Raw genomic sequence first — 61,968 nt, 5'->3', positions numbered from 1 at the left:
GGCATAAACCTTAGATTCACCATAGATGTGAATGGAAAGCTGAATTTGGAAAGTGCAGGTCTCTATAGAAATGTACATAAATATTAGTGCTGTCAAATGATAAAAAAAATCACAATTATTTGCATAGTGTCAATAGTTAACTCAAGATTAATTGCTGTTTAATTGCATATTTTATCTTTTTATTTTTGAAAATGTAAAAGCCTATTTGGAAATTTTTAATATGCAATTGTGCAATAAATGACATATAAAAAAACATGCTTGTAGAAACATTTATTTCAAGCACTTTTCAGAAATTGGAATGAAAACATCCTGGTGCCATAACATGTTAAACTCTGGCCAATGATGACTCAAACATGGTAAAGATGAAGTGTTATGCTTCCATCTAAACAGTAGCATAATAGTTCAGAAATACAGATCTGTAAACAGTACTTCAAAGTACTCTGTAAACTTAAGTTATTTTGCAAAGATTGGACAAAAATAAAAATGTACTTTTTTTCAAATCATATTACTCACAAAATAAAATTAAATGTAAAACAAGTGGCTCCCACATTCATCTCAACATAACAGGATACATTTTGAATATTTTAAAAATGCTTAAGTATTCATTTGCTCTGAACAGGAACTGCAACAGCTATAAATGCATTCCACATGACTTAATTAATTTATTTGTCTTTGCACTAAGCTAGGTACTCAAACACACAAGCAAGTTAATATTTTCAGATCAGAGTGAAGCTCATTTCTTCTGGACAACAAGCCCAGACAGTGGAAATAATCTCTCACATGGTACACATGTAGCGGGTGTTGCTAAGTACTTGTGAGCAAGACAGGCTGTCTTGCCGTGTGCCCCTTCATGTTTGCACCACCACTCCAGAAGACATTAGCCACGACTCTGGATACAGACAGGAGGTGGATTGGCTGGTCCATCAGTGCAGTCAAAAGCATTTAGAGCTTAACCCACTCAAGACAGTGAAGGTGATGGTAAACTTGACAGTAAATTTTATAATTTGACTGATCCTATTTGATTAGATGTGTATATTTTTTTTAAATAAAAAGTACAGTAGGCTATATTTACTCTGTATATAAATGTTATTTTATGAATAATATGGGCAATGGGTTCTTTTTTGTTGGTTTGAGTGCCTTCCTCCAAAAATATCTGTGCATATTACTAGATGTAAATGTTGACCATAATGTTAATGTAACAACATCCAAGTGTAAAGTAATTATAAATGGACACATTGGCAAATAGTGAATTGGTAAAGAAGGCACTTCGGAAAGAATTGAATGAAATAGAAAAAAAAAATGATATAGCAAAACATTTAATTCAGGTGTAAAATGGGATTTAGATAAATTTCAGGTTTAAATATATCTTATGTATGAAATAAAGTCTTGTTATCCTAAATACTAATTATAACTGAATTTTTGTTTTACTAGAATTTTATGGCAGTGTTGGGATAATTGCTTTGCCTTTGAGGGATTTTTTTCATCACTCCTATTTGTAAGATTGCAAGAATATTGAATAGAAGTACTTAGAGGAAAAAGTAAGAGAGACAGGAAATACAGTTTCAGAGTATATTTTGGGATAACCAATCAGATGCATTTAACATTTTGAATACCACACCTCCTTTTTTCACTTAAACATCATCAAGTGTCCAAGTGAACACAATGTGAAGATGATTCTCTTGTGGATTACACTGCTCTTTATTCATCAAGGATGTAAGTTCTACCTAAAATGAAAATATTAATTGTCATATATATTCAGTAGCCTGCTAGAGATTTTATCATTTATCTTTATGCTGTAATTGCTTTTACACTGCATTGTAAATTTTCTTTCAATCCTAAGTATTTTCTTTTCATTTAGGCACATTGGTTCCAGTAATCACAGTTCAACTAGGTGAACATGCAACCTTGACATGTAATTTGCCACATGAATGGTCGGGAATCAAGAGTGTCCACTGGTACAAGCAGAGTGCTGGAGATACTCTGAAAGTGATTACAATGCTGCGTAAAAACACAGACCCCAAGTATGGACCAGGGGTTTCAGACTCGAGACTGAAGACAACATATTATGAGAAAATCAGCAATTTGACAATTTTGAGGACAACTAAAGAAGATGAGGGAATGTATCACTGTGCAGTCCTTGACTGGACTGAAAATACCTGGAGAGGGACCTATTTGTCAATATTAGGTATTGTTTTTATTTTAAATACTTTAGTCCTGCAATCATAGTTAAGCCTGTAAATACACCTGGCAAATTTAGATTTAAGGCAATCTTTTGATTTTTATATTTTTTTAAAATTAATTTAACCATTTTGGAGCAGCACACCCAGAGTCCAGTTTCGAAAACAAAATATAGAGATAAATAATCCGTGAAGGGAAATAGGGTAATGTCATCAAATCAATCAATCATCAAACGCCAGTTGACACATCCAAAAAGTTGGACAGCAAGTACAAAAAGGCACTAGTTATTTAGAAAAGTATGAATCATTTTTGATATGCTGTTTTTTAATGAGTAGTAAACAAAGTATTTTATTTTATTTATTTTTTTACAAAATTGATACTCATTTTAGTTAATAGCATATCGTTTGAAAGACAACCATCTCCCTTAATATTTATGCATAAAATTAAAAGAATACTGTACATTACATGAACAGTACGGAGCTAGCCTATGTACTGCTTGGTCCCCTAAAACGATTTGGAAGTATTCAACTGTTTCACCCTTTTAAGTATTACCATGCATGTTCCTAAACTTATTTTGTACTATGCAGGAGACAAAGAAAGAACAATGAACTATACAGTATTGCAGAGGAGAAGAGCAGCAAATACTGTTAGTCTGGGAGATACTACAACTCTGGAGTGTTCAATTCTGTCTGACTCCAAGAACAACACTTGTCCAGGAGACCTCAGTGTATTCTGGTTCAGAGCTAGATCACATAAATCTCACCCTGAAATCATTCTCACGGATGGAATCCCCCATGAGGACTGTATGAAGAAACACGACATGAAATGTGTTCATAGCTTCTTTAATGTCAGTAACTCCGAGTTTGGGACCTACTACTGTGCCGTGGCTGCATGTGGAGAGATATTATTTGGAAATGGGACTACTCTTGAAGTCGGTAGGAGTTATATTTATGTATATAAGTTTTACTAATAATGAAATTATTTAAAGCATGTCTTAAATACGGATATTTTGCTTGTTTCTTTTCTAGAGAAACCATCTGACTCTGCATTTATCATATCGGTGACTGTCATAATCTGCTTGGTCATTTCTGTCATTTTACATGTTACTATCATCTGTCACCAAACCCTTAAAAAAAGCAAAACACGGATTAAAGGTGAGGGTTGTTTATTCAATTCTATGTTCTTCGTATAGTAGTAAAGTTTCTGTCCTATATGCCTTTGTTACCGTGTATGATTTATTTTGTTCAGAGTTTTCCATGTTAAAAGTATAACAATACACAGTCTTCAGTCAACTATGTGTTTTTTTATTTTAGGCAAAAGATCAAGACATGATGATTTGAAACAACAAGAGGATAACCTTGTATGCACTCAGCAAACCATCAATAGCAATCAAATTCATTATTTTGTGTTTAATGTTTTTGGTGGATAAACTTACTTCATTAGTGCTATTTCTTTTCCACAGGATGACGATCAACATCATCTGAACTACGCAGCGTTGCAATTTTCAGGGGGGAAAGCAACCAAAGGAAAGCAGATACAGATGGGTGAAAGTGTGTACTCACAAGTTAATTTTTAAATACAATTTCTTGTCCGTGTTGTTGCTGCCATGTAAATAGAATATATCTGTTTACTGAATATTAGGGAACAATTTCAACTTAAAAATTATGAATATTGATGTTATTAATTCACTTTTCCACGGTAAAAGTACATGCTTGCTGTTATTTTAATTTTTTTTTAAATCCTAGTTATTTCCAGTAAGAATTTTAAGCCTTTTTGTCAAGAATTTAATTTAGAGACTTATTTTATAATGCATTTCTTTTGTACACCATACTAAAATAAAAATGCTGAAATGCTTTGCCATACTTGTGAACAAGGTAAAAAAAAAAAAACCTTAAGACTATGTTTTGGACTAAAGTATATGACATGTTTTGGTCAATTAATAAAAAGTGTACACAGACACAGATGTTAAGCAGTAAAATGTGTCGTGTTTCTCACTAGTTCCTCAAAAGTTGCAACTTGTTTAATTTTATTCTATGAAAAAAAAATTCAACATATTTTGTTTAAATTTTAACACTATAGAGGCACAAAGTTTAGAATGTGACAAACATCACTGTGGCTTTCCACAGTTCTATAAGAACGTAGGACAGTATAACCAAGTTCTTTTATTTGCACGTTGCAAGAAAACATGAACTGTCATTTTAGTCTCTGCATCTCCTAACACTTTGATGGTCATCACACCTAAGCTGTAGGAATGTTTGCAAAGCACCCAGGGCACAGTGGCACACAGCACTGCATGCAAATGTATTTGGTCTTCCATGTGCATGCAGCATCATGGCCTCTGTTTGCATTTTTAGAATTTATGGATGGAATTTCTTGGACTATTCTGCAGGTTGCCTTATTCTTTGCTGTGTTTGAAGTCTACAATATAAACAGTTGGTATAGTTACACAAACTTCACCTAATCTGCACAAAATATACACAAAGTATAAACAAAATATACTAAAATGTAAATTTTAAATGAATAGCTTATATGTGTTATGTTTAAAACACTGAATTATAAGCAAAACAATTACAAGACAGTAAAGCAATTATATGACTTCTGTTGAAAAAATGTAATGGGAGATGCATGACGTCCACTTCAGTGGACACATGGTTAATCGTAATTTTCTAAATGTTAGAGAATTTTTTTTATATTTCAAACTGATAATATCCTTCCTTAGATGTTACTGTAAATCATCATTTTTTTTTTTTTTTTACCTGTTGGGCTCTTCTACTATAGAAGGATTGAGAGGATATGCCAGCATTGGTCGACAGAGGTTGCTGTTTGTTGGCCATCTTGGATTCAGAAGAAATTTACTTGCAGTTACAATGACTGACCACTGAATTGACCTCAATGGAGTGTGGCAGCAGAGAGCATTCTAGACACTAATATGCAGTTACACCATAAAACCATAGAATAAAGAGATGTTTATTTTTTAGTAGTTGTCCACTAAAGTGGACGCTATGCACCAGAGGGTTAAGACCACATTATAGCAACATGAAGTAAGATAAGAAAGCAGCACAGCTGTTAATTCAATTCATTTCAATTCAATTTTATTTATATAGCGCCAATTCATGAAACATGTCATCTCAAGGCACTTTACAAAGTCAAATTCAATCATATTATACAGATTGGGTCAGATTTTACAGATTGGTCAAAAGTTTCCTATATAAGGGAACCAGTTGATTGCATCAAAGTCCCAACAAGCAGCATTCACTCCTGAAGCAGTGCAGAGCACAGGGAGAGTCGTCTGTATTGTCCATGGCTTTGCAGCAATCCCTCATACTGAGCAAGCATTAAGCGACAGCGGGAAGAAAAACTCCCGATTAACGGGAAGGAAAACCTCCAGCGGAACCAGGCTCAGTATGAACGGCCATCTGCCTCGACCGACTGGGGTTACAGAAGACAGAGCAGAGACACAACAAGAGAGACAAAAAAGCACAGAAGCACACATTGATCCAGTAATCTGTTCTACATTAGATGGTAATAGCGGGTGAGCCGTCTTCTCTGGATGATGTGACAGTTAACAGAACCCTAGACCAGGTGTACCTACTATGAAGAAAAAAAAGAAAGAGAACAAAAAGTTAAAAGCTGAAATGACGACAAGCAATGCAAAACTGGAGAACAGTGGAACTAAGTAGAGTGAGAAAAATAAGCCCTGATGTCCTCCAGCAGCCTAAGCCTATAGCAGCATAACTATAGAGGTAGCTCAGAGTAACATCAGCCACTCTAACTATAAGCTTTGTCAAAAAGGAAAGTTTTAAGATTAGTCTTAAAAGTAGACAGGGTGTCTGCCTCACAGACCAAAACTGGGAGTTGGTTCCACAGGAGAGGAGCCTGATAGCTAAAGGATCTGCCTCCCATTCTACTTTTAGAGACTCTAGGAACCACCAGCAGACCTGCAGTCTGAGAGCAAAGCGCTCTGTTGGGAACATATGGGGTAATCAGAGCTCTGATATATGATGGAGCTTGATTTTTAAAGGCTTTATACGTTAGAAGAAGAATTTTAAATTCTATTCTTGATTTAAAAATAGTCTTTTATGGAGCGCTATCTGCCATTATTGTGTGTGGGTGTGTAGCAAGAGACAGGAGGGTGACGCAAAAGACATAAAATGCGACATGACCGTTCAGACTGCGGATGCTTTAAAAAAAAATCCGAATCATATCTGTATTAGTAACACATATGGAAGTGGCTCAAATCGGATTTTTGGGGTGTGTGAAAAGATCGGAATAAGGCCATTCAACCTGCCATTAAAAAGACGGATATAGGTTGCATATGGGCAAAATATCATATTTGGGTCACATTTTCCTAGCCTGACATGGTCATACTCAATTCTAGTCAGAATTTGAGTCTGACACTGCTCCATAGAGCTGTGATTATGGGGCGTGTTTCGAACGAACCAGGAAAAAAAATGCCTCTGCACTCAAGTGGATAGACCTACAACCAATAAGAGAAACGGAGTGCGTGACGTATGTTAAGCGATGCATAGTTGTTGTCAACAGAACTCAACTGTTAGCCTAGAATAAGACGATGAGCGTGAACGATTTTTGCCGGTGTTGCAAAAAGAATGTAAGGATCCAAGGAGTCATTCAACACACGAACCTCATTTTTCAGAAAAACATACGAACAAGTTCTCTGTTTAGGATTACAACTGTACAAAACGCCATATAAATCGCATCGCATTTGTCGGTCCTGTCAGAACGTTATAACACGGTTGGAACGCGACATGCTTATGTTAAAAAAATGGGCAGACGACGAAGGAGACCAACCTACTATGTTCACAACATGGGATTCATATCACGACATTGTGAGTTATTTATTAAGTCAGACAGTCAGATGATCTATGACCATTTGTAAGTTAGACGAACTTCGTCCACGACGATACTCATAACACTGGCTTGAAAAACATCGGAGCCTAGCATGTCCCTCCACTTGTTCAGCAGCCAGGATTCCGGGCTTCTGAAAAGGAGCTGGCAACGACCGCTGGCTATATCCACCTCGTCGTTCACGCCGAGTTGCATCGTCGTGATGCCCATTTCAGTTGCTTCTTTCACTTGGTCCTCCATGAGTGCGACCAAAGGAGAACAACAATGACCAATGGGTTTTCATTGTGTCCCATCTTCTTAGCGACCAACGGAGGCAGCTGATAAATTAAACTTTTGCCGAATCCCGTAGGAAGGACGCCAAAAACATCTTTCTTTTCAACAAATGCCTTGATCGCGTTTCTCTGTTCCTCTTTTAAAGTCAATTTGCTGTCAATATCTTCTAGAACAGACCTAATAGCAGAATCTACACACCTCAACTCTCCAGCGGCAGCCATTGTTGTTGTAAACAAATTCAACCCAAGCGTACTTTGGTGACGTGGTTGATTACGTTACTGTTGATCATTTGTCCATCATCGTATAAAGCCCGCCCTGACAATTTGATTGGCCCGCCAGATATTGGGCGAGCATACTCGCGCTACTATTGAGCAACGCCAGACCGAACTTCCCGATCTAAAACGTTGTGGGTGGGACTAAGTTCGGAATGGCACCCAGGCTAACATTTTCCTGCAGTGTGAATGTAGCCTAAGGCTACGTAGAATGTCAAGAGGCATATCATTGTGAGGGATGGCCCTTGAGAAGTTCCTACAGTCTCCTGCAATGACTTGTACTCTTGGCACCCAATATTCAAGTCAGACATGGATGTGTGCTTAAAAAGTTTATTGTGAAAGGGTGATACTGATGCACGGTTCACGTTGACAACAGAAACTGATTACCCCGGGCTCACATTGAATGCAGTGCAGATACAGTTTCAACGCTGCAAGGAACCTAAAAAATTAGAAGTCATTGTGTCGTCTCACATCAGTTGCATGCAGTTTCGGGTCCGGCTACCGAGAGATGCATGCAGCAAGATAGCTTGTAGTATTCACCGCTCAGTGGATAAGAAGCTTCCTAAGCGCTACACCCGGAAAATCTGAACTGAAAATTGCTCACATTAGTACTTTTATATGAATTTTCACATAGTAAAACTATTGTTAAAACTTACCAATAGCACAAATTGGTTCTACGTTTAGGAAAATCCTACACGACCCACACAGTTATAGTGGTTAAAGAAGAATGTATTAAAATGACTTCACTGCAGCATATGTCATAAAACAATTTAAAATAACTTCTCTTGTTAACAGCAAAACCAAAATATTCTTATATAAGTTGAATCAGACTGCTTTAAAATGTCATATGACTCCTCCCCTCTTTGAGCCATCTTCAAAAAGTATTTTTTGCACAAAAATAAAAAATCTGTCAAAAACCTGGTAAGTTACAGATTGTCCACCTAACTGGATGATTCTCAAGATCAGTATACATTTACAAACTTTTGTGTTTTACACTTCTACTTTCTTGTGATCAGTCAATCAATACTGGTGACCATGAAATGAAAATGTAAACATTTCAAATCAAGACATACAGAATTTTTTCACTTCCAAGTTGAATAATTCTGTCAATTTAAAAACACCAATATAGAACAAGTCTTATAAATCTAAAATTGCTTTAAAGCCAAAACATAGCCAGTCTAGTATGATTGGCTGCGCAGATTAATATGTAGTATGAGCAAATGCTTCAAAATACACTTGAGAACTAGGGGAATTATTTTTGATTACTCATTATTTTAATGTACCAATAATGCAACTAATTCTGAATATGTTCAAAAATACAATAATAATAATAATAATAATAATAAGTCTTCTTGTCAACAATACTACTATTAAAATGTTTATCATTCCAGATCCTTTGTCTTTACAAATATAAAAAAAATGCACAGTGAATACAATTAAAAATATTATTCACACAAATGTAAATTTTATGCGAATACAAAAAAACAAAAACAAAAAAACCCTGTTAAACAAAGTACTATACATTAAGAATATAGTAAATCTTCCTGAACAAGGCAAAGCAAGTTTAGTTGTGTAGCACATTTCAGTAACAAGACAATTCAAAGTGCTGTACATGAACAGAACTAATAGTAAGAAAACATTACAGAAGGAAGTACATTGCAGTGGAATAGTAACAGCATGTTAAGATATAAGACAAGTTGGACTAGACTACAAACTACAAACAAGAGAAGTTATGTATGAGTTTTCACATCCAGATTTATTGATTATCAGACTTTAATCTGAGAGTATATGCATTCTTGAGGTTCCATTTTCTTCTTCTTTCCAACTCGTCTTTTCTTACTTTCAGAGAAATCGGATGAAGCAAAGTCTTTACTTTTACCTTCAGCCTGTGGGACAGATAAAAATACATTATATAATCTAGCTGTTAGATATTGATAAAATAAAATAAATGATCATAATAATAAATTCTTATTGATCTAACAATATTACTCACAGAATCAGGTATTCTCCGTCTCAACCTGTGTTGTGTTTCTTGTGAAGTGGTACCGTCACTCCCTGATAATTATATAAATTAGAAATGTTACATGTTTTGTCCTTTGTTACACTGAACTGAAAAATGTCATTCAGTTTAGTGTGGATGTGTTAATCTGATATATATATATATATATATATATATATATATATATATATATATATATATATATATCATCCGCTATGGTGGCACAACTTGAATGATATTTCTGAACAAAATCAAGAAGTAACTAGAGTCAAATGTTTTAGCGACTGTTGCGAAAACTGGGCTTTACTGTAAATGAGCAATTAAATCAGTTTCTAAAATTACTTAAGGCTGGAGTAGGAAACTAAAGAGTTACTTCTGTTTGGTTCCTAATTTGACTGCCAAGAGGTGCAGCTGCAGAGATGATATGTAGACAAAGGCAACGTCAAAAATCTAGTTGAACATGCTTGTATTTAAATTTGCCATCAAACATCCCATTGATGGTATGCCAGAATAATGCCCAGTAGGAAATGAACACTTTATGCCAAACACAGAGTCCTCTGGGACTACAAATTCTAAAAAAGATATATCTAGTGCAGTACATATTTGCTCTTCGAGCTCAATGTCTTCAGTACATAAATAAACATGTATCTTTGTAATACTTACCATGAGGTTGATTTTTATTTGCCCTTAGAGCTCGGTAACAGATTAGAACAATGTTTAAAATCAAAGAAAAGACCAGGCAGGTTACCACAGTCACCAGGATAGTGAATTCAAATCCTCTGGTGTCCGCTACAAAAAAATAAAAATAAAATATTAATTGAATTATTGATTTATTATTTGATTAAAATAATCACGGACAGTATCATACCAACTTCCAGTCTGGTTCCATTTCCAAATAATATTTTTCCACATGAGGCCACAGCACAGTAAAACATCCCAGCATCAGAGGAGTTGACAGCCTTTGAAAACTGAAACACACAGCTCCTCTCAGTGTCGGATCTCTTCTTACACTGATCGTGTCTGTTTCCCTCTGTGTAGATGACATTCGGATAGGTTTTATCTGACTTTGATTGGAACCAGAACAAGCTGAGATCTTCTGAACATGCCATGTCCTCAGTATCCAACAGAACTGAGCACTGAAGGGTAGCAGTGTCTCCTGAACCCGCTGGATTGGATAATGCAGGCTGCTGAACAACTGTGTAGTTAGATATCCTATTTCCTGTACAACAAAATATGTTTAAAAGTTCATTAATACAGTTAATAGCAATTGAAAATTCACTTGTTTCTATTCAATAAAAAAACGATCACCTTCAGTGCAAATTTATAACCTGTCAGAGGTTTTGACTATCATACTATAAAAATTTTGTTTTTGCTAGTATATTTAAAAATGTATCCTAAACAGGTTTTTTATCAAACATTCATACAATTCCTTTTCATACAACTCTTTTATATCTGTAGTTTGCAGTTTTGGGTGCCAAAATTTAAAAAAGAAATCCACTTATTTACCTATCACTATCAAATATGTCCCACTCCATTCAATATTACCCTTCCAACCAATGAGTGCACAGTGATAGACTCCATCATCATCGTAGGTTGTCTTCAAAAGTGTCAGACGGCTAAATTGTGGATCATCATTATTTACCTCCCATCTCGAGTCAGAAAATTCTGGCTCAAATTCAGAAGGTTCGAGTTGTTTTTGTTTCACCGCCACTGTCAAAATCAGTCTCAAAGTTTCTCCTGGTCTCTGCTTGTACCAGTGGATGTCTCTTCGCTTGAACTCATAATTTGGCAGAGCACATTTGAAGGTCACAGATTCTCCAAGCGGAACTGGCTTTACTGGTACATGAGTGTCTACAAAAAAAAAAAAAAAACAATAAATAAAACATGTATTTACATAAGAACAAATATAACAGAAAATAACTTACATCCCAGATGTAGAACAAGCAGAGTCACCAATAATACGATCATCTTGCAGTATGCTGTATCAAGCTGTATGCAAACAAAATTTCGTTCTGTACGCACTCTGTGCATACAAAATGACAAATAAAGTTGTCTAAGTCTAAGTCATCTTGACACTTTGGCAGAAGCTTTGCTGGTGTTTTAATAATGGTGGGAGGAGTTTGCTCATTACTAAAATGTGGTCATAATGTAAGAGTGTTCTGATTGGTTATCACAAAAAAAGATTTCGTGATTGTAAGTTGCAGATGTCGCACATACTTCCTGCCCCACGGTTTTTCCATTTCTTAGAAAAGCATGTCTCTTCATTCTTATATTTTCACACACTGATTTTACGCTTAGAGATGTTAACACTGAGAAGTGTCCATTTTATCATTGGTTTGCATTGCTTCACTGAGTTTAGAAACACACAGACACAGAAATGTCTTTTGTATCGTTGTTCCTTTTGCTGATTACTATTCTTTCTTTTTCAGCCCACTGCATCGTTGGTGCGGGAGAGAATAAAAAGTACCGATCTTGTTAAACAAATATTGTTCAATATCAATACCAGCGTTGGTATCATGTTGTCTTTTTTAACGTTACAGACATATAAGGTTCCACAAGTGTCCTAAATCATCACTGGATGTACAATCAATATGAAGAGTATACCCAACCCTGTTAAATCCCAAATTTTTCTAAAAAATTAACCTATCTTTCCAGGTTTAATGTGATCTATGCTCTGTATGACTAAATTGAAACAAAATCACATATATTATGAAAATAATATATTATGATTTTATTGCACATCTGAAAATAACTAAATTGTTGCAGCAACATTTAATTATATTGCAGAATCCATTTTTTTTGGGGGGGGGCTTTCTCAGCATGATACATGTTAACTTGGCAATCCGTATTCATGACGGACAACAGCAGAGGGTTCTCTGTTATGCTGCAGCACCATGGGGCAGGTTGGAAATACCTTTATTGCCTAGAATGGCTTTTATTTGTGATGGAGTACACGGAGGAAGGAGTATGTGGGAATGAGGGGTCAGGCAGACCTGCCAAGCTCAACCATCTTTGGCTGTTGCTCATTGAGGCTCACCAGAAGGTGGCATAAAAGTGTGGCTGAGTGAGAGGAGGGTCACCAAATTTCTTTCCACTTCACAGTAATAATCAGTCACAACACTCTAGTTGCAACCCTTTAGTTTTTGGACACTATTGTCTGGTTTAACGTTTCTCACTGTTATTCACATTTCAGATCCTAAATTAGTGAATGCACTGCATTTTCATAGCATAATGCTGACTACCTAAAGTTTTTTTTATAATAGAGAAACAATCATCCAATTCACTAACATACACCAAAACGGGAGATTTGTAGGCAACATTGCCTTAATGTGCCCAAGGGCACATTGACATGTGAAAAGGGGCAGCTGGAATCAAGCAAAATAGGTAAAGGTCTCCTGAAGAGGCCCGTGCATAGTAGATGTCACCACAATGATATATGTAGAGAGCTTTAAATATATGCAGTGGGCAAATTTAGTCAAAATGTCGCATGCTTTGTAAAAAAGAAGTCCCCAAGCAGTACCCCAGCAGCCGGTTAACCAATCCAGCTGGGTGACAATACCCAGGAAGGATAGCTCTAGATTCCAGCCCCATGGTCACCACTAACCCATCTGCGTTTCTAAAAGATTTTCCACACTCAACAACACACCCACTGGGAAGCTGACTCCGACTATGGTCTGTGGTGTCACGTTTCTGACTATGGAGTTGCCAATTACCAAATGCCTGCCATGGGTCAGAATGGGCAACATCAAATTCTACCTGAAACTGCTGGCTAAGGATAAGCATAAATACAGCAAGACTGTTATTCACATTGGCAATATTAACACCCGGTTACTCCGATCGGAGGTCACTAAAGTTAGAGTTGCCTCAGTGTGTACATTTGCTAAAACAATGTCGGCCTCCATAATTTTCTATAGTCCTCTGCCTGATTTGACCACTGATTATGTGTTTAGTCGCATGTCATCATTCAACTGCTGGTTTTCTAGGTGGTGTCCTGAAAACGACGTGGGCTAAATTGATAACTGGCAAATTTTCTGGGGAAAACCTGGTCTAATCCGGAAAGATGGCATCCATCACACTTTGGATGGTGCAGCTCTTCTTTCTAGGAATCTGGCCGGATTTATTAGTTCTCGGTGACAACAATGGATAGAATTTCTAGGCGCAGCCAAGGTGTTGAGAGGATCCGTTTTGGTGACCTTAGTATTGCGTCTCTGCTATTGACAGATGACATGGTCCTGTTGGCTTCATCAGGGTGTGCTCAACAGCTCTCACTGGAGCGGTTTGCAGCCGAATGTGAAGCGGCCAGGATGAGGATCAGTGCCTCTAAATCTGAGACCTTGGTCTTGAGCCAGAAAAGGATCCAACATGGCAGTTGGATGTTGTAATACATCGGGTATAAGTGAAAAAAACAATAGTTATTTCACCTTTCCGAGTCATGATCCACCACGAGTTCGCCGTTGAATTGCTAACTTTAAGTGGGAGGATTTGCCATCGAACTTCTGGCCAGAGAAAAAACATGTCATATGTAGCCAACATATGTGGCCAAACTTTTTTATAGTCCTTATTTATATGTTGTATTATAGATTCATCTGGCCCAACTAATGAGTGGAGAATAAATATCTAAAGGTAAAGTCTGGTCATATTCAGAATTCAAACTTCTGAAGTACTTTAAATATAAAATTATGACATACTGTTCAATAAACGATATGTTCTTTTAATTAAGAGTAATTTTCATTTGAATGTGCTTTACTGGAGGCATCCCTGTTCTATTTTTAAACCTTGTATTATATATTTCTGTTTATGTCACTTATGGGTATGATTCGAAAATTTTTCACCATGCTAAGATTAAAAACTTACACATTATATACATTTTACATGTCTTTTTTATTAGTTCAACATACAGAAAACAACTAGCCATCATTGTCAGCTTATTTAAAGCCAAGATAAACTCCATCATCACTAGGATATTTTTGCCTAATGGCAAAGAAAGACGGTATGTCCCGTCAATTTTTTTACCAAGCCTGTCGTACAGCCATAGAGCGAACTGTCTATACGCTGTCAGCCACATAAGTCTGTTTGGTGCTGGATTTGGTGTCATTTCATTATTATATAATTGACACATACTTATTAAGGCAAGCCGTAACACAGCATCATTCAGGCAAATTGCTTGCACTTCCTCCATCATCATATTGTAAACCTGTTGTGAATAGTTATCAGTTTATTCCAGAATCTGGTCTATTTCACGACAGCAACATGATTCATCTATAGTCATCATCAAGATGCAGCTTCCACACAAACACCGAAACAAGTCAAAACGCCAGTTTTGTTCGGTTGGTGGCTCCTCGGTTGATGTATTTCTCTTGTCCTTATCAACATCATAAGGAGGGCGAGGCCCTGCCTGAAAAACCAGAAATAAATTAAATCAGTTGGACTAACTGATTATAACAGTTAACAAATGACTGAATAGAATTACACAAATAAGATAATTTAATTTGGTTGTAGGGCTAAATGTGTAGGGCATACATTTTAATTATCATTATTAGGTTAATGGTAATTAACCTAATTACTGTAACCTCTGCCAAGCATAATAAGGTTTAAAGTTGTTTTTTTTATCAACATATCTTTTTTGTCTAGAAGTAATTTTAACACTGTGGAGTGTGGAGTAGAGTGAGCCCTGACTTAAATTTGATAAACCATTACACATGTTTTAAGTTTTTTTAATGTTTATTAAATAACTCTCGGTCTGTTAGGTATTGTCCGGTGACTATATTAGGACAATGGTTAAAAGGGTAATTTGAGCACTGGCATTCCTTTAGTAATAGTAATATAATAGTAATATCATCTTTATTGTCATTGAAACACATTACAAAGAAATTTGTTCTCTGCTTTTAACCCATCCCCTTGGGGAGCAGTGGGCTGCCATATGCGTCGCCCAGGGAGCAATGTGGGGTTAAGGGTCTTGCTCAGGGACCCAGAGTGCAGACACTGGGGATCGAACCGGGTACTTGCATCATTCTCTGAGTGAAAGCACGCTGCTCTAACCACTAGGTCAGCACTCTCCTTTAACAGCAAACTCTGCACATATATGGAATAAATGAGTGACAACTTCTCTTCAAGTACAAGACTTTATTTACAGAAATAAAAAACATCTAGAGAACACCACTATAGAATGTTGTTTATCTGAATTAACTCTGTATTTCAATCAACAAATCCTCTTTACAAAATTATGATAAAAGAAACTGGAAATATGTACACAAAAAATAAAAAGGGGACAAAATAAAATAGTTGAAAACCATCATCGGAATGATTCAGTGAATGTTGGTTCACTGCAGATCCAAATAAGAGAACCAAAGTTCGTCTTAAAGAAGATATCAACTAAGCCTAAGATTAATTTAGGACAACCTTTGGTATGTCCAACCCATTCACAATGCAAATCTGAGTTAGACAAAACATCCATTCATCCATTTCCCAACACTTCTATCCCTTGTGGGGTCACAAGGGGTGCTGGTGCCTATCTCCAGCTGTCAATGGGCGAGAGGCAGGGTACATCCTGGAAAGGTTGCCATTCTATTGCAGGGCAACACAGAGACAAATAACCATTCTCGCACACACTCACACCCTAGGAGAGGCCAGTTAACCTTAAATGTTTTTGGATTGTGAGAGGAAGCCAGAGTACCCAGAGAGAACCCATACATGCACATGGAGAACATGCAAACTCCATGCAGAAAGACCCAGGGCAAGGGTAGGACTTGAACCCTTCTTGCTGCCTGGGAACTGCTACCAACTGCGCCACTATGCCGCCCTTTACAAAGCATTATTTGAGGATATAACATTTAAAAAAAATATTTTCATTGTGAATGCGAATAATGTGTGGGGGTGCATCCTGTGGCTATTGTTTACATTAGCTTGGAGGATTAACCTTAAACTACACAAAACATTATTATATGGACAATAATGTTCCCTATTAATGCTGTACACTCGTAGCGCTATCACATGATGGTGGAGCAAACAGAGAACAAGAATTACGTTTAAAACAAACTGTAGTTAAATTTTGCTAGAGTATTTGCAGTAACCTATTAAAGAAGCTCCTATTGATAATGCTGTCAGTTCGGTTGGGTTTGGGCCGTCCGGTTGGATGAAAGCACTGGAAAAGTCAAAGAACATGACTCTAACAGCGCTCCCGGTGGTCTCCAGGTGGGTGATCGCCCGCTGCAGCAGGTAGATAATGGCATCCTCTACTACGATGTTGGGCCGGTAGGCAAACTGCAGTGGGTCCAGTGTGGGGCTCACCATGGTACGTAGGCGTGCGAGGATGAGGTGCTTCATGGTCTTCATCAGATGGGAGGCCAGGGTCCTGAACTAAATATAAATATAAATATGAGGGAAACAGGTCCTAAGCAGCCTTGGGGGATGATAATAATAATAATAATAGAATTTTATTGATCTCATAATGGAGAAATTCACTTCTGCATCTTAACCCATCCCCTTAGGGAGCAGTGGGCTGCCACTGTGTGGTGCCTGGGGAGCAATTGGGGGTTAAGAGTCTTGCTCAGGGACCCAGAATGGCAGCTTGTGGGAGTTGAACTCAGAACCTCTGGGACCGAAGCTCTGTGCTCTACCCACTAGGCCACCACTCCCCGCATGGATGCCATCCAGTCCTGAGGCTTTCCTCTGTTTCAGCCTCATCAGCTGGCCTCTCACCTGCGTTGAAGTGACTGTGAGGGGGGAGGAAAGCGGGACTGAAGGTGTGGATGGATCGGGGGTTGTTGAGAGTGCCGGCGGGGGAAAGGTAGGTCTCTGGTGGGCTGGGGGTTTGAGACGTGTGGAGAGTTGAGGGCAGGGAGGGGGCCAGTGTGAGCGGAGTCAAACCAGATGCCTGTTTAACTCATCCGCAAACTTGGTGTCACTGTCTGCAGCCCTGCTGGTCCTCTGCCCAAAGCCAGAGATGTTCTTGAGACCTCTCCACACATCTGTGACATTGTTCTGTGCCAGCTGCTTCTCCATCTTCCTCCCATAGTTTTTCTGTGCCGCCCTGATCCTCCTCTGTCCCCTGAGTTTCTATTCTTGTTCAGGAGGATTTTCAGCTCAGGGGTGACCCAGGGGGGGTTGTATGGAAAGCACCGTAGCCGTCATGTAGGCACAATGCTCTCCACACAGAAGGTCATGTAGTCAGTGATACACTCAGTCAGGCTGTTGATGTCATCACCATAAGAGCTTTGGAACATACTCTAGTCTGTGGTTCTGAAACAATCCCAAAACAAACATAGTCTCTCAGTGACCTCATCTGACGAAACTTTCCCTGGCCTTCCTGCGCTATTGTCCTTTTCACCATTCGTATGTAATGGGGGAGCAGGTAGACAAGGTGACAGGGTATTTATGACCTGTATCCTTTGACCTACTCAAAGATGACCAGATGCTAGTGGCCATTTTGAGACATTGGCTTCCTTATGTTTACCATATTGCCACAACTGTGTAACGACTGCCTCCTAACTATGCCACCTCCTAACCATGTGGGTGGAGTTTCCGTCTTAAATACGGTCGATAAAAATTTAACTAGACTCAGCTGTCTGCGATAACGTAGATGCAGCATGCAAGATCACTATTTTTCAACCCAGAGATATGGAACAGGATGACCCTGGGACAGCCCCCTCTATAACAAAAACAACAGCTTCAAGAACGTCAAACAATAGACAAATGCTTTCAAGCGGGATTTTTCTTGTATGCCAGACCGCAATTTCCATTATTTGAATCTAATCTGGTGTACAAGACTATACACAACCATATTTGCTGAACAATGATGAGGGTAAAAGAAAAACTGTGGGAATGACCCTAGAATTTCGAGGAAGCATGCTTTTCTTGAGTCTGAAAGGAAAATTCACAAACAAGCCCAGAGATTCTCGTGGATATGTATTCATTATCAGAGTTTTATCTGAGAATACACACTTTCTTCCATGTTCATTTCCACAATTTTCTTTCCTCTCTTTCTTTCTTTTCTTTCAGAGAAATGTAATGCTGCATAGTTGGCATCATCTTCTTCGACCTGCTGAGCACATAAACAGCTTGTTAAAACTTTTTTGTTTAATAAAGTCCTTAAATTTAAGTGTTTAAAATCCAGTTTGTAATAAAAAATAATTTGCAGTCTTTCAGTGTCAAAACTTACTCTTTCTGCAGTTTGCTTGATGGTATTATCTCTTGCTTTAAAAGAGCCTCCTGTAAATTAATGCAAATTGAAACATTACACTTATTTACTCTACTTGTTGTTGACAACTGATAGAACAATCTAATGGTAAAAGAAGAATGATTAATTCCTAAGGAGCAATGCATATAGTTTTACTCTGATGAATCACCATATTTCTATTTGGATCACTTCTAAAATCATTTCAATCAGAAATTGCTTTTCCAGGCAATTAAAAGCCTACAGGTGTACAAAATCCACCACCTAGACATTCATACCGCTTCTGCAAATATTTGAGAGTGGATCGCTTTGAGGGGCTAAATAATTTCCAGTGTGGAACTATGAATTAATCCCACCTATACAAAAAGTCCAGTTGTACAATTTTCTTTGCAATTCACCATGTGGTAAATTTCATGTGGCCTAAAGATTAGAAGAAGAACAGTGCACAGTGGCGTATATGAAAAAAATCCACTTTATGAACCAGCTGCAAGGAGGTTTTGCATCAGCAAGCTCTAGCAAAGTGTTGGAAGCAGTGTGTGTTTGCTCATTAAAGGACTTGGTGACTATATTTACATTGACCTTAAATCAGTGCTCCCCAGATGTATACATTCATTAAGTTCCTGACCACAGACAATTATATATTTGACCAAGTTTACTGTAATATCCCAAGAGCATACAAAGCAGCTGCAGCTCCTAAACCTTTGTTAGGATGCTATTCATGGACTTCAGCTCAGCCTTCAACACCTTGCTCCAAGACATGCTGGCTCTGAAGCTCCACAACCCACTTTGCTCTGCTGCTGGATCAGTGACTTCCTCACCAACACGCCCAAGGTGGTGAAGAAAGGGAAACACACCTCTGCCCCACTGATCATCAACACAGGTATGCCACAGGATGTGTCCTCGGCCCTGCTCTCTTCACCCTCTTCATCTAGTGTCAACTGTTCTGCTGTCCACCCCACAAACACTGTAGTGAAGTTTGTGGACGACATCACTGTGGTGGGTCTCATCTCCAACAATGATGAGACCCACTGCAGAGATGAGGTCTGCAGTCTGACAGTGGTGCTCCAGGAACAAATTGATCCTGAACACAAGCAAGACCAAGGTTATAATAGATTACTGAAGGTCCAGGAAGACTGAACACACTCTACTCTGCATACAGAGGGAGGTGGTGGAGCAGGTGGACAGCATTAGGTTCCTGGGCATCCATATCTCCTCAGACCTCTCCTGGACGGTGAACACTTCCCACCTGGTGAAGAGGGCCCAGCGATGGCTCTTCTTCCTCAGGAAACTGAAATGGACTGGACTATGCATTTAACTGAAAAAAAAATCTTCTACAGAGCTACCATCGAAAGTGTTTTATGTCTCATCATAACTGTATGGTATGGAAACTGCAGAGTATAGGAGAGGAATGACTTGGTAGTGGTGAGAACAGGTGGTGAGAACAGCGCAGGGGATTGTTGGATGCTGCCTGCAGTATTTAGACTTAATTTATATGGAACAAGTCCAAAGAATGTGCAGACACATTTCCACTGGTCCCACCCACACCGGAAACGCACCCCACTCGCATCAGGCAAATGCATCAGAAGTATCAAATCCAAAACAAATACACTTAGAAACAGCTTCTTTCCAAGAGCTGTGAGGGCAATCGCACCCTGATGGAAAACTGCGGTCCAACACACACACACACACAAGCATATAAAGCCAGTTATATATATATATATATATATATATATATATATATATATATATATATATATATATATATATATATATATATATATATACGTGTGTGTATGTGTGTGTGTGTGTGTGTGTGTGTGTGTTCAAATTACCCCACTGTTATTGTTTTTCAGCAGAGGGCGATAGACCCCTGCTGAGAGGTTGTCCATCAAATGTTCATCATATGTTGCAACCATATATTACAATCCATCTAACGTTAAATATGTTAAAGTCCATCATATGTTACAATCACTGTACTTTTATTGTCTAATTGCAGCTCTTCTCTCAAGAATATCAACTACGCATTTCTGTCAATCTAAAAATCATTACTTGTAATTCATGAAGGAGAGACTAATCTAGGTATCACTTGTCGGGATCAAATGGCTCTGTTCTGTTTTAAAACATGCACCATTCATAAGGCAAGGTCCATAACTAGGTCCCGTATAATATAGTGTGGTTTGGAAGAACTCGGAAGACTTTGATGTACAGAGTCTGATAGAACACATTTGGGATAACTTTGTCAGAAAGCTCTGGGTTAGGTCTTTTTATATAACATCAGTGGCATAATCACACCCCTAAACCATATCCTAGTAGAGTTACAGTTTCAAATGGTGGGCCAATTGTACATTAAACCTATGCGTTATGTATTACATTTCATACATGGATTTACATTTGTATATCTGTAAAAGGAATTTATAATTTTGGTCTAGTAATCAATAATTCTGGTCCTGTGGTCATAGGTGTCCATAGTGCAAGTGATATAGAAACACAAAAAATGGAACAAATGTCTGATTTTCCTTTAACTTAGGCCATAGCATTGCCTTTTAAAGTAAAAAAAACAAACATATTTTCCTCTTAATAAGCCTTCTCTAGAAATAAAAATTTTAGAGACAGAAAACAGAAAAGGGTAGACTTCCCCCTCTGTGTCAGAGGTCAGTTTCTACCTCATGAGAAGTTTAAACATCTTGGTGTGTTGTTCATGAGGGATGGTAGGATGGAGTGGGTTATGGACAGATGGATTGGGGCTTTGTCTACAGTAATGCAGGCACTGCATGAGTTTGTTGTGGTAAGGAACTGAGTTCTAAACTTACCATGACATCTATGTTTTTTAGCCTTCACGTTTGGGCACAAGATATGGAACATCATCAAAAGAACAATGATCGAAATACAAGCAGCTGGAATGAGCAACCCCATGTTGGATGGTCGGAAGACAATAGAAATAAACCTCATTATTTAAATTTTTCAATCAAACAAACAAAACTTACTTTTAAATAGTCTATCTACTGCCCTGGGAGCTAGGTAACAGAGGAATGCAATATTTACAATCACAGAAATGATTAGTGAAGTCACTCCAATAAACAGGACAGGGATTTCAATGGTAAATGCTTTCTCTGCAAAAAAGAAGGGAGATCAAATTGATTTATAAAGCTTTCATTGACTCCTGGTGTATATAACTCAAGAAAAAAAGTCTTACCAGCTTCTAGTTTCGTTGCATTTCCAAACAGTATCGCTCCACATAATGGAACAGTGCAGTAAACATTTGCACCATCAGAGGAGATGACATTGTTAAAAAAGTGATGAAAACAATTCAGTGGAGAATCTGACCTCGTAAATTGATTACATCTATTCCCATCAGTATGGTTGATTTCTGGATGACAATTCTCTGATTTTGTAGTGAACCAGAGCATGCTGATATCTTCTGGACACATCTTGTTCTCAACATCAGAAAGAGCTGAACATTGCATTATCATTGAGTCTTGTGCATTGACTGGATCTGGTGCAGTTGGCCATTGAACAACATTATGGTTTAAAGTCCCTGCATTATGTCCTGCAAAATAAAAATTTGTACACAAAGTAAGACTTGGATCTACAGTTTTAAAGTGTTTTGAAACATATCCTAAGGGGACCTGTAGTGATCCCTAGCATGTAATGGAAAATATTTTCTTTGTCATTTCATTTTCTAAATGTAACTGCTCCTCACACATGAAGGTGAATGATGAAATGACTACTCAATGTGATTTTAGTTGTATATTAAAAAACCTAGTATATTTTCAGATTATTAAAAATGTTACTCTTCCTCAATGACACAGGAAATTGTAAACTATATAAAAGTACATTGTATTATTTACCTTTTATTATCAAAATTGTTGCACTCCATTCAGGATTTCCATTTGAAGCCTTAATTGCACAGTGATACATTCCAAAATCCTCTTGTTTTATCGTTAAAATTGTCAGAATGGACATTTCTTTGTTATTATTAGTCTTCCATCTTAGTTCAGACAACTGTGTTCCAACTTTGGAGATTGTTGATTTTTGGTGTTTTATGATCAGTTTAACTATCAGACTCAAATTATCCCCAGGACTCTGTTTGTACCAGTAGATTTCTCTTTGGGTAAACCTAAACTTTGGTAAAGCACATAGAAAAGTTGCAGGTTTACCAAGCTGAACTTGCAGCACCGGGACCTGTGAATCTGAACACAAAGAAGACACACATAAAACAATACCTCTTTATGTAATGACAAAAACGTGCACCTTATTTTAAAGTACTCACATGCCCAATGTTGAATAAGCAGAGTAAATGATAGGACAAACCACTTCATCTTTTGTCTTGCAGTCCTATAGGCGACAATGGTATTTTACTCAGACTGGGAGGAGCTTTAAGATAGTTTCATAAAGGCAGACCGGGCTGCAGAAACAAAGGGGGGCATTCCATTTTTTCAGGGGGGCAAACTTTTCAAAAAACATTTTATGTGCTTCAGGCTGAACAGTGGCTCTGTGACCACTCCTACACTGCTGAGAAAAAAATCTCAATAACCCCCCCCCCCCCCCCCCCCCCCCCAAAAAAAAAAAAAAAGCAATATCACTGTTACCAGATTGGGTGGGGTTTTCCACCCAATTAGGCTTCTTTTGAAAACGTTGAGGTGGATAAAAAAATAGCTTGTGGGCGGGTTGCAAACATTTGGGAAGCTTTTCACAACATTTGGCAGGCTTTTAGAAATAATTAACAAAATAAATCAAAATAGTTGTCATTGTGTGGCAGAAAACTAAAACCTTTCACATTTTAATAAAACAACATCCCTTTGAAGTCATTTTACTAGTTCATTTATTTTTGAAATTAGTAGAATCTGGGGTCAATTTGTACTGATTAAATGTTTCAAAAGTCAAGCATTAACAGACATTAGATTAACTGATTAACATAAGCACTGATGTCTGGCTGAACACTGACTGAAGTAACCATTTATACTGGGCATGAACATTCCTTTTCATTTATACTCAGGATGACAAAGAATCAGAACAAAGCAGTCTGTCTGCATGTAACCCATATTTCAATGCTCAGTTCTGCTCCTTGTGCTCCCTAGCTGCTGTAGCTTACCCTCCTAGCATGAAAGTTTACTCCAGTGTTGACTTTAGTCCTGACATTTCCAACAGAAATTAATGAGGATACTTACAGCTCACTCTCATTTACTAGACAAAGTCTATCTCTTTTTTCAAACTTTAGCTATATGTTTTGTGCCTCTTTGCCAGGCAATCTCTGAAATGTATTTGCGTTCAGAGCTGCAGTTCTCTTGACACAAATTGACATTTTCGAATCCGTGGCATTCCATCTAACTACTTCCTACCGACAGAGATTTAGTCACACACTCACAAACATTTAACATGTAACACAAAAACACACGCATGCCTGTTTTTTCCTCACTCTTCCTTACACAGATCTGTAATCTTTCATTTTTTAAAACTTTTCGACTCAGAGATAATAGCGACACATATATTTTAAGGGGGTGGGGAGGGGGGGTTGATGTCGATCCACACTGTGGGTCATTATTCGACTCACGCTGTTTTATGCTTCAGCTCCATAAGGATCCCTTTATTTATCTCGCAGACACTTAGACCCATGTTCCTTTTTAACAATTTTATGTTGATTTCCACAGTTTATTCAACAGTTTATTCCACAAAAGCTATGAGGAAGTGTACACCAAAACGCGTCACCCGCGAAACACTGTGTCTCTTTTAGTTCCGCTCTTTAGTTCTCTTTAACTTCACTTATATATTTTGTCTATTAATCAGATTGGCGGCTAGAGAAAACTAGGGGACCATCGAAACCCGAAAATCCAAACAGACTAGGAGCTTTTGAATATTGTTAAAACTTTAAACCAAAGCCACTTTGTATGCCCATTTGTCAGAAAGGCAGCTTTAATATTATGTACAGATGAATATACATTTTCTTCTGTATATAATAAGGGAGAACGCTGGAGATAGGCACCAGCAACCCCGCGACCCCATGAGGGATAAAGCGGTTTGGAAAATGGATGGATGGATATAATAAGGGAGCTTTAAACCCACATTCTCAAGGCCACAGTATTTTTTAGGGACCGGTGCCAGGCCCATCGCACTCTCCACTGTTGTAGCCGCACACAACTTTTTACCAACACATTTGCAAACAACTATCCTGAACATTTCTTTTCCTTAAAAGTTATAAAAATTCTGCTCACATAGGATATGACACCACAGCCTCTAGAGATTTGAAAAAGGAAATCTTGCCTTGTTTTCTTAGCAACTGCCACTGTGATGTCATCTCCCTCTGTGGCCTCTCATAAAAAATAAAAACAACCACTGAGCTAGAGCGGAGTCACCATTTGCTGAGAATTAACCGCATCGGTCCTCCCAGGTTCTTTGACTGAAAGATGTGGTGTTTCTATTATAGACTTCTTTTGTAATAAAAAAAGACTCTTGAAACTATATTTTATTTAATCTAAAAGGCAGAGGGATGCTTTTGGCTTCAGTACTGGACTCTCATACACACCAATGCGAGTTGGGTAGTGACAAGATTGGGTTTTACCGGGCTGCTGTTACATGTCTATTAAAAACCCATCTTTCCCAGTTCGGATTTGGTTGCAAGTGAGAAGATCGAGAGGTAGAACAGTTTAAATGCATATTTAATTCATAGAAATTAAATATGGAGACAGAGTACATTACCATACAAGATGTTTTCCCCGCGCGGTCGAGAAGTTTGTCTGTCTTAAGTTTTGCCGAGACTTTCTTTTAATACAATGTCTGCCCGCCTCCTCTAAGGGAGGGAGGGGTAATCTGTAGGATATCTGTGTCTCAAACAAAGGGCTACTCTTCCCAGTACGGGGTCAGGCTGCAGTAGATTTCCGGACGCCAGAGGGTGTCTAAAGCTGGGCCATGTCAGCTTATATGGATGAGCAACACCTGCTCAGGATTGGTCGATTACCCTATGTTGTCTATCCACGTCACCATTAGACTGAGAGCTTGGCTTCAGAGAAGATAACTGTCCATGTGTTTATGCATGCCAGACGATATTTAAATAGATTTACAAATAGATTTTAAGCTATCTGAAAATGTAGTCAACCAATACAACTACAATACAACAATACAAATTATTTATTATTTAGGTCAGCTAGATATTTATACAAAGTAGAAAGTGCATAACTGACAGCAGAAAGTGTTCGATAACAGCCTATAAGCATAATATACTGACCTTTATAGTATTCCAGTTTCAGGGTTAGAAATTCAAATTGTTTCAAAATGGATACGGAGGATAAAAGATTGACATAAATATTGCTTTTACATAGACAGCAAAATCACCACCTTTCCTAGGACGGTCACAATGAAAAACTTTATAACTTGCTAAACAAATATTTTCATCTGTTATGGATTTGTTTATCCATGTTTCAGTCAAAACTAGGATATCAGTATTAGGAATTTTGGTCCAGATTTTAAATTTTTAGTAATCTGTCCTGAACGGAACTGAACGGGTGGACTCAGTATTCAGGCTAACAAGCAGAGGCTTCAGGTTCAGATTTTTTATTGCTCTGAGACAAACAAGACTGGGACAAGCAGGCTCAATGGTAAAAAATGGCAGTCCAAAAAACGGTACACAAAAGGCAGTCCAAAATCAGGCAGAAGTACTGACAGGGATAACGCAAGTTCAGAAATTCCTTAGGCAGATTCGGGTCGGCAAAACAGGCAATCAGTCAGACAGGGCAGGAAAAAACAGATTCAGGGGACAGGCTGGCTCAGAATCAAAAAGCAATCGGGTTTGCATCAACAGGTCAATCAGAATAAAGAACGCTGGAACAAAACTCACCGTGGGCTCGTAAATGATCTGGCGGAGAACTAAAGACTGAGGCAGAACTATATAGTGGAGTGCACAGGTTAAATGGAGTGAAAACTAATTACAGGAAAACAGCTGGAACTAATCAGAGGCAGGGAAGTGACTGACAGAGAACTGAACTGAAAGCTTGCAGAACCCTGACAGATAATATAAAACAAAGAACAAAATCAAACCACAACAAAACTCAAACTATTCCATAATCCCAAACTAAGACAGAACCTAAAATCATGACATAATCTGCAAGAATTAATATGAAAAAATCCAAGAACTGACCTGGTTTAAATTCATCAGATGTATCTGTAGTCTGTATCTGACTGACAAACACAGACAAATGGCCCCAAATCAAAAACACTGACAAAGACCAGGATTTATGACTCCTATTTTTTGTGGCTTTCAGCCTACAGTCTTAAGGTGCATTCACAGTGAATGTGAATGTAGCAGAGGCAATTGTAGCAACAGAAAAGGTGCAATTTTGGCAATTACAGCGAAGCCAGAGTGATGCGATGTTGACAGTTGGGATGCGATGTTGACAGTTGTTGGACTTGAAAAACCTGACGTTTTGTGTCTTGTCTCACCGCAACAAGAAACCAGGAACTGGATGTAGCTATGACATGGGTTGAAGGACTGCGGCGGAGACAAACCACATTCATCTTCTCTGTGTGGTTTCCACTTGCTCCTTCAGCAATGCACTTTAATTCTGTCAGCACTCTCACAGACCCACCTGGTAAAGTTACCTACAAACCATATCAGCCAATGGAATGGTGGTGTGTTACTATGGTGTCTCTACCCTCCTTGACGTGTGCTATGATTTGGAATAAACTTCACGTTGACAATAGAAACTGATTACCCTGGGCTCACATTGAATGCAGTGCAGATACGGTTGCAGCGCCGCAAAGAACCCAAAAAATTAGAAGTCATTGTGTCGTCTCACATCAGTTGCATGCAGTTGCGGGTCCGGCTACTGAAAGATGCATCCAGCAAGATAGTTTGTCGTATTTACCGCTCGGTGGATACGACAAAAGATTCCTAAGGGCTACACCTAATAATTCTGAACTGAAAATTGCTCAGATTAGTACCTTTTATATGAATCTTCACATAGTAAAACTATGTGCTGTACCTGAACAGAACTAATAGTAAGATAAAAAAACAAAACAGACATTACAGAAGAATGTACATTGCAGTGGAATAGTTGTCGCATGTTAAGATATAAGGCAGGTTGGACCAGACTACAAACAAGAGAAGTTATGTATTAGTTTTCACATCCAGATTTGATGATCAGACTTTAATCTGAGAATATATGCATTCTTCAGGTTCCATTTTCTTCTTCTTTCTAGCCCGTCTTTTCTTACTTTCAGAGAAATCGGATGAAGCAAAGTCTTTGCTTTCACCTTCAGCCTGTGGAACATATAAACATACATATAATCTAGCTGTTAGAAATTGATAAAATAAAATAAATAATGATAATAATAATTCTTATTGATCTAACAATATTACTCACAGAATGAGGTATTTTCCATCTCAACGTTTGTTGTGCTTCTTGTGAAGTGGTGTCTTCACTCCCTGGTGATGATATAAATTAGGAATGTTACATTTTTTGTCCTTTGTAACGCTGAACTGACTAAAAAAATGTCATTCAATTTAGTCTGGATGATTTAATCTGATATATATATATATATATATATACATATATACATATACATATATATACATATATACATATACATATATATATATATATATATATATATATATATATATATATATATATATATATATTATGGTGACACGAGTTGAATAATATTTCTGAACAAAATCAAGAAGTGGGAGGCACACTTTCTTTAAGATCAGCAACAAGAGTCAAATTTTTTTAGCGCCTGTTGTGAAATCTGGGCTTTGCTGTAAAATTGACAGCACCAATTTAATCCATTTTGAAAGTGTTTTAGGAAGAAACAAATTACTTAAGGCTGGAGTAGGAAACTAAAGAGTTACTTCTGTTTAGTTCCTAATTTGACTGCCAAGAGCTATAGCTGCAGAGATGATATGTAGACAAAGGTAATGTCAAAAACCTAGTTAAAAATACTTGTTTTTAAATTTGCCGTAAAAGATTATATTGATGGTATGCCAGAATAATGCCCAGTAAGAATTAAAAAACTTTACAGTATGCTAAACACAGGGTCCTCTTGGAATACAAATTATAAAAAAGCTATATCTAGTGCAGTACATCTTTGCTCTTGGAGCTCAATGTTTTCTGTACATAAATAAATAAAATTAAATTTAAAATAATACGATATTTTTGTAATACTTGCCATGAGATTGATTTTTATTTGCCCTTGGAGCTCGGTAAAAGATTAGAACAATGTTTAAAATCAAAGAAAAGACCAGGCAGGTTACCACAGTCACCAGGATAGTAAATTCAAAACCTCTGGTGTCCGCTACAAAAAAAAATAAAAATAAAATATTAATTGAATTATTGATTTATTATTTAATTAAAATAGTCAGAGGCAGCAGCATACCAATTTCCAGTCTGGTTCCATTTCCAAATAATATTTTTCCACATGAGGCCACAGCACAGTAAAACATCCCAGCATCAGAGGAGTTGACAGCCTTTGAAAACTGAAACACACAACTCCTCTCAGTGTCGGATCTCTTCTTACACTCATGTCTGTTTCCCTCTGTGTAGATGACATTCGGATAGGTTTTATCTGACTTTGATTGGAACCAGAACAAGCTGAGATCTTCTGAACATGCCATGTCCTCAGAATCCAACAGAACTGAGCACTGAAGGGTAGCAGTGTCTCCTGAACCCGCTGGATTGGATAATGCAGGCTGCTGAACAACTGTGTAGTTAGATATCCTCCTAGTATTTCCTGCACAACAAAAGAAAGTCAGTTAATACAGTTAATGACAAATTAAACTTCAGTAGTTTCTATTAAATAAAGAATGGAAACCTTCAGTGCAAAACCTATAACCTATTTTCATGCCATGTATATAGAAATTTTGTTTTCCTAGTACATTTAAAAATGTAATCTAAACAGATTGTTTATGAACTCTTCATTCTATTCTGCTTCATACAGTTATTTTATGTTCATATAGTATGAAGTTTTTTAGAGCAAAAATGTAAAAAAATTAATAAACTAATTTACCTATCACTATCAAATATGTCCCACTCCATTCGATACCTCTTGTCCAAGCAAGGAGTGCACAGTGATAGACTCCATCATCATCGTAGGTTGTCCTCAAAAGTGTAAGACGGCTAAATTCTTGATCAATATTTACATCCCATTTGGAGTCAGGAAATTCTGGCTCAAATTTCCGGATTCCAGTTGTTCTTTGTGTTACAATCAGTCTCAAAGTATCTCTCGGTCTCTGCTTGTACCAGTAGATGTATCCTTGGTTGAAGTCATTTGGCAGAGCACATTTGAAAGTCACAGATTCTCCAGGATGAACTAACTTTACCGGTACATGAGAGTCTAAATGAAAAGAAACAAAACGTGAAATAAAACATATTGTATTTACATAACAACAAATATAACAGAAAATAACTCACATCCCAGATGAAGAAGAAGCAGAGTCACTAATAATACGATCATCTTGACCCTATCATTGGCAGAAGCTTTGCTGGTGTTGGGAGGTGTTTGCACATTACTAAAATGTGGTCACAATTGTAAGAAGGTTCTGATTGGTTATCACAAAGAACAGATTTTGTGATTGTAATTTTCAGATGTTGAACGTACTTCCTGTCCCATGTTGTTTTCCATTTCATAGAAAAGCATGTCTCTTCAATCTTATATTTTCCCCACACTGATTTTACGCTTAGAGATGTTAACACTGAAAAGTGTCCATTTTTTCATTGGTTTGCGTTGCCTTACTGAGTGTAAAAACACACAGAAACAGAAACATGGGTTAGATATCGCTATTGCTTTTGCCATTCTTTCTTCTTAGCTCCTGCATTTTTGGTAACTACTAATATTTTGGGTTTTTTATGTTACAGGCATATATGGCTCCTACAGATGTCCTTCTAAATCATCACTGGACATACAATCTATATAGTCTACCCAACTCTGTTAAATTGCCAAGTTTTATAATTTGTTACAGACAGGTAAATTGTTCCAGATTTTTTTTTCCAGATTTAATGTGATTTATGCTCTGTATAGCTAAATTGAACCACAATCACATCTGTTGTGAAAAAACATGACAGATATTGTTGAAAGTACTTTTTATTATATTGCAGCATGCAGTTTTTGGGTGAAGGACTTTCTCAGCATGATACATTTTATCTTGGCAATGGTTGTCCACTTTCTGTGAGAAAGAGTGGTCCAAATCTGGCAGTTTATGAAAGGATCTCTGTCCTACCTGGTGGGCAGAATAAAGACTGTGTGTGTATTTGTGTGCAGCCCATTGTTGTCTCAGGCACACCTGCCAAGCTTAACCATCTTCAGCTGCTGCTCATTGAGGCTCACCAGAAGGTGGCATAAACGTGTGGCTGAGCGAGAGGAGGGTCACCAAATTGCTCTCCACTTCACAGTAATAATCAGCCCTCTAGTTGGTGGCCATCATTCCGTGGTTTAACGTTTCTCACATTTCACATCCTGAATTAGTGAATGCACTGAATTTTTATAGTATAATGGTGACCACTTTAAAAAAATTTATAGTAGAGAAACATTCATCGAATTGACTAACACACACCACAATGGAGATTGGTAGGCCTTGGCCAAGGGCACATATGCATGGGAAAAGGTAAACTGGAATCAACCTTCCAATTGCAAGTTGCATCCCACTGAGCCACAGTTGTCCCAGATCCTTGGCTTCCCCATTTCCCCTGAACTTCCACAGGGCTTCAGTACCTGCTACTTACTTTTACTTCCTCCACCAAATCATAGATCCTCTCCTTGCCGCTCTTGGTGAAAATAAGTCAGATCTTGCAGTTCTATTGTAAATGCTCAACATCATGTACACCTTCTGCCTGACTCTGAATCTTACTGAGAAACTGCAACGACACAACATCATTTGAACATATCTGTAAGAAAGCTATAAATATTGAAGTTAGTCAGTATTTTCTCACCAAAGCATTGATTATGGTGAAGACTCAATAAAGTAGCAGGGTGAATGAGAGCGCACAGCTCGTCACAACCACGTGCCCGCCCAGAGGATTCAGCCTGAATCAAAATGACTAACCCGGCCTATAGAGGCAACTGCGATAAATAGAGGATTTTATACAACGGCCAACTGTAAGGGCACATATGGGAGAGAAAATTAATATTTAATTTCAAAATTTGCACTATGCACCTTTAAGCAATCGGTCTTCATCAGTTTACACGTAACATTAATCAAAATCAGATGGATTAAACAGAAATTAAATCCAGCTGTCCTGGAAGGATTTTATTTAACATTCTCTTATTTTCATCCTGTTAATATAACACTTTGCAGACAAGGAAACTGATCTCATTTTACAAAAGCATCAGTCAGGAGACTGATACACAATTATCAACAGCATTGTATACATACCATAGCACAATGAATGCTGTGATCAGTAACTAGAGAAAAATTATGTACATTAATACAACTAAGCATTTGTCCAAAATTGATGAAAACATTAGACGTGAACTTGCCGGGGTACCAGGATGATAACAATTTGCATCTGGTACTACCTGTGTCCCACATGTGACAAAAATCATGCATTCTCTATATGTCTGGAACAAGGAGTAGGGGTGAAAGACAAATGAGGAAATAGGAATATTTGGGCCAAATTTCCAAAAGTCATGTTTGGTATAAAAAAACTGTAAAAATCCACTGATTGGCTATCTTAGTGCAGATCAACTATAAAATGAATGAAGCAGTTTCATAACCATCATATGGCTGCCACAGCAAGAACAATTTGCATGTAAAAACAACACAATAAGGATCCTAGATCATTTATGTAAACCTATTCCTAACTTATAAAGGGAAAAAAGGGGAAACTAACTTTCCTTACATTGAGTTATCTTTTTGGAATGGTTATTTAGCTGTGTTCACACACACACATAAATGGATACCGTCCAGTGGTCGCTGTTAAGTTGACTACAAAAGGAGGTGGTGTCATCTTGAAGAATCTATATTCAAATATTATAAATTTGGATTGTGGCTGCAAATCTAAGTTCTTCCAGTCGTGACTGAGATCTGCTGGTTGCAAAGACAACACGACTTTAAAGCGTTCCTTAAAGGAACTATAAGTAATATATTTGCTATAAAATCAACCTAAATCATTCTCATTTGTCACCTGGGATGGAACATTCTCTACAAACAATCGGTCCTTTCCATTAACAATATATTAGTCATGTTCTCCTTTCAAACCTAGAGATACGGTCCGGAATTCCAAAAAAAAAAGTAAAAAACAAAACAACTGGACTTGTTTTCCGTAGTTGAAGACGTTTCGCTTCCTCTCCCAGAAGCTTTCTCAATTCAAAAAGTCTGGAGTAATGTGGATTAACAAGCTTTATTCCATTGCCAAACAAAGGCCTTGCAATGGCTTAGATAACATGCAAATTCAATCATTGTTTTTTACTTTTTTTTTGGAATGACCATGACCTGGATGACTGAGAATCTTCACCAGCATACGGTCCGGAACTACTTCGGTTTAGAGTGTAGCCCATCTTTACTTTCTAGTTCCTGAGCTAATCATATGAAAGTTTCCAGAGCTCCTAAAACAGAGCACAGCATTTGGTGTTTTATCTTGGCAAAGGAGCATCAGCCTGCAAACATGGAAGCTGGTAAGAGAAGCAGACCAAAAGTAGGATTTATTAAAAAAAACATACATATACTGCTAATGAAATAATTTCCCTATTAGCATAATCTTCTGTTTGTAAATTAATATTTAATTCAAGCAACAAAGGTTGTTACAGTTATATGTTAACTTAAAAAGCAATCACTTGATTAAAATATAAAGCATATTCTTGGATGCTTGAATCATAAGAACTTAACACTGTTCTTCAGCAGTAAAGATATATGGATCTATGTGTTTGACATAGTAGATATTTTCTTACAGAGACTTTTAAAAAATCGGGGGTTTTAATGAGAACCGAGGAGTTGAGATAACGAGTGAAATAAACAAAAACTGAAAGGAAACAGGACAAATTTAGCAGGGGACATGATTTAAAGATAAATAGGTAAATAGTGTAAGGGAATAAGTAAATAAATGGATGGTCTAGAAGCAGTCGAAATTAGTTTATTCCGTAGAGTGTCTGGGCTCTCTCTTAGAGATAGGATGAGAAGCTCGGTCATCCGGAAGCAGAGTAGAGCCGCTGCTTCTCTGTGCCGAGAGGAGTCAGTTGAGGTGACTTGGGCATCTGGTTAGGATGCCTCCCTGGTGAGGTGTTCCGGGCACCCCCGGAGGAGCTGGCCCAAGTAGCTGGGGAGAGGTAAGCATGGGCCTCCCCACTAAGGCTACTACCCCAACAAGCCGATGCCGGATAAGTGTAAGAAGATGGAGGGATGGATGGATCTAGAACACTGAAGAACTAGTCAATAATACATATACAAAAAAAAAAAAAAACACACCTGGAGATTGGGACACAAACTTGTCTTAAAGGCATTAGTGTGAATGACTCTTAATTTACATTACAATAAAACTCACAGTCCTATGTTTACCAAAAGATCTCTTGGCTTTAGTGCATATGTTTAATTTTCATTTCCTAGATTTTCAAAAGAAGAAGGGAAGGAATAGCTCTTAATAACCAGGTTTCTGCCATGTGGAACTAGCTCTTAGTTTCAATTAGAGTAGCCTTTTGAGTTTGATGTCAATATATGTACGACATATCTTCTGAGTGATGTCATTTATTTTATCTGTTTAGCAGTTTGTCTGGTGGTAAACATAACAATAATCAAGATTTTGATGTTATCTCTTGAGTAGGAACTAGGGATTGTGATACTTTTTAAACTTAATTATTATTAAGTTTATTCAACTTTTTCAATTATTATCTTTTGTTTTTTGATGGAACAAGGTTTATTTTAAGCCAACATTCAATGTTAAACCAAGATAAATGGTTTGGAAATGTTTTCATCACAGCAAAGCTTAAAGTTTTCATTTAGAATAACCTGTTAGCGAAAATTTCCACCTAACTGGATGTCCTTTTATCTGGGAATTAAGGACACAATTTCATGTTAATAAACTACAGATGACACGCTTTAACTCAAGTATATTGAAAAAAGATGATACAAATAAAAAACACCCAAAAATACATGGACCTTGACCACTTCTACCAGCAGATAAATTGCAAACAGACGGTTCTGTCTAGTGTCCCAAGCAAAAAGGGTTGATTCAAATTAACAGTACACGCACTTATACAGGAAATTTGTAACTATTTATATCAACTAGGCTGGTGCCTGACAGCCCCTTGCACAGAAACTGGTCATCTGTTCTTCATCCGAAGATTATGTATTTGAGCTTGAGCTACTTCTGCTTTTCTGCACTAAAGTGACTTTTTCACCTCCGTGTGACATCGTCACCTCTTCACTTTTTTACAAGATGTTTCCAGTCTGCAACACTTCGTGTACAAGAAACCTCAGTCTAACATCTGTCGTCTTTGTGCAATACACCTTCTAAGATTTCTCTGCGTCCGACCATTTGCTCTGTACTCACGTCTCATTCTAGTCTAATTCCAACGTTGCACATTCTGCAACACTTCTGCTTCAAAATAATTTTAGCCACTCAGTCCTTATGCTTTAAGCCTTGCTATTTTTTATTCACCTCTGAAGCTTTTGTACAGTTATTAGCTTATAGCAAGTTATAGCAACTATATAACAGAATTATCTTAAACAAACCTAAAAAAATAGAATAATTTTTCACACCGATTTTTGTAATATTGTTGTGATGGTAGAAAAAAAGGGCATAAATATACTCCAGATATTTTTACATGGAGTAATTTGCCTTAAATTCTAACCGAAGAGTACAAACTTTCTTCCGTTTTAATCCTTTTCTTCTTTCTTCCCTGGTTCACTTTTGCTCCAGAGAAATCTAATGCAGCATAGCTAACATCGTTTCCATCTTGAGCCTGGAGAATGAAAAGAATGTATTATTATTATTTACAATCAGGGACTGGGAATTACCTTAGTAAAACAGCAACAAGATTTTTGTTTCTTGCAGTGTCACTACTCACAGTTCCACGTGATTGCTGGCTAAAGTCATTTGTTTCCTGGGAAGTGGTGATCTCCCTTTCAGCTGCAAGTACAAATTGTATAATTTACAAGTAGAAATGAAATATGACTCCTTGGATTTTTACCTCACTAAGTAAACATTGTAATTGAGAACATATAAATAATACCTATGTGCAGGAGTTTTTTTTCCCGCTTTTTTTTTGGGGGGGGGGGGGGGGGTGTTTAGAAACAAACACAACCCATGACCAATGTAGGTGACAACAGAGGAGCAAAATATAACTGGTAGTATTCCATGTAAGACATTGTGATGACACAGTGTAACAAATATCTAACCTAAAACATATAAAACAAATGCCAAACTGCCAATGTTCATTTTAAGCAGCCTGTTGCCCTAACATGTAGAATGGTTTACATTTATCACTGAAGCTGCCAATAGAGTACAACCTTTACTGTATTCAAATCTAATCTTCATCAATACAAACTTACCTTTAAAGCAGCTACAGGCTGTCCTTGGAGGTCGGAAACAGATGAAACCAATATTCACAGTCACAGAAATAACCAAGCACATTGCTAATGTCAGGAGGACTGTAAGCTGAAAACCTCCAGTTTGCTCTAGAAATAAAGGCAACACAAATTTAGTTGGGCAACCTTCCTTGTTACATGATAGGTATGTGAATATTTCGGTCTAGTACACAACATACCAGTGTTAACATTTGTGGCATTTCCAAATAAAATCTTTCCACATGTAGCAATTGCACAGTAGTACGTTGCAGAGCCAGAGGAGATAACTTTCTTAGAAAAGTTAAAAAAACAACTTCTTTGATGGTCGGATCTCTTCATGCATTCACCCTGTTTATTGTTATCAATGTAGATTATGTCTGGATGAGATTCCTCTGATTCGGCCCTAAGCCAGAACACACTGAGATTCCCTGAACACATGTTATTCTCAAGATCTGTGAGGAGCGAACACTGTAGAGTCTCAACGTCTGCTGAATGGCCTGGTTCTGAAACTGACGACTGCTGAAAAACAGTGTACTGTGATGTCCTTGCAGTATTTCCTGCAAAATATATAGTTAGAAAACAAGGTGTTAGTGTATCAAGTTAATGTTAAGCATTTTAATGAAAACTTTCCAGAAAAATCATTAAGCCTGATTATGCAGAGGAACATACCTTATCTAAATTTTAATTTTAGTATCTGTCTGTCTATGTTAGGAGTAGTGTTCAGAAAATACAGAAATATCTGCCAGACACAGTTAATATTATTCATTTTTAGGCTTCATCAAACACACTGCTTTCTTGCATGGCGTTATGAGAAATAAAAATAAATCAGGCCAAGTATCTGGAAGGCAGATGTGGAAATCAAAGTGGCCCACTGCTCCTCCAAGGGAAGGGTTAAGATGCAGAAGTGAATTTCTCCATTGTGAGATCAAGAAAGTTCTATTATTATTATTATTATTATTATTATTATTATTATTATTATTATTATTATTATTTATTTATTTTTTTTTTTATTTTTTTTTTATTCTCTTTAAGATTCTGGCTGGACTACTACCATATGTAATATTTCCAGTGAAAATAAACATATGATTCTAATTTAAAGATTACATTGAGTCTAAATCTTCCTGGTGCAGGGATAGTAGCTACCGTCTTTCTCTGTTCAAGCAAGTATATGTAAGTTTAAAGATTAGTGCTGTCAAACGATTAAAAATTTTAATCGCGATTAACCGCATAATGTCGATTGTTAACTCGAGATTAATCGCAAATTAATCGCATATTTTATCCTTTTATTTCGGAAAGTGTAATAGCCTGTTTGGGCATTTTAATATGCAATTTTGCAATAAATGATACTAATAAATTACATGCTTGTACAAGAAATATTTTTATTTTGTTATTTTTCAAGCACTTTTCAGAATTGGAATCCTGGCATCCTGGTGCCAAATGTTAAACTCTGGACTATAATGGCTAAATGACTAATCATGACGCCCTGATGTTTACAGTGTTTAAACAAATGTGTAAATAAATACCTGTTTTCATGCCGATATATTTTTTTTGCCTCTTAAACAAAGATAGACATGGTATTCTGCACCATGTAATCTACTTTCAGCATTTATCGCCGGTTATTGCACCGTAAACTGCAGAAAATACGGGCAGAGTTGCTCTGTCTGCCTTACTACCGTCGGCTCCTATGGCGGAGGGAGATTTCAGCTGGATACACTCAAATGTAGTGCAGGCAGGTCCATAACCCCTATAGGCCCGTTTACACTACACTTTTTTAACCGAGCCGAGACCAGTCCGAGCTCGGTAACCGAGATAACTCTTGTGTGTAAATGGTCAGCAGACTGAACCAGACCGCTCTAACGATAACCGGACCGCGCTAACTGCAGACCAGTTCATCAGCAGGTCTCGGACTGGTTTTTTTTATCCCGGTTCCCTGAGAACGAGGAGCGCATGAGCAGACCGCGTCATGCCCTTACAGTCAGCTGACTGTCAGCGGGTTTTCCGGCGTGTCTGGCTGCACGTCCCGATTCACGCTCCGTTCAGACAAATTTCAGACATTCATAATAATACTAGCTTCCTTACCGTGCCACACGGTTTCCAGTGATGACTCTGCTTATGAACCTCAGCGTCTGTTGTTGTTTCCCGCGTCTGTAAATCCTTATTAGACGTTCATTTGTCTTATCCACGTCCCAAAAGCCGAATCTGTCTAAGGGCCTTTCAGACAGGAAGCGATTTGCGCTGCGCTGGCCGCGGGGTTCAGCGCAGCGCATTTGCGGTTTCTATGGCAACGCGTACATTCGTCACGGCGCGGCGCGCGAAGCGGTGCGCTGCGTTGTGCTTGCGCTTTGCTCGACGCAGCGATAAACCGCCCTGGCGCGGCGCAAGCCATTGAAAAGAATGGGTTTCACAGCGCAGCAGTGCGGTCGTCGCAGCCTGTCTGAAAGGCCCATAACAATAACATCCTGAATGTGACGGGTGCCGCCATTTTGATTTGCTCGGTCCCGCCTTCAATCCCAGAGAGCGGTAGTAACGCAGATCGCCACTAGGAGGCGAGGAGCAACCAAGGAACCATAACCGAGATAACTCCTGTGTGTGTAAACGGCTGCATTTATCTCAGTTAACTGGACCAAGCTCGGACCGGTCTCGGCATGGCTCGGTTTTTAGGTGTAGTGTAAACGGGCCTTATTTCGTCACCTATTTTAGATCCCAAATAAGCAATTTCACTTTCAGAAACCTGCCCAAAAAAACCGCAACCCGTAACTCATGAAATTTAGAAGCGCTTTTAGAAAAAAGCCCAAAGTCGCATGTGTCCGAGGGTAAGAGAAACGTCGTGCTCACTGTTGGCAACAGTGAGCGCAGCGCGGGTCTGTTTTGCTACAGTTTTCTAGCACTCTTGAAACTACGGAAAGCGCCGAGGGTAAAAGAAACACAGTCCAGAAAGCGCAGCGGGGGAAAAAACATTAGGGAACGGTGTGTGTTTTGACGCGCAATTAACGGCGACAAAAAAATTGTCGGCGTTAAAATGGGTTTACGTTAACGCCGTTAATAACGCGTTTAACTGACAGCACTAATAAAGATCTTAGGAATCTGCAGAAATTATTCTTTTCAAGAAAAAGACAGGCTCTGTTTTTTATGGAATTAATGTGCTCTTATGTGGCGTGTTATGCGAGCCCAAAACTAAAGTAAAAGATGGGCGGAGAAACTACTCAGCAAGAAAGAAGCAATTACTTAAAATATTACTTAAAATATTTATACATAAAGCTAGATCACAGATGGAAATGTACTTAAAGACAAATTCGTTAATTTTTAAAGACATATCTTGTGGTAAGTGTTTGGCCGTAATAAAGATTCTTACCTTTGAAAGAAAAAAGTTAGAAAGCTTGAGAGTACAGCGGTGGAGGCATATTGTTGCATGGACGTTTTAGTGCAGGAACAACTTTTGCATTCCACTGAATAAATGGCACCGTGAGGGAATAATATTACATCAAAATATTGGAGCAACGTTACAAGACATGAGCCACAATGTTAAAGGTTGGCCCCAAATAGCTCTTCCAAATGGACAAGCACCCTGAGCATACTGCCTAAAATTTTTACAAAGTCAAAATTTGGAAGATGCCATCACAGAGCCTTGATACAAAAAGATGTTAATGGGCAAGATAGCCTCGAATTCAAAATATTTATACCAGTTCTGTCAGCAGGGATTAACCGAAATTCCAAGAAATTATAATGAGACCATTGTGAAAGGACTAAAATTATAGTGATTAAAAGGCAATTCTAAGATATACATATATGACCTTATGAATTGGAGGAAAGAATTGTCTTTAAAACCAATTAAAACCATTTAGGATAAAGAAATAATTTTGGTAATCCTAAATGAAATAAAAAAGTTCAGTCAGATAGTGAGCAAAACAGGTCAGCCTGTTTTTCCAGGGCACCTGGAGACTTTTAACTGCTTGACATTTTTTCTGTGATGATGGTATAGCTGATACATGTGTAAACACAAAATAGTAGTTTTTTTTATAATTTACGCAAGTTACGCAAGATTTTAGATTGTGTAGTTTACCTTTGACAATCAAGTATGTCCCATTCCATTTCGTTCCTCTCCAGTCTATAACTGCGCAGTGATAGGTTCCCTCATCGTCAAGAGTTGCACCTAAAATTTTCAAGCTCGTAAATGTTTCATTGTTATTAACCAACCATCTTGAATTACCAAACCCTGGTGCAAACACAGGTATTCCAGGATTTTTCGGTCTGATGGTCCAGTTCGCAATTAGTCTAAGCGTATCTCCTGGAGTCTGCTTGTACCAGTGGACCTGTCCTTGCGTGGTCTCAACCTTTGGCAAATCACAGTTGATGATCACAGGTTCACCAAGTAGAACTTTCTTCACTGGAATAAAAGTATCTAAAGAAAAAGAAAATATTGTGTGTATATATATATATATATATATATATATATATATATATATATATATATATATATATATATATATATACATACATACATACATACACAAACACACATTGACTAAAGTGTAGAAGTAGTAGTACTCACATCCGCAATGGACAAGAAGCAATGTACCCAATAAGGTGATCATCTTGATAATGTCTCTTAGGAGCAACTTTGCTGGTGTTTTAATAGTTATAGGAGGAGATTCAAAATGGCCAAGCTTCTGTGTGTCATAGCATCATGATGTTTTTATTGGTTGTTTCAAGATAAAGATTCAGTGGTAATGAGTAGGAGGTGACACTCTTCCTGCCATACCGGGCTTGTTCAAAATGTAGAAACCTCATAACTAAATGTTTATACTTTGCTTGACTTATTTTAAAAATATTTGTAAAAGTGGACATTAAAATATTGGTAAAACACAACTGTAATTTCAACATACCGAGGAGAGAATTTTTTTTAGGAATAAATACATTTCTATTTTCATCTAAATTCTTTGCCATATATTGTTTATGAATATCATTTCAATGATCATCACTATGCACACTAGCAAATTTATTTCCTAAAATATTAGCTTTTTCTTTTTCTCTTATTGCAATTGTTCCATCATCCTCAAATACTGGAATTTTCACAAGTATTCTTTCCCCCCTCATTTTGTTCACCATTGACCAGATCCTCTCCTTTAGTAGAACAATAACTGTTCACACCTGAGCCCTTTTCCTCTGATAATTAATCATGTTGTCTTGGTTTAGATTATTCCTTAACATTCGCATTGCTCTATTTCTTTCTTTAATATCTTTTGTACATTCATCATTACACCAAGGGACTGTTTTCTGTTTTCCCCCAACTGATTTATACGATATACTGTCTAATGCTGCATTTAAAATTAGATTAGTGCCCTCAGAAGCACATTTCTCAATATCTGCCTCCATTGTAATTGATTCTGCTAGAAATTCTGCATATTTCTTTGATTTTTTTACCAATCTGCTTTTTTCAGACATCCATTTTTTATGAGTAGGCCTTTCTTGTATACTTATTTTTTGCATTTATGGAAAATAATACTGGAAAGGGATCACTTTTAATACTTTTGCTTTCCTTAACATTCACATGAATTTGCCAAATTACTAGATACTAGAGTAAGATCGATACATGAAAGCCTGTTAGAACAAATGTCAATTCTTCTTCCAAAGGCAATTATTTGCATTGAAATCTCCACAAAATATTTCTTTTCCATTTCTTGTCCGTATGTTCTCCAATGTTTCTAGGCTTAATGGATTACATGGTTGATATATTCAGCTGATTTATATATTTCAATGTATTTCAATGATTACACATTCTACTTCTGTTGAGTTTGCTACTCTTCGAAATGGTATTCCATCTTCAAAATGTTGCACATCTTCCACCCTGATTACGTTCTCTGTTAAATCTAATGGATTCATATCCAGGTAAAATAAAATCAAGATGAGGCCGTAACCATGTTTCTTGAATGCAGATAATATCAGGTTTAACTTACATACTTTTGGAATTCCTGTCCATTTACAATCAAACTCCTAACATTCCATTGTAAAAAGTGGAGGACTGTTATGAGTTTAATTAATACTCTGAAATCCTCCATCATTATTGATACATAACATTGCATGTATGTCATCAGCGTTAATGTCTTTGATGTCTGAAAACTCCATTGGAGCTTCTATCACTGTCTTGATTCTATCACTTACTTTGTTGGAAGAGTGACATTAATGACTTTGCATGTGAAAGCTATAAAGCCCTTCTTTTCTACAATGATTGCATTTTCCTCCACTATACACTTATAACTGCATGTCTGCTGTGGGATCACTGTTCTTTCAATTCAAGTTCAATTCACATTTATTTATATAGGGCCAATTCATGAAACATGTCATCTCAAAGCACTTTCCAAAGTCAAATTCAATCAAATTATACAATTCTTATTATTTCTACTTGAGTTCTCCTTGTGTGTATTCCCTGGGGTAGTTAGATAATCTATTTTGTTTCATTTCGGCAATATTTCATACAGCCTCTGCATATGACACCTTGTTCATTTTCTTATATTTCTGCACTTCTTTGGCATGTCTCTGAACCTCACATCCAGCATAAGCACTATGTTCACCTCTACAATTACAGCACTTTCATGTTGCATCATTATTACATTTGCCATAATCATGTTCTCCCCCACATTTTTTACATATCAGTCTCCATTTACATTGTTGTGCTGTGTTTCCCATTGTTTGGCACTTAAAGCACCTTAGCGGTTGTGGAATATATTTCCTAACTTTGTAATTTATCCATCCCATCTTTACTTCAGGAGGCATTGTTTTTTTTGTTTTGTTTTTGTTTTCTTTCAAAAACTAGCAACAATGACAAGCTGTCTGGTTTAACACGACCTCAACTGGTTTGGAGTCTTTCCCACCTCTTATTTATTTCTTTAGTAAGGGAGGGCAGTGGTGTTTCAACTTAGTTTCTTTTAAATGTAACATACCAGTGTTAACTTCCGTGCCATTTCCAAATAAAATCTTTCCACATGTAGCGATTGCACAGTAGTACGTGGCAGAGTCAGAGGAGATAACTTTCTTAGAAGAGTGAAAAAAACAGCTTCTTTGATGGTCGGATTTCTTCATGCATTCACCCTGTTTATTCTTATCAATGTAGATAATGTCTGGATAAGATTCCTCTGCTGAGGCCCTAAACCAGATCACACTGAGATTCCCTAAATAAATGTTATTCTCAAGATCTGTGAGGACTGAACACTGAAGAGTCCTAACATCTGCCAAAGGGCCTGGATCTGAAACTGACGACTGCTGAAAAACAGTGTACTGTGATGTCCTTGGAGTATTTCCTGCAAAACATATAGTTTGAAAACAATTTATAAGTGTATAAAGTTAATCTTAAGCATTTTTAATGAAAAGTTTTCAGAAAAATTATCAAGCCTGACTATGCTGAGTAATATACCTTTTCTAAATTTTTACTTTAGTATCTATCTGTGTATGCTATGAGAAGTGTTCAGAGAACTGACATATCTGCCAGACACAGTTAACGTTATGTATTTTTAAGCTTTACCAAACACACTGTTTTCTTGTATAGCGTCATGAGAAATAAAAAAAAATCAGGCCAAGTATCTGGAAGGCAGATGTGGGGATCAAGGAGTCTGGTTCACCCCTGGATGCAACTTCCAGATGCATGCACATCTAAGCCTAAAATTGTTGACATTCCTAGCAGATTTACATAATAGATTTACATAAAAGATGTAGAATAGAACATTTCTATTTAACTTGAAGGAGCTTCTCTTAAAAGTTCATGAAGCAATCTAAGTTGGTAATAAAAAAAATGTTTTATTAACATTTTATTAAGAAAGGACATCTCAGAAATTATGTTTTATTGAAAAGCAAAAAAATATCTATTGGCAGTACAGCATTTAAAACCTTCTTATATTTGCTGATCAGATTTTTGTGTTTGTCCACTGTGATTTAGATGGTTATTTTTGTTGGTTCCAAGCCTCTTTACTATCACCCTTTTCTTTGCTACTTCCACATATTCTCTATAAGATTCTGGCTGGACTACTACCATATGTTAATATTTCTAGTCAAAATAAACATGTGGTATGACTGACTTTCCAGGATCCTAGGACTCTGCAGCAATCATTATTTTCAAGAGGAAGACAAGTTCTGTTTCTATGGAATCAATGTGCTTTTATGTTGCGTTATGCAAGCCCAAAACTAAAGTAAAAGATGGGCGGAGAAACTACTCAGCAAGAAAGAAGCAACTACTTAAAATATTAAAATATAAAGCTAGATCACAGATGAAAATGTATTTAGAGACAAATTGATTCATTTTTAAAGACATGTCCTGTGTTCTGATGAGTGTTAAGTATTTGGCCATAATAAAGATTCTTACCTTTGAAAGAAAAAAGGGAAAGTTAGAAAGCTTGAGAGTTCAGCAGTGGAGGCATAATGTTGCGTGGACGTTTTACTGCAGGAACAACTTATGCACTTTACCAAATAGATGGCACCGTGAGGGAATAATATTACATCAAAATATTGGAGCAACATTACAATGTTAAAGGTTGGCCCCAAATAGCTCTTCCAAATGGACAAGCACCCTGAGCATACTGCCTAAAATTTTTACAAAGTAGCTCAAGGATGACAAAGTCAAAATGTTGGAGATGCCATCACAGAGCCTTGATAAAAAAAGATGTTAATGGGCAAGATAGCCTGCAATCCAAAATACTTACACCAGTTATGTCAGCAGGAATTAACCGAAATTCCAACAAACTATAATTAGACCATTGTGAAAGGACTAAAATTATACTGATTAAAAGGCAATTCTATGAAATATGTATATGAACTTATGAATTGTAGAAAAGTATTGTCTTTAAAACCAATTAGGATAAAGAAATAATTTTGGTAATCCTAAATGACATAGAGCAGAAAAAAGTTCAGTTCAGTGAGGAACTCAGGTCAGTCTTTTTTTCCAGGGCACCTGGATACTTTTAACTGCTTGAAATTTTTTTCTTTGATGATGGTTTATTAACTGCAAGTTTCTTTGGACAACATTGACAGCTGATATATGTGTAAACAAAATAGTAATTTTTGTTACCATTTACGCAAGTTTTTCAAGAAATTATCCCACAACTTAAAATATGCTTTGTGTCTTTAGGTTATTATCATATAGTGCAGCTTCATAGGCTGGAGAACTCATAAGATTTTAGATTGTGTAGTTTACCTTTGACAATCAAGTATGTCCCATTCCATTTGGTTCCTCTCCAGTATATAACTATGCAGTGACAGGTTCCCTCATCGTCATGAGTTGTACCTAAAATTTTCAGGCTGGTAAATGTTTCATTGTTATTAACCAACCATCTTGAATTACCAAACCCTGGTGCAAACACATGTATTCCAGGATTTTTGGGTCTGATGGTCCAGTTCACAATTAGTCTAAGCGTATCTCCTGGAGTCTGCTTGTACCAGTGGACCTGTCCTTGTGTGGTCTCAACCTTTGGCAAATCACAGTTTAAGATGACAGGTTCACCAAGTAGAACTGGCTTCACTGGAATAAAAGTATCTACAGAAAAAGAAAATATTGTGTATATATATGTGTGTGTATATATGTATATGTGTGTATATATGTATGTATATATATATATATATATATATATATATATATATATATATATACATATACCCACACACTTTGACAAAAGTGTAGAAGTAGTAGTACTCATATCCACAATGGAGAAGAAGCAAGCTACCAAGTAAGGTGATCAACTTGATACTGTCTCTGTAAAGCAACATTGCTGGTATTTATTTTAATAGCTATAGGAGGAGGTTCAAGCCAAGCATCTGTGTGCCATAGTATCATGTTGTTTTTATTGGTTGTTTAAATATAAAGACTCAGTGGTAATGAGTAGGAAATGACACTCTTCCTCTTCCTGCCATACTGGGTTTGTTCAAAATGTAGAAACGTCATAACTCCATTTTTATAAATTTTAAAAATACTTGTAAAAGTGGAAATTAAAATATTGGTAAACAGCATTGTAATTAAACATGCCGAGGAGATAAAAAAAAATATATTTTTTTCATGCCATTAGATGATAATGATGCTTTCAGAAAAGTGGTCAGCTAAGGCAGTATCAGTTACATTGATCTTGGAAAAGTTTAGACCTTTACTGATCAAGTCTAAAACATGTCCCTGTTTGGCCATTGGGTGTTTAACATGTTGAGTCAAACAAAAATATCTAAGAGTGTCCCATAGTTCTTTTGCACCTCTGTCTTCAGGGTTGTCAGTGTGAATTCTGAAGTCTCCCACAATAATTAAAGAGACGTAATCAACGTATATCACAGATAAAAAAATATGTGATAAGTGTTGATAAAAATCTGTGGACAGTCTGCATTGTTGATTGTGTTGCAGCAATTCCTCATACTGAGCATGCATAACGTGACAGTGGAGAGGAAAACTCCTCTTTAACAGCGAGGAAAACCTCCAGCAGAACCAGGCTCAGTGTGAACATTCGTCTGCCTCGTCCGACTGGGGGTTAGAGAAGATAGAGTAGGAGGGAGGATCGAGGTCTTTCTCACACATCTATTCCCCAATTGCCAGCCGGCGTCTGGGCCTGGAGGAGGAGTGAGCCAACGGGTTGGGGGTCTCGGCTGTCGGCTGTTGTTGGGCCCTGTCGCGCTTCCCGGGACTGGGGCTGACACCCCTTCCTCCCCGGGAATGGTTGGGGGGGGGGGGGGGTTGCGGCTAGGGCATGTAAGGGGAGGCAGTGGGGGTGATAAATATTCAGGACTTATTTGTGTGTGTGGGGGGGGAGGCACTGGGTGGGCTCTGGTTGACTGGCCTGTACGGGTCATGTTAGCATCATCCTCAGGGGGCCTGTCCCTTGGGCAGTCTGGCCTGGGTGCGGGATGGGGGGGGAGCAGGAACCGGGAAGTTTGAGTTGTGGTGGAGTCAACCCCCCCACCCCTACCCATCTTGACTGTAGGGTACACGTACCACTTCCAGGTGCCTGGTCCTCCTTTGGGGTTGGCACCTTGAGCTGGGAAGACGATATGTGTGTGATGAATGTAAATGTGTGTAAGACACCCCCCCCCCTTTTTTTTTTTTTACTCCTGTGTTTGTGGATTGTGTGTGTAAGAGCACTGGGGCAGGAGTGAGTGAATGAGAGAATGTGTGTGTGTTTTTTTTGTGATTGGGTTTGAACTGCTCCCTCTCCCAAAGACGTCTCAAGTGTAATGATTTCAGGAAGGGGATGAACCCGGTATTCAGCCAGACACTTAATCTATGCTTTAGCAGGATTTATTGACATGATGATGTGAGTGGAGCAGGCAGGTATACAGAAAATAGTCCGGGCAGGGTACAGAGCAAACATCCAGGCAAAACTCAAAAACTTAGACAGGGAGAGGGCAGACTAAAAAAACAACAACAGAGGATCAGGTCAGGACAGTGTTATGGTCTGGCTCTTGGACCACAACAAATCAAAGGGAAGCCATGCATGGAAAACTTAAAATGGGGATTTATTTGACAAAAAGAATCATAACATGTTGGATAGGAGAGGGAAAGAGAGAAGAAGGTGTCAGGGAGACAGAAAGAATGAGCTGAACTCCTCCAAGCTGGTCTGGTCTGGTCTCAGCTGGGGTTGATCGTCTAGCGCTTGGGTGGAGCTTGGCTTGCACTTGCAGGTTGAGGAAGATTGCTGATTCTTAAACTGGGCATGACGTCAGTCTGGCCAGCTGCCTCCACTTCCAATCAGCATCAACTAGGAGCTCTACCCAGGGACTCATAGGAAAGGCCTTGGGCCGTAACAACAGGCAATTGGTTAAACCGGCAGAAACACAGAATGCTGGTAAGCTTTTTCCGGGAGATAGGTGGATGAGAAAAAGCATGAAACATGCAACGTTCTGGCAGGGAGCAGAGAACTGTGGCAGGTATGAATAGGCAGAGGAACAGGTGAGCAGAGTGAAAAACTAATTAATCAGAACAGGTGGAAGTGATCAAGGACGGGGGAGTGACTGAGGGAGCTGACAGGACCAGTGGAAGGGAACAGAATCTAAACAAGGTAAATGCAAAACCAGAATAATGGACCAAACCTAAGATAGAAAATAAAGCAGAAACTAACAGAGTACATTATGAAAAACCAGAACTACTACTAAGACAGGATTAAGAACATAAATAACCACTAAGACTAAAACTAAATAATATGCCAGGGTAAACTAAAATACACAGGACATAATAGAAACCAAACAAGACAGAGCCCAAGACAGAAATCGAACCTAAGACAGGGAAGTATACTGACTAATCAAATAACAAACATAAAACAAAACAAAAACCCAGAATATGACATCAATTCTCTGCTTAGAGTCCTCCCTCCCTGGAACCGTGGCCCGCTGGTGTATTGGTGGTACTCAGTGTCTTTGGCTCTTCACAACCACTATTGAACATTTTTCACAAACACCTACAGGTGCTTGGATCCGGTTACTTACATACTCACCAATTCTTATCTTCAGCTACCACTTAATACATTTCGTATTGATTAATACTGTAAAAACTTCAGTGATTATATCAAGGTGTTGCAGTACTGTATCTGTAGTTCTATATCAGTTGGTTGTGCTGTTCTTTTTACATCTCCCATTGCAGGTGATGAAGCAGACTGATGAAGTTTTGTCAATCTCTCTCTTCTGTCTCTTTCTTTCACCTCTTCTCCTTTTTTTCTTCTCATTTTCTCTCCTCTTCTACTGTTTCAATGTAGTGTCCACATAACATGAATATCTCCCTACATAAATAATAATAAAACCATTTACATATATAAATCAAGCAGAGTACTAAGGCGAAAGCGATAATGCTCCACATGTGGAGCAGCTGACAGAGACAGAGAAGCTGATGGAAGGATAGGGGAGGAAGCTATAGCAAGGTTAATAACCTCTTACCATGCCGAGAAAAGCAAACCGTGTGAAACATGAAGAGTTCCCAAATGTGAAGTGCAGCAACAGAGAATGTGTTTTATGTGTTCTTATGCGTTAGAAACAGAATATCACAGCAAAGAGATTTAAGATAAAATCGAGAGATTCTGGAACACCATACCACAGTCAGCAAAAGAAAACAGGAAGTGATTAAATTATTGACACTTTTCAAAGTGTAATTTTAACTCAAAATCCATTAGAATAAGAGAAACGGAAAAAGTTTAAAATTTAAAACTGAGTTGAATTAACACTCCTGATTTTGATGTGTAGACTGTGGGTGTGTCAATCAAGGGACATGTGGACCAGCTGAAACGAAAAGATAAGGCAGGAGAGTCCAGTGCCCATATTCAGAGAGATTCTCAGAATCCTCTCAATGAAATGAGGACATTTTAAATCACAAAAGCTAGAAATATGTATCTTACATGGGGATATCGCGTTAGCAACATTTGCAGTTTGCCATGGTTCATTTATCATTGTTGCCCAGTTTCTTACACAATTGGTAAAAAATTACCAAAGAACAACACATACTGACTGCACTGCAAATGAGTCCCTGATTGTTGGTATCACCCCTTTCTTCAAACACAGGCATTATAACATATTCACCTGGTATTGTCCCCGGTTAACAAAACACTCTTGAGAATTATGTGAATTAGGCTGGAAAATACTGTTAAAATTATGATCTTTCAAACTGATGTTTTATCTAAGCACAAAATGTAAGAGTTTTCCTTTGAGTTTTGGTTCTATTTATTTTAGTTAGAAAGCCAGCTATGCTTGAATTTCTTTCAATGCCCCCACTACACCCTAAAACCATGTGGTAATAGGGTGTAGAAGAGCAAACACACAACAAAGAACATAGATAGATAGATAGATAGATAGATAGATAGATAGATAGATAGATAGATAGATAGATAGATAGATAGATAGATAGATAGATAGATGTTGCCCTACCGAGTGATGGCAACATCAGAAGAAAAGAACACACAAGACTGGAGAAATACCAAGGGCTCAGGGAAGAACTACAAAGAGCTTGGATGTGAAGACAGAAACATCAGACATCCAGAAGAAGACATTCTTAAGAACAGCTAAAATACTAAGATACTAAAATACCCTCAAGCTCCCAGGCCTCTGGTAGGGGACCCGAGCTAGAGAAAGGGAAAGCAACCCACCCAGCCCAGGGGTATGAAGGGTGGGTGAGATAGCAGTTTTTAAAATATCAATATTCTATTCCCGGCTTATCCATGCAGGACTGGTGCCTATCTCGAGGAAGAGGCTGGGTTCACCCTGGACAGGTCGCAAGTCTATCACAGAACAACAGAGACACTTACAGTACAAACAACCATACGCACACACTCACACATAACGGCAATTTAGAGTAACCAATTAATCTAATAGTCATTTTTTTGGACTGTGGTAGGGAGCCAGCATGCATGCATGGACATACAAACTCCATGCAGAATGAGGTCAAACGTGGGGTCTGAACCCGGGGCTTTCTCGCTGCTAGGCAACAGTGCTACTACCTACATTACTGTGTGGTCCTTGATTGATGTACTTGAATAAGTCAATCAAAAAATATGCGTCTGTACATTGAAAACCTTCACATCATCTAATTAGTGAGAACATCTGGCATGACCAATTAATTGTTTGAACTTCTCAAAACCTCAAACTCACCACAAATATTTATTTCCATCTTTCTTGTCGTCACTTTAGCACCTGTATTTGTGACAGAAGAGATGACGACCACAAGCTTTTATAAGAATAAATGCAAAGCCCTCATATCTGCTGGACTGTGTGTGTGTGAGTGTGTTTGCAACAGGACGTTGTCAAAGCCATCTGTGAAATAGCAGAAGTAGAACAGATTTCTGCTTCTCTCAGCACTATCCTGAGTTTCAATTTCTTATTTCTTGCTGCAAGTCAAAACCTCTTCCACAAGTCAGCTCTGCAATGTGGCCACAAAACCATGCCTCATCTTAAGGTGTTGTGACCACTCATTCCATTTACCAATGAAGCTTGGCAGATCTTGCACTGATGTAAGTTTTCATAAATATGATACAATATAAATTTTTTGGCGGAGGTTTCACCATTGTTTCCAAACATATTTACATACATTATCAAAAGTATGCATTGTTTGATGAGCAGATGATGACTTTCTATGTTGGTTAATTTTCCATGTTTAGTTTCAGGATTGACTGACGTAAAAAACGGTTTCTCCATTTAACCTTATCAAACTGTGGAATCCTGTATCTCTGTCCTGATGGTAGCAGTCTGTATTCATGATTCAAAGTCTGGTAAGGGTTACAGTAGATGTTATTTACTTGTCTCCCTATGCTTCTATGGTAGGAAGAGTCACAAAGTTTATTTTTCATATATAAGACACAGGATGAATAGGAAGAACAAGCATAAAATTTATGTTGGTCAGGTCTAATTCCAAACTAATTCCAACATACCAACCTATCGGTGTGTTACTGCTGCTTCCCAAAAAGAAAAACCTGCTTCTTGGTTGACTTCAGTGCGTTGGCATTTTCACAAGTCACCAGAGAATATCTAAGTTCTGGCTTAAAGGGTTTGTGAAAGGGACCCAAGAAGTTTCATAGATAAGAAGCTTCTATACTCTCATCCTTTCATTTATTAGTTTTAATATGACCTCACATCTGTGCAGCATCACCCTTACAATTAAACTTGAATAACAAGGACTATGTTTGTTTTCATAGAAAAAAATTGTTTTCTCTAAAAAAACATAACTTAAGTTTGCAGATGTGACTTACCACATGACTTCTGTAACAATCTGGTTAAAAGTGTTGTTGGGTGATTTTGGTAAACAATAATGACAGCAGATAATTCAGGTCCAACTCAGGTTTTGCTGTGACTGGCACAGAGAAACCTTCATTTCTTAAAGTAATTTTGGAATGGTTTATAGCTAAGGCCTAACTGAAATCAGATCATGCAATAGGACAATGATACTGAGTAAACAACACAACACAGTGGCTGAAATAAATTGAGGTTTCGTAGCAGAATAGATGTGATTAAGACTTGAACCCTAATTCTGCTGTAATGCTTCTTCGAGGCTGCTGTTTATGTTAAAAGCTTTTAAACTACCCAATCTGAACCAGAAAGAAAAGTATTCCAAGATTGCTATGATAAAGTCTGATAGAAACACACAGATGACAATTACTTTTATTAATGTTTTTATGCTAAGAGCCTTCACATGTAGCCTAAATGCATCTACTTGAGAAGCACATAACATAGCTATTGTTTCATTTTAAGCAAATACGTGCAGAATAAAATGGGTATCAAAAATACAGACATCCACACATATTAATACAATTTTTCCAAAGAATTTGTTTAGTCTTCTGAAACAGAATAAAGTGCATTTTAAACTTAGTCTTAAGAAAATAGTTGTAACATTAGCTTAGCTTTATCAGAGCCCAAGAACATTGACTTCTGTGTAGATGACATCTTGTTCCTCAGGTGATGTGCCCGCTGTCCTTTTCTTGCTGGCTTTTCTTCTTGTGGAAACTGCTGAATAAACCAACACATCCTCGTGCAACTGAGGACACAGACAAAATGAGATCCAAAATACATAAAACACACATTTAAACATCTTAATATCCAGGTGTATTTCCTATTTAGTAATACCTTCTGGCTTTCTTGATTTCTTCTGATTGATTCTTGTGATTGCCCAGCCACCGTTGCTGAGTTGGAAATAAAAAAAAAAACATTAATATAAAGATGTGTGTCAGTCTTTCCCGGCTTTTTATTTTATATATTGGTGTGACAACTTACCACTGCAACAATCATTTAACTTTTTATTAACTTGTATGTTTAAATAAATGAGGAAGGCTATAACAACCAGGCACAAAGCCAAAGCAGCACTCATCAGAAAGACAACTGTATTGTAATTACTTGAATCTCTTTGGTTTTCTGCTGTAATGAAACCAAAAAAGGAAGTAAGGAAAGACAAATCAAAGTCATGTAATTTTTCACTTTCAGTGTTTGAAAAGTAAATTACCTTTAGTGTTGGGGTTTGATTTTCTTCCAGATGTGTTCTCGTCATACTTTGCCACAGCACATTGATATATCTGAGCACCAGACATGCTGTAGTTCTTGAAATAGCTGTACACACATCCTTCAGAGTCAAATTTTAATCTATCTTCTTCATTGTCAGTGTAGTTTAAACTTGGGAGAGTTTGAATTGATTCAGCTCTAAAACAGAGCAAACTCTCATCTCCAGGACAAGATTTATTTTGAGAGTCACGGAGGCCTGAACAATAGAGAGTCAGAGAGTCACGGAGATGGGGTGGAGCAGATGTGGGGTCTGCGATGGCGGCAGATTCTAGTTTTCAACAGAATAAAATCAAAAAATGTTCAAGAAACAGAAAAAGATTAGAAACATTTGCAAAGAAAAGGTTTAATTAATATATAAATAAACAAATAAATACTTGAACATTTAATTGCACTTTTCCCTTAACTTACCTTCAACTGACAGGTATGTTACATTCAGAATACTTTTGTTTCCTTTATACACTCTCTGACAGAAATACAATCCAGAATCATTTATCCTTGCTTTTGTGATCTGCAAAACAACAATTCCAGGTTCCAAAGAAACTTTAACTTGAGAATACATATTCTCATGTTTTCCAAAGATGTCGGGAGAATCTCCAGAACTGGTCCTCATCCACAAAAACTCTCCAGCATCCCTGCGTGAGCATGTCAACTTCACAGGATCTCCAACATAAATAGTCTTTGTTTGAATGGTTGGATAATCTTTACAACCTGAATGACCAGCAAACATATCAGTTACACAATGCAGATAGAAAAACATGAGTGACAGAATTACGCATCTGGGTTAAATGTGAAAGCTTAACTTACATCCATCTTTCATCGTCAACAGCAAATAAATTATAAGGATCATTTTCTGGTAATCCAGCAGAGGATTGTTGTTATTATGTGATCTTATTAGATATGATTCACCTAAATGTAACCACATAAACTGGGAGGAGACAGATTTAGAGTGATATGATTGGTTCAGATGTAGAGCCATCTGGTTGGGCTTTTACCTTTCTACCACAATGGAAATAAGATGAGCCATCCCTCAAACACAAACACCCAAAACAAAAAATAGCAGTAAGCAGCTGTCATTTCATAGTAAATTCTCATTGTGGTTTCTGTCAGAGATGGTTAAAAAAAGCACAAAACTCAGTTTATGTTCTCATGGCATTTAGTTTTGTTTCATCTCACCTTTTTTCACTTTCGACATGAACCAGAAACTTCTAAAACTCAAAAAAAAAAAATGTTCAACAAAATCATTCTAACAGTTTGTCTCAAAGATAGTTGTTTTTATATAAATTGATTTTGTCTGCAACATCTTGCAGGTAAACAAGTACAGTGTAAAAAAGTCATAAACCCAAATTACACTTTGATGCTGGGGCTCAAGCTTCTTTTTGTTCTTTTAATACCTGTGTTGGCATCTGTAAGTGAAATCTAAGATTTAATTTACCTTGCCACTTTCATGCTTGCAGCGTCCAGAAAACAGTTATGTTTGCCTAAATATATGAGAAACAGGGGCAGTACGAGCAGCGTTCTTACACAACTGACTGTTCTGCTGTCAGTCTTTGGTTCCATAAAGCCGGCTTTAGTATCGCACATCAGAGGGTGAGTCAAGCTGTAAATTCATGAAAAGTTGAGTCATCTTTAAGTAGATCATCTTTTGGAGCCATGTTGTGAATCAGTTAGTGAACTTTTGAAATTCATATTTCCGCTGGCTGAAGGATTGTCTATCTGAAAGACCTTTTACCTTACAAAAGGCTGCCTGGATGCAGACTAGATTTCTATGAACTTCCTTTTACTAAATGTCTACTCAAATCGTTGTCCTTCATTTATAGATGTTTTTTATTGAAAATATGGCATTTGAAATAAGCTCAAGAGGCTCTTCATAACAATGACACAATAGGACTTTCCCTCATGTGTCCTGGCAGTATAGGTTTGACATTTTTGCTAATGTTATTTGTTTGAAGAAGCAGTTCACAATAAGCAAATAATTAATATTTCCCCCGTACTCCTAAACATCCACAAATGTAACAACCATTTTCAACATAACAGAGGCATTGATCCTATACTACATAAATCCTATACATTAGTAGAAGCATTGCATGGTAAAATATTGAGACAATAAATGAAAGAGACTCTGCTGTTTCTGTGGGAAACCTTCCTGTTTCAGGAGTTATTGCTGGCAAGATGTTGACAAACGAGATGTGTAGGAACCAGAAATGGTTTCTTTGGTAGAAGAAGCAACATCAGATATGACTTAAGAGAACCCACGCCTGGCGTGCTCCAATGGCCCAGGGGTAGCAAGCATAAACCATGTACGGAGGCCTTGACCTCGATGTGGCTGACCCAGGTTTGATCCTGAGGTCCTTTGCCGCATGTCTTCCCCCTTCACTCAAACTCCCTTTCTTGTCAGCCTACTTTGAAAAAATTAGCTAGTAGTGCCAGAAATAGCCACAAAAAAAAAAAAAAAAAAAAAAAAAAAAGAGAGTGCACGCCTTAGATCCGGTCCATCAATAATAGAGGCTGCACTTGCATCATGTTTTTAGACTTGAAATAAAAAAGAAATTAATACATGGATACTTGATCCTGCCAGTGCTCCAAAAATCTCAGTAAAAATGTCATAACGTTGTTCTTGTACAGCATTACACTGCATAAGACATCCTCCTTGTTAGAGAGTTAATGCACAAAGAATCTTTGCACTGTTGTCCACATTGCACACAGCTTTTGAAGTTCAAAAAATGTGTATTTTCATGATTTTATGTTGGATGAGTTGACTATATTTCAGTTTTGTAATTTTCAGTTAGTGGTATATTTATTAGCCAAATTGTGTTTATTTAGTCAGATTATAATTTTGTTTTCTTGTTTTTGGTTTTTAATTTTCAGGGTTCCTGTATTTCTGTTTTTCTATTGTGCCATTTTTTTCTTTATTTTACTTCAAATACTTCAGTATCATTGGTCCCGCTTTGCTGTTTTCCATCAAGTAAACCAGTCCCACCTGTTTCCACTAATCCCTATCCAGGCTATGGCCTCTTTTGGCTATTGCTTGCCATTCATGTCAGTTTGCCTACTTTCTAATTATTTTTTTATAGTAACAACCCACCTCTACACAATCCCCACCCATCCAAGTCTCGAAAGGCAGAATTTCCATCTTGAAGTATTTTCCACTCCACCAAACCACAGCAAGAGAAAATATTTATGGATGGAAAAATATAGAACACTGGTCTGCCAGAAGAAAACTACTTTAAAAACATTTATGACCTACGTATCCAGGAGGTCAGAAAAGCAACCAGAAGAACAGATAAGGCAGTGCTGGCCTCACTTGCCTCACTTAAGATCAGGGTTCATGATTCAGCTATGAGAAAACAACTGGGAAAAATAAGATCCAAGGCAAAACCCACTGCTGACCAAAAAAAACCAAAAATAACAAAATGCAGATTTCATATTTACCAAAAAGGCATACTAAGCGCAACTTTTTGGAAGGTGTTGTGCCAATTAGAACTGATGTTACAATAACACAACATTTGTGCAAAAATATATCATATTTATCATACTGACAGTTTAATACATAATGTTTTAGTCAATGACTTGTTACAGTTGATCAAACCTTTTGTTCTGGTCTGCACCAGAAAATTAGAGAATATAAGGATACCAGTTGTTGACCTTAAGCTCAAGTGAGCTTGTATTTTGCTGCAGGGCAACAATACAAAGCACACAGGAAATTTCACTACACAAAATGGCAAAAAATACAAAATTAAGGTTTTGGAATTGCCAAGTCAAAATATACACATCAAATGGGCTCAAAACCCCTCCAGTGTATTTGAATTAACTGAATCCTGCTAAGATGAATGGGCCAAGATGTCTACAAACACATCTAAAATACTTTCCTGTTAAATCAGATGGCAGCAATCAATCAATAGAAACAATTGGCAGCAATAGAAACAGGGTGCAATTACATTACAAATTTAAAGGAGAGCTGGTTGGTTTGTACCAGTTGCGTTTTTCTCTTAATAATTGGAACCGTCTCATGAAAATATAATTTTCTCATATTTACTCAGGTCATCTCTGATTAAAATTAGTTTGATTATCTAAAATATTAAAATGTGATAAAATATCAGAATACATCCGCAAATACTAAGAGTAGTTAAGACAGGATAGATGGTTCTCTAAAAAGTTTGAAAGTAACTAAAAAACAAAAGAAACATACCCTGCCATACTCAGTTTAGACTTTTACTATTTCACCCTTATAATTAACTTTGATATTTAGTTGTAATTGTAGAATACCTTAAATTCATCAATTTAAATCAAACTTATAGTTTTGGTACAATTGACTATTGCAGTTTCACTTAAGAAATTGGTTGAAGATTAAATACTGAATAGCATCCTGATAAAGATTTTGTTGTCCCTTTAACCATAATCAGCATCATTTAAGAGTAGTGATTAGCTAAAATAGAGACAGAGGCTGATGCTACATCTATATTAATATCAATGTTCTTTAAGTTTTACTGTATCTGCAACTTATATTTTGTCCTGACCAGAGTGTTAGCAGAAGATTGCTAAAATGTGAAGCTAAGGCACAGTCCACAAATAAAACATATCTGGGAAAACCAATAGGCTTTAAGGATTTTGACCTTTGATCCAAACCAAAACCTAATTTTACATCTCTAAAAACAAATAATTCTCAAAACTTTGGCCAAAGATTTCATAAAACTCAGTTTTTGAGCCTATTTGTTTACAAGACAAACAATTTTCTGTTTCTGTGACAAATAATGCTGCGCTGACGTCACATGTGACCATTTTTATAGACTTGACCATATAGTGGAGGATAAATGAATGCTATCAGAAAGGACTTGATTTTTACGTTGTTATTGTGATTGACTATTTTCAACATGTGTCTAATCAATGTTAAACTGAACAAATTCCCTGCTACAAAATCTATAGCATCTCCAGTCATTTATTTCCAACTAATGCTACCCTGGCAACTACACAGCATTTCCTGTCTTCACCTCATTATCGAGACTTCAAAGCAAAAGCATACATGGAATGTTATAATGATTACAGTTGGTTAAAACACTTTTTGCTTGTTTGTTTTTACAAGACCAACTGCTCCAATACTTGGAGGACAACTGTTCTTTGCCAACTCCCTCCCAATACTGAGGCACAATGCCATTCAACCTCGCCATTGCTTTGAAGGATTCTGACTGGCTGAGGTTTTAGTTTTATGGTATACCGTCCTCTATGCATTTGGCATGTTTAAAATAATGCTCAATGGTGTATTTGTGTGGGTCTGTATGGATGAAAACTTTACTAAAAACGATCCTGTGCACGTATGATAGTATTTTTAAAAGAGAGAGCCTTCAAGTCCTCCGCTCCCGAGTCTCCTCCGGGTCAGTCTCCCGTGCTCCTCCTGCCAGCCAGCTTCCGCACCCTTCACCTCCGTCCATAAAGACTCTGGTTCCTCTCGTCATTCACTCATCATTCTGTGCAATAAAACTCACTTCAAGAACTAGCTCTGTGTGTGCGTGCTGTGTCCGGGTTCATCCAAAGACAAATCATGACAGTTACGGGCCGGCCAAAGGATGAACCCGAGCACGCACAGAGCCTAGGTGCGGAAGCTGGTAGGATCCGCCCCGCCTCAGTTCCTGTCTGCGTGCTCAACTTCCTGTCCGTGTCTCAAGGTCCCCGCTCTCAACGTCCTGTCTGTGTCTCCAGTTCCTACCTGCGATCTCAAGTTCCTGTCTGCGTGTCTCAGTTCCCACCTTAGATCTTAGTTACCTAGTTCAGTTTTATTTTTTCAGATTCTCGTTTTAGTTAGACTTCCAGTTCTCTAGTTGTTGTTTTTGAGTTATTTTGGTCCAGAGTTTCTGAATTACTTAGTATTCTTTGGTTTTACAGTTTTCTAGTGTTCCTCTAGAGTTCTTAAGTTGATTAGATTTTCAGTTTTTTGAGAATTTATATAGGTTTGGTTTTTCTAGGAATTTTGTGTTTTGGAATTATTTAGCAGGTTATTTGTTCTCTTTAGAAGTATTTGAGTTTCTGTTTTGCTTTGGGTTTATTTTCAGTTCGGGTCAAGTGTTCTAGGTTTCCCTTTAGGGTTTCGTATTCTGGTCCTGAGTTTTAGTTTTCACCCTAGATTTCCTATCTTTCTCGAGTTTCTATTTTTAGCTGTAGTTATTTAGTTTTTCTTCAGTTTAGTTGTACCTGCCCTCGTCTCCTTGTTTTACTTAGTTTATTAGTATTAGTTCTGGGTTTCGGTCCCTCTTCTAATTTTCGGGTTTGTTTTGGTTTTTCCGTTAGCCCCTGTAGATCCCCTCGAGCCCTGTCTTAGTCTTGTAGCCCCTGTCCTAGTCTTGTAGCCTCCGTCTTAGTTTCGTAAGCCCCCGTCCAAGTCCTGTAGCCACCGTCTTAGTCTAGTAGTCCCTGTCTTAATAGAGTAGTCCATTGTTTCCCTGGCCTAGTCCTCCTGTCTAGTCTTCCTCTGTGTTTAGGCGCTGCTTGAGCCCTCTGGCGCACTCGCCTGTTGTTGCTCGGCGCATTCCCTGAGTCTGGCGTGTTTGGACGCCCTCCGCTCGTGTTTCCTGGCGTGTTTGGACGCCCTCCGCTCGTGTTTCCTGGCGTGTTTGGACGCTCTCCGCTCGTGTTTTCTGGCGTGTTAGGACGCCCTCCGTTCGTGTTTTTGGGCGTGTTAGGACGCCCTCCGTTCGTGTTTTCTGGCGTGTTAGGACGCCCTCCGTTCGCGTTTTCTGGCGTGTTAGGACGCCCTCCGTTCGTGTTTTCTGGCGTGTTAGGACGCCTTCGTTCTTGCTTCCCCTGACGTTCCCATACGTCGGTTCTTTCCCCAGGTGTTACCATACACCAGTTGTGCTCCAGCGTCTCTATACGCTGTTGAGCCCTAGTGTTATGGTCCGCCTGTACCTTTTTCTGGCGTTTCCATACGCCCGTTCTTTCCCTGGCGTTTCCATACGCCCATCCTCCTCCTTGGCTTATCTGTATGCTAGTTGTGCTCCACCGTTTCCGTACGCTGTTGAGCCCTAGCATATCAGTACGCCTGCACTTACCCCTTGGCGCTGCCATGCGCCCGTTCTGCCTCGGCGTTTTCCTCACGCCCCGGCGGTCTCTCCTTTGCGCCCCGGCGTTTTCCTCACGCCCCGGCGAGTACTTACCCTTGCGCCCCGGCGTTTTCCTCACGCCCCGGCGAGTTTCTCCTTTGCGCCCCGGCGTTTCCCTCACGCCCCGGCGAGTTGCTTCCCTTGCGCCCCGGCGTTTCCCTCACGCCCCGGCGAGTTACTTCCCTTGCGCCCCGGCGTTTCCCTCACGCCCTGGCGATCTCGTCCCTTGGGCCCCAGCGCTTCCCTCACCCTCCGGCGTACCTTCCCCTTGGCGTTCCCATACGCCCGTTCCTTGCTCTTGGCGTTTTCGCACGCCCGTTCCTTACCCCCGGCGTCTCTGTACGTTAGTGGTGCTCCAGCGTTTCCTTGCGCTGTTGAGCTCCGACGTGTCAGTCCGCCTGTCCTTTCCCCCTTGGCGTTCCCATACGCCCGTTCCTTGCCCTTGGCGTTCCCATACGCCCGTTCCTTGCCCTTGGCGTTCCCATACGCCCGTTCCTTGCCCTTGGCGTTCCCATACGCCCGTTCCTTGCCCTTGGCGTTCCCATACGCCCGTTCCTTGCCCTTGGCGTTCCCATACGCCCGTTCCTTGCCTTTGGCGCTCCCATACGCCCGTTCCTTGCTCTTGGCGTTTTCGCACGCCCTTTCCTTTCCCCCGGTGTCTCTGTACGTTATTGTGCTCCAGTGTTTTCTTGCGCTGTTGAGCTCTGACGTGTCAGCCCGCCTGTCCTTTCCCCCTTGGCGTTTCATACGCCCGTTACCTTCCTTAGCGCTGCTGTTGGCCCGTTCCTTCCCCTTTGGCGTTGTGTGCGCCCGTTCCTTCCCCTTTGGCGTTGTGTGCGCCCGTTCCTTCCCCTTTGGCGTTGTGCGCGCCCGTTCCTTGGCGTTTCCATACGCCCGTTCCTTCCCTTTGGCGTTTCCTTACGCCCGTTCCTCCCCCTTGGCGTTTCCGTACGCCCGTTCCTTGGCGTTTCCGTACGCCCGTTCCTTGGCGTTTCCGTACGCCCGTCCCTTGGCGTTTCCGTACGCCTGTCCCTTGGCGTTTCCGTACGCCCGTCCCTTGGCGCTTCCGTACGCCCGTCCCTTGGCGTTTCCGTACGCCCGTTCCTTGGCGTTGTGTACGCCCGATCCTTCCCTTTTGGCGTTGTGTACGCCCGTTCTTTCCCTTTGGCGCTGTGTGCGCCGTTCCTCCCCTTTGGCGCTGTCAAGCGCTCGCTCTTTCCCCCGGCGCTGTCAAGCGCTCGCTCTTTCCCCCGGCGCTGTCAAGCGCTCGCTCTTTCCCCCGGCGCTGTCAAGCGCCTGCTCTTTCCCCCCGGCGCTGTCAAGCGCCTGCTCTTTCCCCCGGCGCTGTCAAGCGCTTGCTCTTTCCTCCGGCGCTGTCAAGCGCTTGCTCTTTCCCCCGGCGCTGTCAAGCGCTCGGACCTTTCCCTGATGTGCCACGCCCTAGTCGTGCTCCGGCACATCAGTGTTTTTAGCTCCTGGGTTCTCCCGTGTTCTCTAGCTCCTTGGTCCCCTAGTGTTCTCTAGCTCCTTGGTCCCCTAGTGTTCTCTAGCTCCTTGGTCCCCTGTATTCTCTAGCTCCTTGGTTCCCAGTGTTCTCTGACCCCTTTAGTTCCCCTAGTGTTCTCTGACCCCTTTAGTTCCCCTAGTGTTCTCTGACCCCT

At 38.5% G+C, this 61,968-nt stretch overlaps 2 protein-coding genes and 1 long non-coding RNA gene across 8 annotated transcripts; all 3 read right to left on the bottom strand.

Annotated features, from left to right (window-relative positions):
* Window positions 1-14,456: 14,456 nt before the first annotated feature.
* LOC110367744 lies at window positions 14,457-22,943 on the bottom strand. 2 transcript variants are annotated; one of them, XM_036126910.1, is made up of 6 exons: window positions 22,609-22,943; window positions 21,954-22,307; window positions 21,745-21,870; window positions 18,746-18,795; window positions 18,529-18,628; window positions 14,457-14,983 (listed from the first exon to the last, which is right to left on the bottom strand). In XM_036126910.1, the coding sequence occupies exons 1-6, from the start codon at window positions 22,721-22,723 to the stop codon at window positions 14,961-14,963; spliced, it is 768 nt and encodes a 255-aa protein (XP_035982803.1). In that variant the 5' UTR covers window positions 22,724-22,943; the 3' UTR covers window positions 14,457-14,960. The 2 variants fall into 2 exon arrangements, 1 of the variants encoding a protein (XP_035982803.1); XR_002427694.2 differs by lacking the exon at window positions 14,457-14,983 and having other exon boundaries at window positions 18,207-18,625.
* A 12,510-nt stretch (window positions 22,944-35,453) lies between these two features.
* On the bottom strand, window positions 35,454-36,339 carry LOC110367743. Its single transcript, XR_002427692.2, has 3 exons — window positions 36,231-36,339; window positions 35,747-35,808; window positions 35,454-35,641 (listed from the first exon to the last, which is right to left on the bottom strand). It is a non-coding gene; the product is annotated as an uncharacterized LOC110367743 (long non-coding RNA).
* Window positions 36,340-52,311: 15,972 nt separating this feature from the next.
* LOC105922661 lies at window positions 52,312-54,080 on the bottom strand. Of its 5 annotated transcripts, none has more exons than XM_036127461.1 (6): window positions 54,024-54,080; window positions 53,628-53,927; window positions 53,164-53,487; window positions 52,938-53,078; window positions 52,791-52,846; window positions 52,312-52,701 (listed from the first exon to the last, which is right to left on the bottom strand). In XM_036127461.1, exons 1-6 carry the CDS (start codon window positions 54,064-54,066, stop codon window positions 52,573-52,575), a joined length of 993 nt encoding a protein of 330 aa, XP_035983354.1. In that variant the 5' UTR covers window positions 54,067-54,080; the 3' UTR covers window positions 52,312-52,572. The 5 variants fall into 5 exon arrangements, with proteins under 5 accessions (XP_035983354.1, XP_035983356.1, XP_035983355.1 ...); XM_036127463.1 differs by having other exon boundaries at window positions 53,058-53,078; XM_036127462.1 differs by having other exon boundaries at window positions 52,938-53,075.
* Between the last annotated feature and the right edge of the window lie 7,888 nt (window positions 54,081-61,968).

The sequence above is a fragment of the Fundulus heteroclitus genome, chromosome 23 (assembly GCF_011125445.2).
Source record: "Fundulus heteroclitus isolate FHET01 chromosome 23, MU-UCD_Fhet_4.1, whole genome shotgun sequence".
Taxonomy (NCBI): Eukaryota; Metazoa; Chordata; class Actinopteri; order Cyprinodontiformes; family Fundulidae; genus Fundulus; species Fundulus heteroclitus.
Note: the sequence above shows the minus strand (reverse complement) of the source record. Positions and strands in the feature narration are given on the sequence as shown.

Bases quoted from the DNA above. Each gene is read 5' to 3' on its own strand.
- LOC110367744 (XM_036126910.1), bottom strand. From the start codon at position 22,723: ATGTCCATTCTGACAATTTTAACGATAAAACAAGAGGATTTTGGAATG. The intron at 21,871-21,953 runs GTAAGACTTTTT...TCTTTTTTGCAG, and splicing joins TGCAACGAAACTAGAAGCTG to AGAAAGCATTTACCATTGAA. The intron at 18,629-18,745 runs GTAAGTTTTGAC...TTATGTGCTCAG, and splicing joins TCAAGCAAACTGCAGAAAGA to CAGGTCGAAGAAGATGATGC.
- LOC105922661 (XM_036127461.1), bottom strand. From the start codon at position 54,066: ATGATCCTTATAATTTATTTGCTGTTGACGATGAAAGATGGAT. The intron at 53,928-54,023 runs GTAAGTTAAGCT...CTGGTCATTCAG, and splicing joins GTTGACGATGAAAGATGGAT to GTTGTAAAGATTATCCAACC. The intron at 52,702-52,790 runs GTATTACTAAAT...CTGTGTCCTCAG, and splicing joins GAAATCAAGAAAGCCAGAAG to TTGCACGAGGATGTGTTGGT.